The 52,854-nt window shown below is 38.6% G+C and overlaps 2 protein-coding genes across 2 annotated transcripts; both read right to left on the reverse strand.

Annotated features, from left to right (window-relative positions):
- Window positions 1–33,919: 33,919 nt before the first annotated feature.
- On the reverse strand, window positions 33,920–43,067 carry LOC135480817 (isocitrate dehydrogenase [NAD] subunit beta, mitochondrial-like). Its single transcript, XM_064760745.1, has 10 exons — window positions 43,005–43,067; window positions 41,842–41,910; window positions 41,363–41,511; window positions 40,715–40,855; window positions 39,925–40,057; window positions 38,750–38,883; window positions 36,792–36,894; window positions 36,147–36,293; window positions 35,280–35,435; window positions 33,920–34,745 (listed from the first exon to the last, which is right to left on the reverse strand). The coding sequence occupies exons 1-10, from the start codon at window positions 43,065–43,067 to the stop codon at window positions 34,668–34,670; spliced, it is 1,173 nt and encodes a 390-aa protein (XP_064616815.1). The 3' UTR covers window positions 33,920–34,667.
- A 2,387-nt stretch (window positions 43,068–45,454) lies between these two features.
- On the reverse strand, window positions 45,455–52,521 carry LOC135480520 (uncharacterized). Its single transcript, XM_064760370.1, has 5 exons — window positions 52,390–52,521; window positions 50,109–50,243; window positions 49,204–49,303; window positions 48,095–48,225; window positions 45,455–47,505 (listed from the first exon to the last, which is right to left on the reverse strand). Exons 1-5 carry the CDS (start codon window positions 52,507–52,509, stop codon window positions 47,239–47,241), a joined length of 753 nt encoding a protein of 250 aa, XP_064616440.1. The 5' UTR covers window positions 52,510–52,521; the 3' UTR covers window positions 45,455–47,238.
- Window positions 52,522–52,854: the final 333 nt, after the last annotated feature.

Here is a 52,854-nt window from a genome sequence, read left to right on the forward strand (position 1 = left end):
CATTCCCACTAGCACTATCAGATGCTAGGAAGGAAACACAACATCGTTGACGACAATTTTTCATTCGACTTCAATCCCTTCCTTGGATCTGATATGGGCTGGTGTAAAGCAAAAACTAGCACTATTAGATGCTATGGAGGGTATTCTCACCATCAGTTGTGTGCCTTGAATTTAATTCCAGTCAGGCGTCTTCCCTTCCTTGTATGTGCTACGTGCTGGTGTAAATCTTCAATTAGCACTATCACATGCTAGGAATGGAAAAGTTCTACCACTTGGATAGTTGTAGTATATTTACTACATCTATATGTCTGCTAATTTCATTTGGAAGAAGCTACAGTACTCGTGTTTTAATCTATGCTGTCTTTCTTTGTATCTAGTACGTACTGGTTTTAAAAACTATATTAGCACTATTAGATGCTTAGGATGGCGTGTGGAGCAATCATCAAAATCGGCAAACAACTGTCTGAAGCATGCCTGAAAGTGTACTGCTAAAACTCTGCCAATGCCTATATTTCTTCTTTGTGTAGAGGAGGATATATACGTTTCATTCATTAGTCTTTTGTTTTGGACTCACCAGTGATTATTTCAAAAAAGAAAACACAGCAGGAGTTCACACAGAGTAAACATTTTCCACGCTTCTACTCGATAGACACATTTTCCTCAACTGTCAATCCAAGCCTAAAGACTTTTCGAATGGTGTCATTTTACCCACATATAAACAGCCAGTGTTATACTTTTTCCACTGCCTCTTACATCCTTCCTTGTATCTAGTACGTGCTGGTCTTTTCATTCCCACTAGCACTATCAGATGCTAGGAAGGAAACACAACATCGTTGACGACAATTTTTCATTCGACTTCAATCCCTTCCTTGGATCTGATATGGGCTGGTGTAAAGCAAAAACTAGCACTATGCTAGGGAGGGTATTCTCACCATCAGTTGTGTGCCTTGAATTTACTTCCAGTCAGGCGTCTTCCCTTCCTTGTATGTGCTACGTGCTGGTGTAAATTTTCAATTAGCACTATCACATGCTAGGAAAGGAAAAGTTCTACCACCCATACTTGGATAGTTGTTTAATATCTACTACATCTATACTTCTGCTAATTTTACCTGGAAGGAGCTACAGTAGTCGTGATTTAGTCTATGCTGTCTTTCTTTGTATCTAGTACGTGCTGGTATTAAAAACTATATTAGCACTATTAGATGCTTAGGATTGCGTGTGGAGCAATCATCAAAATCGGCAAACAACTGTCTGAAGCATGCCTGAGAGTGTACTGCTAAAACTCTGCCAATGCCTATATTTCTTCTTTGTATAGAGGAGGATATATACGTTTCATTCATTAGTCTTTTGTTTTGGACTCACCAGTGATTATTTCAAAAAAGAAAACACAGCAGGAGTTCACACAGAGTAAACATTTTCCACGCTTCTACTCGATAGACACATTTTCCTCAACTGTCAATCCAAGCCTAAAGAATTTTCGATTGGTGTCATTTTACCCACATATAAACAGCCAGTGTTATACTTTTTCCACTGCCTCTTACATCCTTCCTTGTATCTAGTACGTGCTGGTCTTTTCATTCCCACTAGCACTATCAGATGCTAGGAAGGAAACACAACATCGTTGACGACAATTTTTCATTCGACTCCAATCCCTTCCTTGGATCTGATATGGGCTGGTGTAAAGCAAAAACTAGCACTATTAGATGCTATGGAGGGTATTCTCACCATCAGTTGTGTGCCTTGAATTTACTTCCAGTCAGGCGTCTTCCCTTCCTTGTATGTGCTACGTGCTGGTGTAAATCTTCAATTAGCACTATCACATGCTAGGAAAGGAAAAGTTCTACCACCCATACTTGGATAGTTGTAGTATATTTACTACATTTATAGGTCCGCTAATTTCACCTGGAAGAAGCTACAGTAGTCGTGATTTAGTCTATGCTGTCTTTCTTTGTATCTAGTACGTACTGGTTTTAAAAACTATATTAGCACTATTAGATGCTTAGGATGGCGTGTGGAGCAATCATCAAAATCGGCAAACAACTGTCTGAAGCATGCCTGAAAGTGTACTGCTAAAACTCTGCCAATGCCTATATTTCTTCTTTGTGTAGAGGAGGATATATACGTTTCATTCATTAGTCTTTTGTTTTGGACTCACCAGTGATTATTTCAAAAAAGAAAACACAGCAGGAGTTCACACAGAGTAAACATTTTCCACGCTTCTACTCGATAGACACATTTTCCTCAACTGTCAATCCAAGCCTAAAGACTTTTCGAATGGTGTCATTTTACCCACATATAAACAGCCAGTGTTATACTTTTTCCACTGCCTCTTACATCCTTCCTTGTATCTAGTACGTGCTGGTCTTTTCATTCCCACTAGCACTATCAGATGCTAGGAAGGAAACACAACATCGTTGACGACAATTTTTCATTGGACTTCAATCCCTTCCTTGGATCTGATATGGGCTGGTGTAAAGCAAAAACTAGCACTATGCTAGGGAGGGTATTCTCACCATCAGTTGTGTGCCTTGAATTTACTTCCAGTCAGGCGTCTTCCCTTCCTTGTATGTGCTACGTGCTGGTGTAAATTTTCAATTAGCACTATCACATGCTAGGAAAGGAAAAGTTCTACCACCCATACTTGGATAGTTGTTTAATATCTACTACATCTATACTTCTGCTAATTTTACCTGGAAGGAGCTACAGTAGTCGTGATTTAGTCTATGCTGTCTTTCTTTGTATCTAGTACGTGCTGGTATTAAAAACTATATTAGCACTATTAGATGCTTAGGATTGCGTGTGGAGCAATCATCAAAATCGGCAAACAACTGTCTGAAGCATGCCTGAGAGTGTACTGCTAAAACTCTGCCAATGCCTATATTTCTTCTTTGTATAGAGGAGGATATATACGTTTCATTCATTAGTCTTTTGTTTTGGACTCACCAGTGATTATTTCAAAAAAGAAAACACAGCAGGAGTTCACACAGAGTAAACATTTTCCACGCTTCTCCTCGATAGACACATTTTCCTCAACTGTCAATCCAAGCCTAAAGACTTTTCGATTGGTGTCATTTTACCCACATATAAACAGCCAGTGTTATACTTTTTCCACTGCCTCTTACATCCTTCCTTGTATCTAGTACGTGCTGGTCTTTTCATTCCCACTAGCACTATCAGATGCTAGGAAGGAAACACAACATCGTTGACGACAATTTTTCATTCGACTCCAATCCTTTCCTTGGATCTGATATGGGCTGATGTAAAGCAAAAACTAGCACTATTAGATGCTATGGAGGGTATTCTCACCATCAGTTGTGTGCCTTGAATTTAATTCCAGTCAGGCGTCTTCCCTTCCTTGTATGTGCTACGTGCTGGTGTAAATCTTCAATTAGCACTATCACATGCTAGGAAAGGAAAAGTTCTACCACCCATACTTGGATAGTTGTAGTATATTTACTACATCTATAGGTCCGCTAATTTCATTTGGAAGAAGCTACAGTACTCGTGTTTTAATCTATGCTGTCTTTCTTTGTATCTAGTACGTGCTGGTTTTAAATACTATATTAGCACTATTAGATGCTTAGGATGGCGTGTGGAGCAATTATCAAAATCGGCAAACAACTGTCTGAAGCATGCCTAAAAGTGTACTGCTAAAACTCTGCCAATGCCTATATTTCTTCTTTGTATAGAGGAGGATATATACGTTTCATTCATTAGTCTTTTGTTTTGGACTCACCAGTGATTATTTCAAAAAAGAAAACACAGCAGGAGTTCACACAGAGTAAACATTTTCCACGCTTCTACTCGATAGACACATTTTCCTCAACTGTCAATCCAAGCCTAAAGACTTTTCGAGTGGTGTCATTTTCCCCACATATAAACAGCCAGTGTTATACTTTTTCCACTGCCTCTTACATCCTTCCTTGTATCTAGTACGTGCTGGTCTTCTCAGTCCCAATAGCACTATCAGATGCTAGGAAGGAAACACAACATCGTTGACGACAATTTTTCATTCGACTTCAATCCCTTCCTTGGATCTGATATGGGCTGGTGTAAAGCAAAAACTAGCACTATTAGATGCTAGGGAGGGTATTCTCACCATCAGTTGTGTGCCTTGAATTTACTTCCAGTCAGGCGTCTTCCCTTCCTTGTATGTGCTACGTGCTGGTGTAAATCTTCAATTAGCACTATCACATGCTAGGAAAGGAAAAGTTCTACCACCCATACTTGGATAGTTGTAGTATATTTACTACATCTATAGGTCCGCTAATTTTACCTGGAAGAAGCTACAGTAGTCGTGATTTAGTCTATGCTGTCTTTCTTTGTATCTAGTACGTGCTGGTTTTAAAAACTATATTAGCACTATTAGATGCTTAGGATGGCGTGTGGAGCAATCATCAAAATCGGCAAACAACTGTCTGAAGCATGCCTGAAAGTGTACTGCTAAAACTCTGCCAATGCCTATATTTCTTCTTTGTGTAGAGGAGGATATATACGTTTCATTCATTAGTCTTTTGTTTTGGACTCACCAGTGATTATTTCAAAAAAGAAAACACAGCAGGAGTTCACACAGAGTAAAAATTTTCCACGCTTCTACTCGATAGACACATTTTTCTCAACTGTCAATCCAAGCCTAAAGACTTTTTGAGTGGTGTCATTTTACCCACATATAAACAGCCAGTGTTATACTTTTTCCACTGCCTCTTACATCCTTCCTTGTATCTAGTACGTGCTGGTCTTTTCAGTCCCACTAGCACTATCAGATGCTAGGAAGGAAACACAACATCGTTGACGACAATTTTTCATTCGACTTCAATCCCTTCCTTGGATCTGATATGGGCTGGTGTAAAGCAAAAACTAGCACTATTAGATGCTAGGGAGGGTATTCTCACCATCAGTTGTGTGCCTTGAATTTAATTCCAGTCAGGCGTCTTCCCTTCCTTGTATGTGCTACGTGCTGGTGTAAATCTTCAATTAGCACTATCACATGCTAGGAAAGGAAAAGTTCTACCACCCATACTTGGATAGTTGTAGTATATTTACTACATCTATAGGTCCGCTAATTTTACCTGGAAGAAGCTACAGTAGTCGTGATTTAGTCTATGCTGTCTTTCTTTGTATCTAGTACGTGCTGGTTTTAAAAACTATATTAGCACTATTAGATGCTTAGGATGGCGTGTGGAGTAATTATCAAAATCGGCAAACAACTGTCTGAAGCATGCCTAAAAGTGTACTGCTAAAACTCTGCCAATGCCTATATTTCTTCTTTGTGTAGAGGAGGATATATACGTTTCATTCATTAGTCTTTTGTTTTGGACTCACCAGTGATTATTTCAAAAAAGAAAACACAGCAGGAGTTCACACAGAGTAAACATTTTCCACGCTTCTACTCAATAGACACATTTTTCTCAACTGTCAATCCAAGCCTAAAGACTTTTCGAGTGGTGTCATTTTCCCCACATATAAACATCCAGTGTTATACTTTTTCCACTGCCTCTTACATCCTTCCTTGTATCTAGTACGTGCTGGTCTTTTCATTCCCACTAGCACTATCAGATGCTAGGAAGGAAACACAACATCGTTGACGACAATTTTTCATTCGACTTCAATCCCTTCCTTGGATCTGATATGGGCTGGTGTAAAGCAAAAACTAGCACTATTAGATGCTATGGAGGGTATTCTCACCATCAGTTGTGTGCCTTGAATTTAATTCCAGTCAGGCGTCTTCCCTTCCTTGTATGTGCTACGTGCTGGTGTAAATCTTCAATTAGCACTATCACATGCTAGGAATGGAAAAGTTCTACCACTTGGATAGTTGTAGTATATTTACTACATCTATATGTCTGCTAATTTCATTTGGAAGAAGCTACAGTACTCGTGTTTTAATCTATGCTGTCTTTCTTTGTATCTAGTACGTACTGGTTTTAAAAACTATATTAGCACTATTAGATGCTTAGGATGGCGTGTGGAGCAATCATCAAAATCGGCAAACAACTGTCTGAAGCATGCCTGAAAGTGTACTGCTAAAACTCTGCCAATGCCTATATTTCTTCTTTGTGTAGAGGAGGATATATACGTTTCATTCATTAGTCTTTTGTTTTGGACTCACCAGTGATTATTTCAAAAAAGAAAACACAGCAGGAGTTCACACAGAGTAAACATTTTCCACGCTTCTACTCGATAGACACATTTTCCTCAACTGTCAATCCAAGCCTAAAGACTTTTCGAATGGTGTCATTTTACCCACATATAAACAGCCAGTGTTATACTTTTTCCACTGCCTCTTACATCCTTCCTTGTATCTAGTACGTGCTGGTCTTTTCATTCCCACTAGCACTATCAGATGCTAGGAAGGAAACACAACATCGTTGACGACAATTTTTCATTGGACTTCAATCCCTTCCTTGGATCTGATATGGGCTGGTGTAAAGCAAAAACTAGCACTATGCTAGGGAGGGTATTCTCACCATCAGTTGTGTGCCTTGAATTTACTTCCAGTCAGGCGTCTTCCCTTCCTTGTATGTGCTACGTGCTGGTGTAAATTTTCAATTAGCACTATCACATGCTAGGAAAGGAAAAGTTCTACCACCCATACTTGGATAGTTGTTTAATATCTACTACATCTATACTTCTGCTAATTTTACCTGGAAGGAGCTACAGTAGTCGTGATTTAGTCTATGCTGTCTTTCTTTGTATCTAGTACGTGCTGGTATTAAAAACTATATTAGCACTATTAGATGCTTAGGATTGCGTGTGGAGCAATCATCAAAATCGGCAAACAACTGTCTGAAGCATGCCTGAGAGTGTACTGCTAAAACTCTGCCAATGCCTATATTTCTTCTTTGTATAGAGGAGGATATATACGTTTCATTCATTAGTCTTTTGTTTTGGACTCACCAGTGATTATTTCAAAAAAGAAAACACAGCAGGAGTTCACACAGAGTAAACATTTTCCACGCTTCTACTCGATAGACACATTTTCCTCAACTGTCAATCCAAGCCTAAAGAATTTTCGATTGGTGTCATTTTACCCACATATAAACAGCCAGTGTTATACTTTTTCCACTGCCTCTTACATCCTTCCTTGTATCTAGTACGTGCTGGTCTTTTCATTCCCACTAGCACTATCAGATGCTAGGAAGGAAACACAACATCGTTGACGACAATTTTTCATTCGACTCCAATCCCTTCCTTGGATCTGATATGGGCTGGTGTAAAGCAAAAACTAGCACTATTAGATGCTATGGAGGGTATTCTCACCATCAGTTGTGTGCCTTGAATTTACTTCCAGTCAGGCGTCTTCCCTTCCTTGTATGTGCTACGTGCTGGTGTAAATCTTCAATTAGCACTATCACATGCTAGGAAAGGAAAAGTTCTACCACCCATACTTGGATAGTTGTAGTATATTTACTACATTTATAGGTCCGCTAATTTCACCTGGAAGAAGCTACAGTAGTCGTGATTTAGTCTATGCTGTCTTTCTTTGTATCTAGTACGTACTGGTTTTAAAAACTATATTAGCACTATTAGATGCTTAGGATGGCGTGTGGAGCAATCATCAAAATCGGCAAACAACTGTCTGAAGCATGCCTGAAAGTGTACTGCTAAAACTCTGCCAATGCCTATATTTCTTCTTTGTGTAGAGGAGGATATATACGTTTCATTCATTAGTCTTTTGTTTTGGACTCACCAGTGATTATTTCAAAAAAGAAAACACAGCAGGAGTTCACACAGAGTAAACATTTTCCACGCTTCTACTCGATAGACACATTTTCCTCAACTGTCAATCCAAGCCTAAAGACTTTTCGAATGGTGTCATTTTACCCACATATAAACAGCCAGTGTTATACTTTTTCCACTGCCTCTTACATCCTTCCTTGTATCTAGTACGTGCTGGTCTTTTCATTCCCACTAGCACTATCAGATGCTAGGAAGGAAACACAACATCGTTGACGACAATTTTTCATTGGACTTCAATCCCTTCCTTGGATCTGATATGGGCTGGTGTAAAGCAAAAACTAGCACTATGCTAGGGAGGGTATTCTCACCATCAGTTGTGTGCCTTGAATTTACTTCCAGTCAGGCGTCTTCCCTTCCTTGTATGTGCTACGTGCTGGTGTAAATTTTCAATTAGCACTATCACATGCTAGGAAAGGAAAAGTTCTACCACCCATACTTGGATAGTTGTTTAATATCTACTACATCTATACTTCTGCTAATTTTACCTGGAAGGAGCTACAGTAGTCGTGATTTAGTCTATGCTGTCTTTCTTTGTATCTAGTACGTGCTGGTATTAAAAACTATATTAGCACTATTAGATGCTTAGGATTGCGTGTGGAGCAATCATCAAAATCGGCAAACAACTGTCTGAAGCATGCCTGAGAGTGTACTGCTAAAACTCTGCCAATGCCTATATTTCTTCTTTGTATAGAGGAGGATATATACGTTTCATTCATTAGTCTTTTGTTTTGGACTCACCAGTGATTATTTCAAAAAAGAAAACACAGCAGGAGTTCACACAGAGTAAACATTTTCCACGCTTCTCCTCGATAGACACATTTTCCTCAACTGTCAATCCAAGCCTAAAGAATTTTCGATTGGTGTCATTTTACCCACATATAAACAGCCAGTGTTATACTTTTTCCACTGCCTCTTACATCCTTCCTTGTATCTAGTACGTGCTGGTCTTTTCATTCCCACTAGCACTATCAGATGCTAGGAAGGAAACACAACATCGTTGACGACAATTTTTCATTCGACTCCAATCCTTTCCTTGGATCTGATATGGGCTGATGTAAAGCAAAAACTAGCACTATTAGATGCTATGGAGGGTATTCTCACCATCAGTTGTGTGCCTTGAATTTAATTCCAGTCAGGCGTCTTCCCTTCCTTGTATGTGCTACGTGCTGGTGTAAATCTTCAATTAGCACTATCACATGCTAGGAAAGGAAAAGTTCTACCACCCATACTTGGATAGTTGTAGTATATTTACTACATCTATAGGTCCGCTAATTTCATTTGGAAGAAGCTACAGTACTCGTGTTTTAATCTATGCTGTCTTTCTTTGTATCTAGTACGTGCTGGTTTTAAATACTATATTAGCACTATTAGATGCTTAGGATGGCGTGTGGAGCAATTATCAAAATCGGCAAACAACTGTCTGAAGCATGCCTAAAAGTGTACTGCTAAAACTCTGCCAATGCCTATATTTCTTCTTTGTATAGAGGAGGATATATACGTTTCATTCATTAGTCTTTTGTTTTGGACTCACCAGTGATTATTTCAAAAAAGAAAACACAGCAGGAGTTCACACAGAGTAAACATTTTCCACGCTTCTACTCGATAGACACATTTTCCTCAACTGTCAATCCAAGCCTAAAGACTTTTCGAGTGGTGTCATTTTCCCCACATATAAACAGCCAGTGTTATACTTTTTCCACTGCCTCTTACATCCTTCCTTGTATCTAGTACGTGCTGGTCTTCTCAGTCCCAATAGCACTATCAGATGCTAGGAAGGAAACACAACATCGTTGACGACAATTTTTCATTCGACTTCAATCCCTTCCTTGGATCTGATATGGGCTGGTGTAAAGCAAAAACTAGCACTATTAGATGCTAGGGAGGGTATTCTCACCATCAGTTGTGTGCCTTGAATTTACTTCCAGTCAGGCGTCTTCCCTTCCTTGTATGTGCTACGTGCTGGTGTAAATCTTCAATTAGCACTATCACATGCTAGGAAAGGAAAAGTTCTACCACCCATACTTGGATAGTTGTAGTATATTTACTACATCTATAGGTCCGCTAATTTTACCTGGAAGAAGCTACAGTAGTCGTGATTTAGTCTATGCTGTCTTTCTTTGTATCTAGTACGTGCTGGTTTTAAAAACTATATTAGCACTATTAGATGCTTAGGATGGCGTGTGGAGCAATCATCAAAATCGGCAAACAACTGTCTGAAGCATGCCTGAAAGTGTACTGCTAAAACTCTGCCAATGCCTATATTTCTTCTTTGTGTAGAGGAGGATATATACGTTTCATTCATTAGTCTTTTGTTTTGGACTCACCAGTGATTATTTCAAAAAAGAAAACACAGCAGGAGTTCACACAGAGTAAAAATTTTCCACGCTTCTACTCGATAGACACATTTTTCTCAACTGTCAATCCAAGCCTAAAGACTTTTTGAGTGGTGTCATTTTACCCACATATAAACAGCCAGTGTTATACTTTTTCCACTGCCTCTTACATCCTTCCTTGTATCTAGTACGTGCTGGTCTTTTCATTCCCACTAGCACTATCAGATGCTAGGAAGGAAACACAACATCGTTGACGACAATTTTTCATTCGACTTCAATCCCTTCCTTGGATCTGATATGGGCTGGTGTAAAGCAAAAACTAGCACTATTAGATGCTAGGGAGGGTATTCTCACCATCAGTTGTGTGCCTTGAATTTAATTCCAGTCAGGCGTCTTCCCTTCCTTGTATGTGCTACGTGCTGGTGTAAATCTTCAATTAGCACTATCACATGCTAGGAAAGGAAAAGTTCTACCACCCATACTTGGATAGTTGTAGTATATTTACTACATCTATAGGTCCGCTAATTTTACCTGGAAGAAGCTACAGTAGTCGTGATTTAGTCTATGCTGTCTTTCTTTGTATCTAGTACGTGCTGGTTTTAAAAACTATATTAGCACTATTAGATGCTTAGGATGGCGTGTGGAGTAATTATCAAAATCGGCAAACAACTGTCTGAAGCATGCCTAAAAGTGTACTGCTAAAACTCTGCCAATGCCTATATTTCTTCTTTGTGTAGAGGAGGATATATACGTTTCATTCATTAGTCTTTTGTTTTGGACTCACCAGTGATTATTTCAAAAAAGAAAACACAGCAGGAGTTCACACAGAGTAAACATTTTCCACGCTTCTACTCAATAGACACATTTTTCTCAACTGTCAATCCAAGCCTAAAGACTTTTCGAGTGGTGTCATTTTCCCCACATATAAACAGCCAGTGTTATACTTTTTCCACTGCCTCTTACATCCTTCCTTGTATCTAGTACGTGCTGGTCTTCTCAGTCCCACTAGCACTATCAGATGCTAGGAAGGAAACACAACATCGTTGACGACAATTTTTCATTCGACTTCAATCCCTTCCTTGGATCTGATATGGGCTGGTGTAAAGCAAAAACTAGCACTATTAGATGCTAGGGAGGGTATTCTCACCATCAGTTGTGTGCCTTGAATTTACTTCCAGTCAGGCGTCTTCCCTTCCTTGTATGTGCTACGTGCTGGTGTAAATCTTCAATTAGCACTATCACATGCTAGGAAAGGAAAAGTTCTACCACCCATACTTGGATAGTTGTAGTATATTTACTACATCTATAGGTCCGCTAATTTTACCTGGAAGAAGCTACAGTAGTCGTGATTTAGTCTATTCTGTCTTTCTTTGTATCTAGTACGTACTGGTTTTAAAAACTATATTAGCACTATTAGATGCTTAGGATGGCGTGTGGAGCAATCATCAAAATCGGCAAACAACTGTCTGAAGCATGCCTGAAAGTGTACTGCTAAAACTCTGCCAATGCCTATATTTCTTCTTTGTGTAGAGGAGGATATATACGTTTCATTCATTAGTCTTTTGTTTTGGACTCACCAGTGATTATTTCAAAAAAGAAAACACAGCAGGAGTTCACACAGAGTAAAAATTTTCCACGCTTCTACTCGATAGACACATTTTTCTCAACTGTCAATCCAAGCCTAAAGACTTTTTGAGTGGTGTCATTTTACCCACATATAAACAGCCAGTGTTATACTTTTTCCACTGCCTCTTACATCCTTCCTTGTATCTAGTACGTGCTGGTCTTTTCAGTCCCACTAGCACTATCAGATGCTAGGAAGGAAACACAACATCGTTGACGACAATTTTTCATTCGACTTCAATCCCTTCCTTGGATCTGATATGGGCTGGTGTAAAGCAAAAACTAGCACTATTAGATGCTAGGGAGGGTATTCTCACCATCAGTTGTGTGCCTTGAATTTAATTCCAGTCAGGCGTCTTCCCTTCCTTGTATGTGCTACGTGCTGGTGTAAATCTTCAATTAGCACTATCACATGCTAGGAAAGGAAAAGTTCTACCACCCATACTTGGATAGTTGTAGTATATTTACTACATCTATAGGTCCGCTAATTTTACCTGGAAGAAGCTACAGTAGTCGTGATTTAGTCTATGCTGTCTTTCTTTGTATCTAGTACGTGCTGGTTTTAAAAACTATATTAGCACTATTAGATGCTTAGGATGGCGTGTGGAGTAATTATCAAAATCGGCAAACAACTGTCTGAAGCATGCCTAAAAGTGTACTGCTAAAACTCTGCCAATGCCTATATTTCTTCTTTGTGTAGAGGAGGATATATACGTTTCATTCATTAGTCTTTTGTTTTGGACTCACCAGTGATTATTTCAAAAAAGAAAACACAGCAGGAGTTCACACAGAGTAAACATTTTCCACGCTTCTACTCAATAGACACATTTTTCTCAACTGTCAATCCAAGCCTAAAGACTTTTCGAGTGGTGTCATTTTCCCCACATATAAACATCCAGTGTTATACTTTTTCCACTGCCTCTTACATCCTTCCTTGTATCTAGTACGTGCTGGTCTTTTCATTCCCACTAGCACTATCAGATGCTAGGAAGGAAACACAACATCGTTGACGACAATTTTTCATTCGACTTCAATCCCTTCCTTGGATCTGATATGGGCTGGTGTAAAGCAAAAACTAGCACTATTAGATGCTATGGAGGGTATTCTCACCATCAGTTGTGTGCCTTGAATTTAATTCCAGTCAGGCGTCTTCCCTTCCTTGTATGTGCTACGTGCTGGTGTAAATCTTCAATTAGCACTATCACATGCTAGGAATGGAAAAGTTCTACCACTTGGATAGTTGTAGTATATTTACTACATCTATATGTCTGCTAATTTCATTTGGAAGAAGCTACAGTAGTCGTGATTTAGTCTATGCTGTCTTTCTTTGTATCTAGTACGTGCTGGTTTTAAAAACTATATTAGCACTATTAGATGCTTAGGATGGCGTGTGGAGTAATTATCAAAATCGGCAAACAACTGTCTGAAGCATGCCTAAAAGTGTACTGCTAAAACTCTGCCAATGCCTATATTTCTTCTTTGTGTAGAGGAGGATATATACGTTTCATTCATTAGTCTTTTGTTTTGGACTCACCAGTGATTATTTCAAAAAAGAAAACACAGCAGGAGTTCACACAGAGTAAACATTTTCCACGCTTCTACTCGATAGACACATTTTCCTCAACTGTCAATCCAAGCCTAAAGAATTTTCGATTGGTGTCATTTTACCCACATATAAACAGCCAGTGTTATACTTTTTCCACTGCCTCTTACATCCTTCCTTGTATCTAGTACGTGCTGGTCTTTTCATTCCCACTAGCACTATCAGATGCTAGGAAGGAAACACAACATCGTTGACGACAATTTTTCATTCGACTCCAATCCCTTCCTTGGATCTGATATGGGCTGGTGTAAAGCAAAAACTAGCACTATTAGATGCTATGGAGGGTATTCTCACCATCAGTTGTGTGCCTTGAATTTACTTCCAGTCAGGCGTCTTCCCTTCCTTGTATGTGCTACGTGCTGGTGTAAATTTTCAATTAGCACTATCACATGCTAGAAAAGGAAAAGTTCTACCACCCATACTTGGATAGTTGTTTAATATCTACTACATCTATACTTCTGCTAATTTTACCTGAAAGGAGATACAGTAGTCGTGATTTAGTCTATGCTGTCTTTCTTTGTATCTAGTACGTACTGGTTTTAAAAACTATATTAGCACTATTAGATGCTTAGGATGGCGTGTGGAGCAATCATCAAAATCGGCTAACAACTGTCTGAAGCATGCCTGAGAGTGTACTGCTAAAACTCTGCCAATGCCTATATTTCTTCTTTGTATAGAGGAGGATATATACGTTTCATTCATTAGTCTTTTGTTTTGGACTCACCATTGATTATTTCAAGAAAAATATAACCCAGGAATTAACACAGAGTAAACATTTTCCACGCTTCTACTCGATAGACACATTTTTCTCAACTGTCAATCCAAGCCTAAAGACTTTTAGAGTGGTGTCATTTTACCCACATATAAACAGCCAGTGTTATACTTTTTCCACTGCCTCTTACATCCTTTCTTGTATCTAGTACGTGCTGGTCTTTTCAGTCCCACTAGCACTATCAGATGCTAGGAAGGAAACACAACATCGTTGACGACAATTTTTCATTCGACTTCAATCCCTTCCTTGGATCTGATATGGGCTGATGTAAAGCAAAATCTAGCACTATTAGATGCTATGGAGGGTATTCTCACCATCAGTTGTGTGCCTTGAATTTACTTCCAGTCAGGCGTCTTCCCTTCCTTGTATGTGCTACGTGCTGGTGTAAATCTTCAATTAGCACTATCACATGCTAGGAAAGGAAAAGTTCTACCACCCATACTTGGATAGTTGTAGTATATTTACTACATCTATAGGTCCGCTAATTTCATTTGGAAGAAGCTACAGTAGTCGTGCTTTAGTCTATGCTGTCTTTCTTTGTATTTGGTACGTGCTGGTTTTAAAAACTATATTAGCACTATTAGATGCTTAGGATGGCGTGTGGAGCAATCAAAATCGGCAAACAACTGCCTGAAGAATGCCTAAAAGTGTACTGCTAAAACTCTGCCAATGCCTATATTTCTTCTTTGTGTAGAGGAGGATATATACGTTTCATTCATTAGTCTTTTGTTTTGGACTCACCAGTGATTATTTCAAAAAAGAAAACACAGCAGGAGTTCACACAGAGTAAACATTTTCCGCGCTTCTACTCGCCAGACACATTTTTCTCAACTGTCAATCCAAGCTTAAAGACTTTTTGAGTGGTGTCATTTTACCCACATATAAACAGCCAGTGTTATGCTTTTTCCACTGCCTCTTACATCCTTCCTTGTATCTAGTACGTGCTGGTCTTCTCAGTCCCACTAGCACTATCAGATGCTAGGAAGGAAACACAACATCGTTGACGACAATTTTTCATTCGACTTCAATCCCTTCCTTGGATCTGATATGGGCTGGTGTAAAGCAAAAACTAGCATTATTAGATGCTAGGGAGGGTATTCTCACCATCAGTTGTGTGCCTTGAATTTACTTCCAGTCAGGCGTCTTCCCTTCCTTGTATGTGCTACGTGCTGGTGTAAATCTTCAATTAGCACTATCACATGCTAGGAAAGGAAAAGTTCTACCACCCATACTTGGATAGTTGTAGTATATTTACTACATCTATAGGTCCGCTAATTTCACCTGGAAGAAGCTACAGTAGTCGTGATTTAGTCTATGCTGTCTTTCTTTGTATCTAGTACGTACTGGTTTTAAAAACTATATTAGCACTATTAGATGCTTAGGATGGCGTGTGGAGCAATTATCAAAATCGGCAAACAACTGTCTGAAGCATGCCTAAAAGTGTACTGCTAAAACTCTGCCAATGCCTATATTTCTTCTTTGTGTAGAGGAGGATATATACGTTTCATTCATTAGTCTTTTGTTTTGGACTCACCAGTGATTATTTCAAAAAAGAAAACACAGCAGGAGTTCACACAGAGTAAACATTTTCCACGCTTCTACTCGATAGACACATTTTCCTCAACTGTCAATCCAAGCCTAAAGACTTTTCGAATGGTGTCATTTTACCCACATATAAACAGCCAGTGTTATTCTTTTTCCACTGCCTCTTACATCCTTCCTTGTATCTAGTACGTGCTGGTCTTTTCATTCCCACTAGCACTATCAGATGCTAGGAAGGAAACACAACATCGTTGACGACAATTTTTCATTGGACTTCAATCCCTTCCTTGGATCTGATATGGGCTGGTGTAAAGCAAAAACTAGCACTATGCTAGGGAGGGTATTCTCACCATCAGTTGTGTGCCTTGAATTTACTTCCAGTCAGGCGTCTTCCCTTCCTTGTATGTGCTACGTGCTGGTGTAAATTTTCAATTAGCACTATCACATGCTAGGAAAGGAAAAGTTCTACCACCCATACTTGGATAGTTGTTTAATATCTACTACATCTATACTTCTGCTAATTTTACCTGGAAGGAGCTACAGTAGTCGTGATTTAGTCTATGCTGTCTTTCTTTGTATCTAGTACGTGCTGGTATTAAAAACTATATTAGCACTATTAGATGCTTAGGATTGCGTGTGGAGCAATCATCAAAATCCGCAAACAACTGTCTGAAGCATGCCTGAGAGTGTACTGCTAAAACTCTGCCAATGCCTATATTTCTTCTTTGTATAGAGGAGGATATATACGTTTCATTCATTAGTCTTTTGTTTTGGACTCACCAGTGATTATTTCAAAAAAGAAAACACAGCAGGAGTTCACACAGAGTAAACATTTTCCACGCTTCTACTCGATAGACACATTTTCCTCAACTGTCAATCCAAGCCTAAAGAATTTTCGATTGGTGTCATTTTACCCACATATAAACAGCCAGTGTTATACTTTTTCCACTGCCTCTTACATCCTTCCTTGTATCTAGTACGTGCTGGTCTTTTCATTCCCACTAGCACTATCAGATGCTAGGAAGGAAACACAACATCGTTGACGACAATTTTTCATTCGACTCCAATCCCTTCCTTGGATCTGATATGGGCTGGTGTAAAGCAAAAACTAGCACTATTAGATGCTATGGAGGGTATTCTCACCATCAGTTGTGTGCCTTGAATTTACTTCCAGTCAGGCGTCTTCCCTTCCTTGTATGTGCTACGTGCTGGTGTAAATCTTCAATTAGCACTATCACATGCTAGGAAAGGAAAAGTTCTACCACCCATACTTGGATAGTTGTAGTATATTTACTACATCTATAGGTCCGCTAATTTTACCTGGAAGAAGCTACAGTAGTCGTGATTTAGTCTATGCTGTCTTTCTTTGTATCTAGTACGTGCTGGTTTTAAAAACTATATTAGCACTATTAGATGCTTAGGATGGCGTGTGGAGTAATTATCAAAATCGGCAAACAACTGTCTGAAGCATGCCTAAAAGTGTACTGCTAAAACTCTGCCAATGCCTATATTTCTTCTTTGTGTAGAGGAGGATATATACGTTTCATTCATTAGTCTTTTGTTTTGGACTCACCAGTGATTATTTCAAAAAAGAAAACACAGCAGGAGTTCACACAGAGTAAACATTTTCCACGCTTCTACTCAATAGACACATTTTTCTCAACTGTCAATCCAAGCCTAAAGACTTTTCGAGTGGTGTCATTTTCCCCACATATAAACATCCAGTGTTATACTTTTTCCACTGCCTCTTACATCCTTCCTTGTATCTAGTACGTGCTGGTCTTTTCATTCCCACTAGCACTATCAGATGCTAGGAAGGAAACACAACATCGTTGACGACAATTTTTCATTCGACTTCAATCCCTTCCTTGGATCTGATATGGGCTGGTGTAAAGCAAAAACTAGCACTATTAGATGCTATGGAGGGTATTCTCACCATCAGTTGTGTGCCTTGAATTTAATTCCAGTCAGGCGTCTTCCCTTCCTTGTATGTGCTACGTGCTGGTGTAAATCTTCAATTAGCACTATCACATGCTAGGAATGGAAAAGTTCTACCACTTGGATAGTTGTAGTATATTTACTACATCTATATGTCTGCTAATTTCATTTGGAAGAAGCTACAGTAGTCGTGATTTAGTCTATGCTGTCTTTCTTTGTATCTAGTACGTGCTGGTTTTAAAAACTATATTAGCACTATTAGATGCTTAGGATGGCGTGTGGAGTAATTATCAAAATCGGCAAACAACTGTCTGAAGCATGCCTAAAAGTGTACTGCTAAAACTCTGCCAATGCCTATATTTCTTCTTTGTGTAGAGGAGGATATATACGTTTCATTCATTAGTCTTTTGTTTTGGACTCACCAGTGATTATTTCAAAAAAGAAAACACAGCAGGAGTTCACACAGAGTAAACATTTTCCACGCTTCTACTCGATAGACACATTTTCCTCAACTGTCAATCCAAGCCTAAAGAATTTTCGATTGGTGTCATTTTACCCACATATAAACAGCCAGTGTTATACTTTTTCCACTGCCTCTTACATCCTTCCTTGTATCTAGTACGTGCTGGTCTTTTCATTCCCACTAGCACTATCAGATGCTAGGAAGGAAACACAACATCGTTGACGACAATTTTTCATTCGACTCCAATCCCTTCCTTGGATCTGATATGGGCTGGTGTAAAGCAAAAACTAGCACTATTAGATGCTATGGAGGGTATTCTCACCATCAGTTGTGTGCCTTGAATTTACTTCCAGTCAGGCGTCTTCCCTTCCTTGTATGTGCTACGTGCTGGTGTAAATTTTCAATTAGCACTATCACATGCTAGAAAAGGAAAAGTTCTACCACCCATACTTGGATAGTTGTTTAATATCTACTACATCTATACTTCTGCTAATTTTACCTGAAAGGAGATACAGTAGTCGTGATTTAGTCTATGCTGTCTTTCTTTGTATCTAGTACGTGCTGGTTTTGAAAACTATATTAGCACTATTAGATGCTTAGGATGGCGTGTGGAGCAATCATCAAAAATCGGCTAACAACTGTCTGAAGCATGCCTGAGAGTGTACTGCTAAAACTCTGCCAATGCCTATATTTCTTCTTTGTATAGAGGAGGATATATACGTTTCATTCATTAGTCTTTTGTTTTGGACTCACCATTGATTATTTCAAGAAAAATATAACCCAGGAATTAACACAGAGTAAACATTTTCCACGCTTCTACTCGATAGACACATTTTTCTCAACTGTCAATCCAAGCCTAAAGACTTTTAGAGTGGTGTCATTTTACCCACATATAAACAGCCAGTGTTATACTTTTTCCACTGCCTCTTACATCCTTCCTTGTATCTAGTACGTGCTGGTCTTTTCATTCCCACTAGCACTATCAGATGCTAGGAAGGAAACACAACATCGTTGACGACAATTTTTCATTCGACTCCAATCCTTTCCTTGGATCTGATATGGGCTGATGTAAAGCAAAAACTACCACTATTAGATGCTATGGAAAGTATTCTCACCATCAGTTGTGTGCCTTGAATTTAATTCCAGTCAGGCGTCTTCCCTTCCTTGTATGTGCTACGTGCTGGTGTAAATCTTCAATTAGCACTATCACATGCTAGGAAAGGAAAAGTTCTACCACCCATACTTGGATAGTTGTAGTATATTTACTACATCTATAGGTCCGCTAATTTCATTTGGAAGAAGCTACAGTACTCGTGTTTTAATCTATGCTGTCTTTCTTTGTATCTAGTACGTGCTGGTTTTAAATACTATATTAGCACTATTAGATGCTTAGGATGGCGTGTGGAGCAATTATCAAAATCGGCAAACAACTGTCTGAAGCATGCCTAAAAGTGTACTGCTAAAACTCTGCCAATGCCTATATTTCTTCTTTGTATAGAGGAGGATATATACGTTTCATTCATTAGTCTTTTGTTTTGGACTCACCAGTGATTATTTCAAAAAAGAAAACACAGCAGGAGTTCACACAGAGTAAACATTTTCCACGCTTCTACTCGATAGACACATTTTCCTCAACTGTCAATCCAAGCCTAAAGACTTTTCGAGTGGTGTCATTTTCCCCACATATAAACAGCCAGTGTTATACTTTTTCCACTGCCTCTTACATCCTTCCTTGTATCTAGTACGTGCTGGTCTTCTCAGTCCCAATAGCACTATCAGATGCTAGGAAGGAAACACAACATCGTTGACGACAATTTTTCATTCGACTTCAATCCCTTCCTTGGATCTGATATGGGCTGGTGTAAAGCAAAAACTAGCACTATTAGATGCTAGGGAGGGTATTCTCACCATCAGTTGTGTGCCTTGAATTTACTTCCAGTCAGGCGTCTTCCCTTCCTTGTATGTGCTACGTGCTGGTGTAAATCTTCAATTAGCACTATCACATGCTAGGAAAGGAAAAGTTCTACCACCCATACTTGGATAGTTGTAGTATATTTACTACATCTATAGGTCCGCTAATTTTACCTGGAAGAAGCTACAGTAGTCGTGATTTAGTCTATGCTGTCTTTCTTTGTATCTAGTACGTACTGGTTTTAAAAACTATATTAGCACTATTAGATGCTTAGGATGGCGTGTGGAGCAATCATCAAAATCGGCAAACAACTGTCTGAAGCATGCCTGAAAGTGTACTGCTAAAACTCTGCCAATGCCTATATTTCTTCTTTGTGTAGAGGAGGATATATACGTTTCATTCATTAGTCTTTTGTTTTGGACTCACCAGTGATTATTTCAAAAAAGAAAACACAGCAGGAGTTCACACAGAGTAAAAATTTTCCACGCTTCTACTCGATAGACACATTTTTCTCAACTGTCAATCCAAGCCTAAAGACTTTTTGAGTGGTGTCATTTTACCCACATATAAACAGCCAGTGTTATACTTTTTCCACTGCCTCTTACATCCTTCCTTGTATCTAGTACGTGCTGGTCTTTTCAGTCCCACTAGCACTATCAGATGCTAGGAAGGAAACACAACATCGTTGACGACAATTTTTCATTCGACTTCAATCCCTTCCTTGGATCTGATATGGGCTGGTGTAAAGCAAAAACTAGCACTATTAGATGCTAGGGAGGGTATTCTCACCATCAGTTGTGTGCCTTGAATTTAATTCCAGTCAGGCGTCTTCCCTTCCTTGTATGTGCTACGTGCTGGTGTAAATCTTCAATTAGCACTATCACATGCTAGGAAAGGAAAAGTTCTACCACCCATACTTGGATAGTTGTAGTATATTTACTACATCTATAGGTCCGCTAATTTTACCTGGAAGAAGCTACAGTAGTCGTGATTTAGTCTATGCTGTCTTTCTTTGTATCTAGTACGTGCTGGTTTAAAAACTATATTAGCACTATTAGATGCTTAGGATGGCGTGTGGAGTAATTATCAAAATCGGCAAACAACTGTCTGAAGCATGCCTAAAAGTGTACTGCTAAAACTCTGCCAATGCCTATATTTCTTCTTTGTGTAGAGGAGGATATATACGTTTCATTCATTAGTCTTTTGTTTTGGACTCACCAGTGATTATTTCAAAAAAGAAAACACAGCAGGAGTTCACACAGAGTAAACATTTTCCACGCTTCTACTCAATAGACACATTTTTCTCAACTGTCAATCCAAGCCTAAAGACTTTTCGAGTGGTGTCATTTTCCCCACATATAAACATCCAGTGTTATACTTTTTCCACTGCCTCTTACATCCTTCCTTGTATCTAGTACGTGCTGGTCTTTTCATTCCCACTAGCACTATCAGATGCTAGGAAGGAAACACAACATCGTTGACGACAATTTTTCATTCGACTTCAATCCCTTCCTTGGATCTGATATGGGCTGGTGTAAAGCAAAAACTAGCACTATTAGATGCTATGGAGGGTATTCTCACCATCAGTTGTGTGCCTTGAATTTAATTCCAGTCAGGCGTCTTCCCTTCCTTGTATGTGCTACGTGCTGGTGTAAATCTTCAATTAGCACTATCACATGCTAGGAATGGAAAAGTTCTACCACTTAGATAGTTGTAGTATATTTACTACATCTATATGTCCGCTAATTTCATTTGGAAGAAGCTACAGTAGTCGTGATTTAGTCTATGCTGTCTTTCTTTGTATCTAGTACGTGCTGGTTTTAAAAACTATATTAGCACTATTAGATGCTTAGGATGGCGTGTGGAGTAATTATCAAAATCGGCAAACAACTGTCTGAAGCATGCCTAAAAGTGTACTGCTAAAACTCTGCCAATGCCTATATTTCTTCTTTGTGTAGAGGAGGATATATACGTTTCATTCATTAGTCTTTTGTTTTGGACTCACCAGTGATTATTTCAAAAAAGAAAACACAGCAGGAGTTCACACAGAGTAAACATTTTCCACGCTTCTACTCGATAGACACATTTTTCTCAACTGTCAATCCAAGCCTAAAGACTTTTAGAGTGGTGTCATTTTCCCCACATATAAACAGCCAGTGTTATACTTTTTCCACTGCCTCTTACATCCTTCCTTGTATCTAGTACGTGCTGGTCTTTTCATTCCCACTAGCACTATGAGATGCTAGGAAGGAAACACAACATCGTTGACGACAATTTTTCATTCGACTTCAATCCCTTCCTTGGATCTGATATGGGCTGGTGTAAAGCAAAAACTAGCACTATTAGATGCTAGGGAGGGTATTCTCGCCATCAGTTGTGTGCCTTGAATTTACTTCCAGTCAGGCGTCTTCCCTTCCTTGTATGTGCTACGTGCTGGTGTAAATCTTCAATTAGCACTATCACATGCTAGGAAAGGAAAAGTTCTACCACCCATACTTGGATAGTTGTAGTATATTTACTACATCTATAGGTCCGCTAATTTCACCTGGAAGAAGCTACAGTAGTCGTGATTTAGTCTATGCTGTCTTTCTTTGTATCTAGTACGTACTGATTTTAAAAACTATATTAGCACTATTAGATGCTTAGGATGGCGTGTGGAGCAATCATCAAAATCGGCAAACAACTGTCTGAAGCATGCCTAAAAGTGTACTGCTAAAACTCTGCCAATGCCTATATTTCTTCTTTGTGTAGAGGAGGATATATACGTTTCATTCATTAGTCTTTTGTTTTGGACTCACCAGTGATTATTTCAAAAAAGAAAACACAGCAGGAGTTCACACAGAGTAAACATTTTCCACGCTTCTACTCGATAGACACATTTTCCTCAACTGTCAATCCAAGCCTAAAGACTTTTCGAATGGTGTCATTTTACCCACATATAAACAGCCAGTGTTATACTTTTTCCACTGCCTCTTACATCCTTCCTTGTATCTAGTACGTGCTGGTCTTTTCATTCCCACTAGCACTATCAGATGCTAGGAAGGAAACACAACATCGTTGACGACAATTTTTCATTCGACTTCAATCCCTTCCTTGGATCTGATATGGGCTGGTGTAAAGCAAAAACTAGCACTATGCTAGGGAGGGTATTCTCACCATCAGTTGTGTGCCTTGAATTTACTTCCAGTCAGGCGTCTTCCCTTCCTTGTATGTGCTACGTGCTGGTGTAAATTTTCAATTAGCACTATCACATGCTAGGAAAGGAAAAGTTCTACCACCCATACTTGGATAGTTGTTTAATATTTACTACATCTATACTTCTGCTAATTTTACCTGGAAGGAGCTACAGTAGTCGTGATTTAGTCTATGCTGTCTTTCTTTGTATCTAGTACGTACTGGTATTAAAAACTATATTAGCACTATTAGATGCTTAGGATTGCGTGTGGAGCAATCATCAAAATCGGCAAACAACTGTCTGAAGCATGCCTGAGAGTGTACTGCTAAAACTCTGCCAATGCCTATATTTCTTCTTTGTATAGAGGAGGATATATACGTTTCATTCATTAGTCTTTTGTTTTGGACTCACCAGTGATTATTTCAAAAAAGAAAACACAGCAGGAGTTCACACAGAGTAAACATTTTCCACGCTTCTACTCGATAGACACATTTTCCTCAACTGTCAATCCAAGCCTAAAGACTTTTAGAGTGGTGTCATTTTCCCCACATATAAACAGCCAGTGTTATACTTTTTCCACTGCCTCTTACATCCTTCCTTGTATCTAGTACGTGCTGGTCTTTTCATTCCCACTAGCACTATCAGATGCTAGGAAGGAAACACAACATCGTTGACGACAATTTTTCATTCGACTTCATTCCCTTCCTTGGATCTGATATGGGCTGGTGTTAAGCAAAATCTAGCACTATTAGATGCTAGGGAGGGTATTCTCACCATCAGTTGTGTGCCTTGAATTTAATTCCAGTCAGGCGTCTTCCCTTCCTTATATGTGCTACGTGCTGGTGTAAATTTTCAATTAGCACTATCACATGCTAGGAAAGGAAAAGTTCTACCACCCATACTTGGATAGTTGTTTAATATTTACTACATCTATACTTCTGCTAATTTTACCTGGAAGGAGCTACAGTAGTCGTGATTTAGTCTATGCTGTCTTTCTTTGTATCTAGTACGTACTGGTTTTAAAAACTATATTAGCACTATTAGATGCTTAGGATGGCGTGTGGAGCAATCATCAAAATCGGCAAACAACTGTCTGAAGCATGCCTGAGAGTGTACTGCTAAAACTCTGCCAATGCCTATATTTCTTCTTTGTGTAGAGGAGGATATATACGTTTCATTCATTAGTCTTTTGTTTTGGACTCACCAGTGATTATTTCAAAAAAGAAAACACAGCAGGAGTTCACACAGAGTAAACATTTTCCACGCTTCTACTCAATAGACACATTTTTCTCAACTGTCAATCCAAGCCTAAAGACTTTTAGAGTGGTGTCATTTTCCCCACATATAAACAGCCAGTGTTATACTTTTTCCACTGCCTCTTACATCCTTCCTTGTATCTAGTACGTGCTGGTCTTTTCATTCCCACTAGCACTATCAGATGCTAGGAAGGAAACACAACATCGTTGACGACAATTTTTCATTCGACTTCAATCCCTTCCTTGGATCTGATATGGGCTGGTGTAAAGCAAAAACTAGCACTATTAGATGCTAGGGAGGGTATTCTCACCATCAGTTGTGTGCCTTGAATTTACTTCCAGTCAGGCGTCTTCCCTTCCTTGTATGTGCTACGTGCTGGTGTAAATCTTCAATTAGCACTATCACATGCTAGGAAAGGAAAAGTTCTACCACCCATACTTGGATAGTTGTACTATATTTACTACATCTATAGGTCCGCTAATTTCATTTGGAAGAAGCTACAGTAGTCGTGCTTTAGTCTATGCTGTCTTTCTTTGTATTTGGTACGTGCTGGTTTTAAAAACTATATTAGCACTATTAGATGCTTAGGATGGCGTGTGGAGCAATCATCAAAATCGGCAAACAACTGCCTGAAGAATGCCTAAAAGTGTACTGCTAAAACTCTGCCAATGCCTATATTTTTTCTTTGTGTAGAGGAGGATATATACGTTTCATTCATTAGTCCTTTGTTTTGGACTCACCAGTGATTATTTCAAAAAAGAAAACACAGCAGGAGTTCACACAGAGTAAACATTTTCCGCGCTTCTACTCGCCAGACACATTTTTCTCAACTGTCAATCCAAGCTTAAAGACTTTTCGAGTGGTGTCATTTTACCCACATATAAACAGCCAGTGTTATGCTTTTTCCACTGCCTCTTACATCCTTCCTTGTATCTAGTACGTGCTGGTCTTCTCAGTCCCACTAGCACTATCAGATGCTAGGAAGGAAACACAACATCGTTGACGACAATTTTTCATTCGACTTCAATCCCTTCCTTGGATCTGATATGGGCTGGTGTAAAGCAAAAACTAGCACTATTAGATGCTATGGAGGGTATTCTCACCATCAGTTGTGTGCCTTGAATTTACTTCCAGTCAGGCGTCTTCCCTTCCTTGTATGTGCTACGTGCTGGTGTAAATCTTCAATTAGCACTATCACATGCTAGGAAAGGAAAAGTTCTACCACCCATACTTGGATAGTTGTACTATATTTACTACATCTATAGGTCCGCTAATTTCATTTGGAAGAAGCTACAGTAGTCGTGCTTTAGTCTATGCTGTCTTTCTTTGTATTTGGTACGTGCTGGTTTTAAAAACTATATTAGCACTATTAGATGCTTAGGATGGCGTGTGGAGCAATCATCAAAATCGGCAAACAACTGCCTGAAGAATGCCTAAAAGTGTACTGCTAAAACTCTGCCAATGCCTATATTTCTTCTTTGTGTAGAGGAGGATATATACGTTTCATTCATTAGTCTTTTGTTTTGGACTCACCAGTGATTATTTCAAAAAAGAAAACACAGCAGGAGTTCACACAGAGTAAACATTTTCCGCGCTTCTACTCGCCAGACACATTTTTCTCAACTGTCAATCCAAGCTTAAAGACTTTTCGAGTGGTGTCATTTTACCCACATATAAACAGCCAGTGTTATGCTTTTTCCACTGCCTCTTACATCCTTCCTTGTATCTAGTACGTGCTGGTCTTCTCAGTCCCACTAGCACTATCAGATGCTAGGAAGGAAACACAACATCGTTGACGACAATTTTTCATTCGACTTCAATCCCTTCCTTGGATCTGATATGGGCTGGTTTAAAGCAAAAACTAGCACTATTAGATGCTATGGAGGGTATTCTCACCATCAGTTGTGTGCCTTGAATTTACTTCCAGTCAGGCGTCTTCCCTTCCTTGTATGTGCTACGTGCTGGTGTAAATCTTCAATTAGCACTATCACATGCTAGGAAAGGAAAAGTTCTACCACCCATACTTGGATAGTTGTTTAATATTTACTACATCTATACTTCTGTTAATTTTACCTGGAAGGAGCTACAGTAGTCGTGATTTAGTCTATGCTGTCTTTCTTTGTATCTAGTACGTGCTGGTTTTAAAAACTATATTAGCACTATTAGATGCTTAGGATGGCGTGTGGAGCAATCATCAAAATCGGCAAACAACTGTCTGAAGCATTCCTGAGAGTGTACTGCTAAAACTCTGCCAATGCCTATATTTCTTCTTTGTATAGAGGAGGATATATACGTTTCATTCATTAGTCTTTTGTTTTGGACTCACCAGTGATTATTTCAAAAAAGAAAACACAGCAGGAGTTCACACAGAGTAAACATTTTCCACGCTTCTACTCGATAGACACATTTTTCTCAACTGTCAATCCAAGCCTAAAGGCTTTTTGAGTGGTGTCATTTTCCCCACATATAAACAGCCAGTGTTATACTTTTTCCACTCCCTCTTACATCCTTCCTTGTATCTAGTACGTGCTGGTCTTTTCATTCCCACTAGCATTATCAGATGCTAGGAAGGAAACACAACATCGTTGACGACAATTTTTCATTTGACTTCAATCCCTTCCTTGGATCTGATATGGGCTGGTGTAAAGCAAAAACTAGCACTATTAGATGCTATGGAGGGTATTCTCACCATCAGTTGTGTGCCTTGAATTTACTTCCAGTCAGGCGTCTTCCCTTCCTTGTATGTGCTACGTGCTGGTGTAAATCTTCAATTAGCACTATCACATGCTAGGAAAGGAAAAGTTCTACCACCCATACTTGGATAGTTGTAGTATATTTACTACATCTATAGGTCCGCTAATTTCATTTGGAAGAAGCTACAGTAGTCGTGCTTTAGTCTATGCTGTCTTTCTTTGTATTTGGTACGTGCTGGTTTTAAAAACTATATTAGCACTATTAGATGCTTAGGATGGCGTGTGGAGCAATCATCAAAATCGGCAAACAACTGTCTGAAGCATGCCTAAAAGTGTACTGCTAAAACTCTGCCAATGCCTATATTTCTTCTTTGTGTAGAGGAGGATATATACGTTTCATTCATTAGTCTTTTGTTTTGGACTCACCAGTGACTATTTCAAAAAAGAAAACACAGCAGGAGTTCACACAGAGTAAACATTTTCCACGCTTCTAATCGATAGACACATTTTCTTCAACTGTCAATCCAAGCCTAAAGACTTTTCGAATGGTGTCATTTTACCCACATATAAACAGCCAGTGTTATACTTTTTCCACTGCCTCTTACATCCTTCCTTGTATCTAGTACGTGCTGGTCTTTTCATTCCCACTAGCACTATCAGATGCTAGGAAGGAAACACAACATCGTTGACGACAATTTTTCATTCGACTTCAATCCCTTCCTTGGATCTGATATGGGCTGGTGTAAAGCAAAATCTAGCACTATTAGATGCTAGGGAGGGTATTCTCACCATCAGTTGTGTGCCTTGAATTTACTTCCAGTCAGGCGTCTTCCCTTCCTTGTATGTGCTACGTGCTGGTGTAAATCTTCAATTAGCACTATCACATGCTAGGAAAGGAAAAGTTCTACCACCCATACTTGGATAGTTGTAGTATATTTACTACATCTATAGGTCCGCTAATTTCATTTGGAAGAAGCTACAGTAGTCGTGATTTAGTCTATGCTGTCTTTCTTTGTATCTAGTACGTGCTGGTTTTAAAAACTATATTAGCACTATTAGATGCTTAGGATGGCGTGTGGAGCAATTATCAAAATCGGCAAACAACTGTCTGAAGCATGCCTAAAAGTGTACTGCTAAAACTCTGCCAATGCCTATATTTCTTCTTTGTGTAGAGGAGGATATATTCGTTTCATTCATTAGTCTTTTGTTTTGGACTCACCAGTGATTATTTCAAAAAAGAAAACACAGCAGGAGTTCACACAGAGTAAAACATTTTCCACGCTTCTACTCGATAGACACATTTTTCTCAACTGTCAATCCAAGCTTAAAGACTTTTAGAGTGGTGTCATTTTCCCCACATATAAACATCCAGTGTTATACTTTTTCCACTGCCTCTTACATCCTTCCTTGTATCTAGTACGTGCTGGTCTTTTCAGTCCCACTAGCACTATCAGATGCTAGGAAGGAAACACAACATCTTTGACGACAATTTTTCATTCGACTTCAATCCCTTCCTTGGATCTGATATGGGCTGGTGTAAAGCAAAATCTAGCACTATTACATGCTAGGGAGGGTATTCTCACCATCAGTTGTGTGCCTTGAATTTACTTCCAGTCAGGCGTCTTCCCTTCCTTATATGTGCTACGTGCTGGTGTAAATTTTAAATTAGCACTATCACATGCTAGGAAAGGAAAAGTTCTACCACCCATACTTGGATAGTTGTTTAATATTTACTACGTCTATACTTCTGCTAATTTCATTTGGAAGAAGCTACAGTAGTCGTGACTTAGTCTATGCTGTCTTTCTTTGTATCTAGTACGTGCTGGTTTTAAAAACTATATTAGCACTATTAGATGCTTAGGATGGCGTGTGGAGCAATCATCAAAATCGGCAAACAACTGTCTGAAGCATGCCTAAAAGTGTACTGCTAAAACTCTGCCAATGCCTATATTTCTTCTTTGTGTAGAGGAGGATATATACGTTTCATTCATTAGTCTTTTGTTTTGGACTCACCAGTGATTATTTCAAAAAAGAAAACACAGCAGGAGTTCACACAGAGTAAACATTTTCCACGCTTCTACTCGATAGACACATTTTTCTCAACTGTCAATCCAAGCCTAAAGACTTTTAGAGTGGTGTCATTTTCCCCACATATAAACAGCCAGTGTTATACTTTTTCCACTCCCTCTTACATCCTTCCTTGTATCTAGTACGTGCTGGTCTTTTCAGTCCCACTAGCACTATCAGATGCTAGGAAGGAAACACAACATCGTTGACGACAATTTTTCATTCGACTTCATTCCCTTCCTTGGATCTGATATGGGCTGGTGTTAAGCAAAATCTAGCACTATTAGATGCTAGGGAGGGTATTCTCACCATCAGTTGTGTGCATTGAATTTACTTCCAGTCAGGCGTCTTCCCTTCCTTATATGTGCTACGTGCTGGTGTAAATTTTCAATTAGCACTATCACATGCTAGGAAAGGAAAAGTTCTACCACCCATACTTGGATAGTTGTTTAATATTTACTACATCTATACTTCTGCTAATTTTACCTGGAAGGAGCTACAGTAGTCGTGATTTAGTCTATGCTGTCTTTCTTTGTATCTAGTACGTGCTGGTTTTAAAAACTATATTAGCACTATTAGATGCTTAGGATGGCGTGTGGAGCAATCATCAAAATCGGCAAACAACTGTCTGAAGCATTCCTGAGAGTGTACTGCTAAAACTCTGCCAATGCCTATATTTCTTCTTTGTATAGAGGAGGATATATACGTTTCATTCATTAGTCTTTTGTTTTGGACTCACCAGTGATTATTTCAAAAAAGAAAACACAGCAGGAGTTCACACAGAGTAAACATTTTCCACGCTTCTACTCGATAGACACATTTTTCTCAACTGTCAATCCAAGCCTAAAGACTTTTAGAGTGGTGTCATTTTCCCCACATATAAACAGCCAGTGTTATACTTTTTCCACTGCCTCTTACATCCTTCCTTGTATCTAGTACGTGCTGGTCTTTTCAGTCCCACTAGCACTATCAGATGCTAGGAAGGAAACACAACATCGTTGACGACAATTTTTCATTCGACTTCAATCCCTTCCTTGGATCTGATATGGGCTGGTGTAAAGCAAAAACTAGCACTATTAGATGCTAGGGAGGGTATTCTCACCATCAGTTGTGTGCCTTGAGTTTACTTCCAGTCAGGCGTCTTCCCTTCCTTATATGTGCTACGTGCTGGTGTAAATTTTCAATTAGCACTATCACATGCTAGGAAAGGAAAAGTTCTACCACCAATACTTGGATAGTTGTTTAATATTTACTACATCTATACTTCTGCTAATTTTACCTGGAAGGAGCTACAGTAGTCGTGATTTAGTCTATGCTGTCTTTCTTTGTATCTAGTACGTGCTGGTTTTAAAAACTATATTAGCACTATTAGATGCTTAGGATGGCGTGTGGAGCAATCATCAAAATCGGCAAACAACTGTCTGAAGCATGCCTGAGAGTGTACTGCTAAAACTCTGCCAATGCCTATATTTCTTCTTTGTATAGAGGAGGATATATACGTTTCATTCATTAGTCTTTTGTTTTGGACTCACCAGTGATTATTTCAAAAAAGAAAACACAGCAGGAGTTCACACAGAGTAAACATTTTCCACGCTTCTACTCGATAGACACATTTTTCTCAACTGTCAATCCAAGCCTAAAGACTTTTAGAGTGGTGTCATTTTCCCTACATATAAACAGCCAGTGTTATACTTTTTCCACTCCCTCTTACATCCTTCCTTGTATCTAGTACGTGCTGGTCTTTTCAGTCCCACTAGCACTATCAGATGCTAGGAAGGAAACACAACATCGTTGACGACAATTTTTCATTCGACTTCAATCCCTTCCTTGGATCTGATATGGGCTGGTGTAAAGCAAAAACTAGCACTATTAGATGCTAGGGAGGGTATTCTCACCATCAGTTGTGTGCCTTGAATTTACTTCCAGTCAGGCGTCTTCCCTTCCTTGTATGTGCTACGTGCTGGTGTAAATCTTCAATTAGCACTATCACATGCTAGGAAAGGAAAAGTTCTACCACCCATACTTGGATAGTTGTTGTATATTTTCTACATCTATAGGTCCGCTAATTTCACCTGGAAGAAGCTACAGTAGTCGTGGTTTAGTCTATGCTGTCTTTCTTTGTATCTAGTACGTACTGGTTTTAAAAACTATATTAGCACTATTAGATGCTTAGGATGGCGTGTGGAGCAATCTTCAAAATCGGCAAACAACTGTCTGAAGCATGCCTAAAAGTGTACTGCTAAAACTCTGCCAATGCTTATAATTCTTCTTTGTGTAGAGGAGGATATATACGTTTCATTCATTAGTCTTTTGTTTTGGACTCAGCAGTGATTATTTCAAGGAAGGAAACACAGCAGGAATTCACACAGAGTAAACATTTTCCACGCTTCTACTTGACAGACACATTTTTCTCAACTGTCAATACAAGCTTAAAGACTTTTCGAGTGGTGTCATTTTCCCCACATATAAACAGCCAGTGTTATACTTTTTCCACTGCCTCTTACATTCTTCCTTGTATCTAGTACGTGCTGGTCTTTTCAGTCCCACTAGCACTATCAGATGCTAGGAAGGAAATACAACATCGTTGACGACAATTTTTAATTCGTCTTTAATCCCTTCCTTGGATCTCATATGGGCTGGTCTAAAGCAAAAACTAGCACTATTAGATGCTAGGGAGGGTATTCTCACCATCAGTTGTGTGCCTTGAATTCACTTCCAGTCAGGCGTCTTCCCTTCCTTGTATGTGCTACGTGCTGGTGTAAATCTTCAATTAGCACTATCACATGCTAGAAAAGGAAAAGTTCTACCACCCATACTTGGATAGTTGTTGAATATTTACTACATCTATAGGTCTGCTAATTTTACATGGAAGGAGCTACAGTAGTCGTGCTTTAGTCTATGCTGTCTTTCTTTGTATCTAGTACGTACTGGTTTTAAAACCTATATTAGCACTATTAGATGCTTAGGATGGCGTGTGGAGCAATCATCAAAATCGGCAAACAACTGCCTGAAACATGCCTAAAAGTGTACTGCTAAAACTCTGCCAATGCCTATATTTCTTCTTTGTGTAGAGGAGGATATATACGTTTCATTCATTAGTCTTTTGTTTTGGACTCACCAGGGATAATTTCAAGAAAGGAAACACAGCAGGAATTTAAACAGAGTAAACATTTTCCACGCTTCTACTCGACAGACACATTTTTCTCAACTGTCAATCCAAGCCTAAAGACTTTTCGAGTGGTGTCATTTTACCCACATATAAACAGCCAGTGTTATACTTTTTCCACTGCCTCTTACATCCTTCCTTGTATCTAGTACTTGCTGGTATTTTCATTCCCACTAGCACTATCAGGTGCTAGGAAGGAAATACAACATGGTTGACGACAATTTTTCATTCGACTTCAATTCCTTCCTTGGATCTGATATGGGCTGGTGTAAAGCGTAAACTAATTAGCACTATCACATGCCGGGAGAGGAAAAGTTGTACTACTCATGTATTAGTGGTTGTATATTTACTACATCTCTTGAGCTTGCTATTTTCACCTGGAACGAGTTACAGCAGCCGTCGTTTAGTCTATACTGTTTTTCTTTGTATCTAGTACGTGCTGGTTTTGAAAATTCTATTAGCACTTTTAGATGCTTAGGATGGCGTGTGAAGCAATCATCAAAATCGGCAAACGATTTTTTCAAGCATAGCGTAAAGTTTCTGCTAAAACTGCTATTGCGTATATTTCTTCTCTCCGTAGGGAACCATATTTACGTTTATTTTATTAGTCTTTCGTTTTGGACTTAGCAGTGAGTAGTTTAGGAAGTAAACACAGGAGGAATTCACACAGAGTAAACATTTCCCGCGCTTATTCTAGCCAGACATTTTTCTCAGCTGTCAATCCAAGCTAAAAATCTTTTCGAGTGGTGTCATTTTCCATATATATAAACAGCCAGTGTTATATTTTTACCACTGCCTCCTACATCTTTCCTTGTATTTAGTACGTGCTGGTCTTTTAAGTCCCATTAGCACTATCAGATGCTAGGAAAGAAACACGAGAGCGTTGACAATTTTTTATTCGACTTGAATTCCTTCCTTGGATATGATATGGGCTGGTGTAAGGCATAAACCATCACTGCCTGATGCTACAGAGTATTCTTTTAATCAGTCGTGTTTTCTTAATTGGGGAGCTCGTAAAATTCCTTTCGGCATGTATTAAGAGGTCCAAAGCTGTGAACTCATCTTTTCCTTCCTTTATTACACTATTATCGGTGTATGTGTGCTTATGAAACATACATGAAGTATATACGCAATGCAACTTCATAGAAGAAAACGATGCCTTCTACTGTTATTTAATGGTGAAGTGCGACGTTAAACCCCAAGCACTCACTCACTCTACTGTTATTTTGATTTTCTGTGGGGCTCGTCCTCGAGTCTTCCATTCATTTCCAGTTAGATATCTCTCTCACATCAAATAAATAAATACACAAAAATATTTTTTATGCAGCGTCTTTTGCATGTTACTAACACATGTGGTAGCATACGAAAACAGAAGCAGATATATATCTTTTACAGCAGGACACAATAACAATATTTACAAATCTTTTCTAGTGATCATAATGTCTTAAATTTTCCAGAAAATACGAGCACTGTCAACTGGTGACAACCAGTTAGATGCACAGGTATCAGTTGATAGTTAAAAAGCTGATATTTTCTGGTCATAAGAAGAGGAAGGTTGAATTTTGGTGTTTTCTGTATTGTCTGGAGATGAGGTATGTATGTACATCATATCTGGGGGGGGAGGGGTTTGTTTGTCTATTTTTTTTTTTTTTCTTTTTGTTAATTTCCTGCACCTGAGTACATATTTCAAGTAAATGCTTGAAAGTTAACCTATATGCACGTGCTGGTCACCTCTCAATATCATGCAACTACATAAAACAACTGCCAGGTAACAAACTGACAGTTTAACTTTACTGGGGACCATATTTATCTGGGGTTTTAAGACTTAGTCAATTCAAAAAAAAAACAGCTACAATTAAAATATTTTGCCCTACGAAGTTGGAAATTTGTACACTGATTCTTTACTGTAGTACAATGAACAATCTACAATTTTTAAGCACTTGCAATTTGTGACTAGGTCTTGCTTGCTTGATAAACACAGGCCTGAGGTCACTGAAGAACTACTGACAGGTACAATATACATCAATGTGCAGTTAATCCATGAGGTAATAAATTATCATTTAAAATTCAACATTAATACAAATTTAGCAGAACATAACATGTAATAACATTCAAATACGAGGATAACACAGCTAACAAAGTGCCCACCACAGCAGGTGTCTGAAAACAACAGGTACAATGCTGAGGACCAAGCCAAATTACAATACACTTCACAAAAGAACATAAATAGTCCTTCAGGTTTTATGTGATATAAAAAAAAAACATTTGCCATCAGTGATGTATAAACACTAACAAATATTGTTTTACTTCCATTGTTGAGTTCTTGACAGTGACTACAAAGATGTACGGTATTATTAAAGTTACACTAATTGAGGCACTAAGGTCATAAGTCAATATGATCTATTACTGCTCCGGTGAAATCAGTGGTGGTTGAGTAGCCTCCCATGTCTGGAGTTCTCACCTGCAAGAGATCAGAAAAGAATCTGAATACATGTAAAAAGACTTTCACCACTGCCAAAAAAATATACTTGTCTGGTATTCAACAAGTGAAAGTTCTGAGAGCATTCTTTTGTATATAGTACCTGTTAATTAACAGCTTTTGTTCTGCTGTATCATACTCCATTTCGCTGTGTTTGTGATCTTCCAAGCTCTGCGTGCACAAAATAACAACACAACTCAACTGGGAATGGCTATGTGGAAGCAGTTAACCACAACCATCAACAACTGTGACCAACAGTGTATGATCAGTTGAGTCGCATCTTAACAGTCTATGTATGCTGAGCTTAAGATGAAACAAACTCATGTTTCTTACAGACTTTGTAACTAAAATGTGGGGGAATCAAGAAATTATCTAGAAATTCTCTGTCCAATGTCAAGATTGAACTTCAACCTCTGGTGCGAGCAGTTGGGTGTCACACATCTACATGTAATACCGCTGAGCTGTCCTGCTTCCTGGAGAATAATTGAATAAACAAATAAATAATCATCATCTTACCTTGCCCGCCTTGATCACTCGTTCCAGGGCATCCCCAATGACTTTGGCATGAAATTCCAGATGCATGTGTGTCAGCATGTTGACAGATGCAGACAAGATAGCTGTCGGGTTGGCAATGTCACGACCCACTGCCTGAGCAAACGGGTGTCTAGCCCCCTGGAATCAAATCAAACATGGTGTTTCAGTTTGAGTCATACAACTGCTGGATCTTGGTAATGAATTTGGTAATTCATTAATTATTCATCTTATTGGAGTTTTACAAGATGACTCAAGAATATTCACTACTCTCAGGTTTATGGAAAAAGGTTGACCAACCACACTGTCAGGCAGATGTATCCAGGAAATGTGTTAACTGTTACACATGCAATCAAATAAGGAGCCTACTATAAAGTCACACAGATTAATCCATATGCATTGATACAATACGTTATCTCAGTGTTGACAGATAACAAATTTGTCCCAAGGTATTCAATATATTAGGAAAAATTATAAACAATCCACTGTAACGTGTAAATGTGCAAAAATATACGGGTATCTGCACCCAAAAATCAAGGGTGATAACTCACTAACTCCCACGTATGCAGGCCTGCACAACATGAGAGGTGCACCCCTTCTCCTGCAATGTTACAGAAAAGTTCTTCTACGTAAGTTTTAAAATTACTTACACTCCAGATGTTGTTTTATACCCTGCTTGACGAAAATGTCTATAACAGACATCTCGTGTACTAAAACTTCACCTGGTCAAACCTAATAATCAACTAAACAAATACATATATTTATATGAACATATATATTATTATATAAACATATATTTTGTTGATCAGCTGTTAAACCTAATAAGAAAGACAGCTTGATGATTGAACTCACGGGTTCAAAGATTGCCACCTCTTGACTGTAACTCTCCCCTGGGACTACCCCAGCACCCCCTACCAGTCCAGCTGCCAGGTTGTCCACAATGTTACCATAGAGGTTAGGCATCACCATCACATCAAACTGATGCGGGTTGGATACAAGCTGAAAAATACCAGGGTCAAATGCAGCTTTTTATTTGGTCACATCTTTCAGTCTCATAATTTGTGTTAAAATTGTTGAAAGACATGTACATCTAATATTAGGCTAAATATGCAATTTGATAACAATACTAATTGAGAATAAAAAATGTAATATTATGTCATACATTTTCAGCATCACAGAAATCAACATAAAATCCCCTCAAAAAAGTCCATTTTGTACCCCACATCAGTGTTACCGAAGGTATCCAAATTTCAACTTCCAGTACCAAAAACTAAGAATCGTAGAGAGTTTTCAAATTTTGACTTACAAAAAGGGCTCTGTGAAATCCACCCCAGGGATCAAGTTTATGGGTGGAATAAAATGGAGAGCCCATAGTTTATAAACCACCACTCCTCTCTTTTGCTAAGCACCTGACAAACTCCCTGACAAAGCTTATTTGCCTCTAAACATGCACTTTGTGTTTTTATGGCAAAAACAGCATATTACATGAGTGCTTACCTGCATACAACAGTTGTCAATGATCATGGTCTCAAACTCAATCTTTGGGTAAAGGGCAGCCACTTCTTCACAACACTGAAGGAACAGTCCGTCCCCCAGCTTCCTGAAGAAACAAATAATGCCCAAAGGATTTGTTAAACTGTTGTAGAACACCATACTCCAAAATTCTTACTTGTCACAGGCACACTGTATGTGGCTCATTATATCTTTTGGGGCAGAAAAGTTTTTAGCATACATGTACCTTTTAACATGGGTATCCCACCTCTTACCTCTTATCATAGGCACCCTACCCACCTTATCACATTTTAACGTACAGGCCATTCACTTAACAGGATGATGTGAAACACTACTTGTGTCATCACAACCATTGTGAACTGCTTGTTCCCCTGCTGAATGGCAGTCAGCCCTCGGCAAACCATTGACAGGTTACTGACAAACTTACCCCTTGTATGACATACAGGCTTGCATGCCATACTGGTGGAAAACATGTTGTTTTCAACATCTTGGGAGTGCAAATCGCTCCATGAGCACCATCCATGCTTATTGTCACCATGGACTCACAAACAATCAGTGGTGTGTCTGGCATGCAATTCTTTAATATTTTTACAGACTTTTTTTTTTTCTTGGGGGGGGGGGCGAGGTTAGGGGTTTTTTTTTTTGGCTCTAGACAGAATTTTACTCCTCATGCAACACTGCACTTGATTCAACCATATATTTGTTTATTTCACTGGTGTTTTAGGCCTTACTTAAGAATATTTCAATCCTACAACAGCGGCCAGCATTATATCTCATGGCCTGCGTACACTCAGACAAGTAAGGAGCATGAGCTGGACTTGAACTCGCAAAGACTGCACTGGTGAATGGCTTCTGAGTGCTAGCACCTCACCCCACAAATCAAGTTACTTCTAACATGATAAGGGTGCACGTAAAACTAGATTCAGAATGTACATTCCAGCTGGAAGCAACCCAATGTTTAAGATCAATATAAAATTATTATTATTGATGCATTCAAAACCTTCAATCCACTCACTCCATTCTAACCCTGAATTCTCTTCTTTTGGATGAGCTTAATTTTCATGGCATTCTCCTTAAACACTGTAATTCAATAGTGCCATATTTATTGTACATGTAGTCATATAATATGACAATGAAAACAGAAATGAGTGTCGAGGATTTTAAGCACAATACAGTCTAGATCTGAGATCTGTTTCGTTTTTCCTGGCTTAGCTTTCAGAAATACAAATCTGTACTCTTCCATTCACTAACCTGGAATTTTGCCCTTTCACATGTGCTGTCCAAAAGCTGTACGCTACAAAAACATCGTGTAATCCTTCAGTAATTCTTACTTCATATCACCTAGTTATTTATGAATAATAAAGACCATTATGTCAAAATAAACACAAATGTATCTCTTACATCGTTAGCAAGCCAAACTTCACTAGCCCCCATACTCAATTTGAGTCGGCCGCACTCAGCATCAGCTGGAAAAATTAATTAAATGATTTGAGTGAAACCAATGAGATGTACAATCTAAACTGGTGATCGACAAATTGCTTGGGAGACCTCTACTTTAATGCGCATGTCAATAATGAACAGCATGGAACTACATATATAATTAACTATTGTGAAAACTGGAGATGATCGTTATTTTGGGAAGAGCAGCCAGGTCTACCATTCGAAAATGGCGGTTGGCAAAGTTCTGATGCTGTACAAGCAGATGTGTAGGATACATTTGTGTTATCTGTGATGTTACTGTCTTTATTATTACCACAAATGACATGATATGAATTTAGAATCACAGTACACCACTTTTTATGTCATGCAACGTTGGCACGTTGAGGAGAGCACCAGCCACATGACCGACTTCCAAGTTAGTCAACGTAACAATTCAGAGGAGTTAATGAGGAAGTCAAGCTGGGAACACGGCCAACCAATTTCAGAGCTAAATAGAGCCTTACATGATGTTAGCCTTGTGAACTGCTGTCACTTTCTTCCTCCCATGACGAACTGCATAGTCAAATGCAAACTTGGCAATACGACTCGACTTGGCTCTTGTAACAATCTTCAAACATTCGACAACTCCTTCTACACTCTAAAAATGACCAAACAGAAAACATAATCACTTCATTAATATGCACATTCTTTCTTATGATATATTTACAAGTCAGCTCAACTGCTGTTTTAACATCCTATACAAGAAGCTTTCAATTACATGAATATAATGGTGACCGATTTTATGGGTGAAGAGGGCCTGAGTAAATTACAGACATTCGCAAGTTACTGGTGAGCTCAAGCCAACTTCATGTACAAACACACCATCACTGACCATCACCAAGGTAACCTGAGAATACAAGAGGCATAGCAATCTTCAAAATTCTCCATCTTGGGTGACCAAACAAATGAATGCACCTTATTTAAATCACTCAACTGGTCTGTGTCACTAGAGCACAGCTTTTCGCAATATGTCTTTAGAAAATGCGCAGTCAAATAAAGTACTACAATGGAGGCATTTATTTATCTCATGGAGGTATAAAGTTGGTGCTGTGGCCCTGTGGTATGGCAGTATTGTCACAACGGTGGCTAATACCAACAGCTTACCATTAGCACACTTGTGGCTGGCTTCTGGCAAGCCACCACCCTCCACAAAGTCCTTATCTGCGGAGGGTGTAATTTATCAATTTTATTTATTTGATTGGTGTTTATGCCGTACTCAAGAATATTGCTGATTCATCATTCGACAGATGGATGACGATGCCTGCAAACGACCATCAAGGTCACAGCATATAATAAAAAAGGTCAGAAATAACACTGAACATGAAGTTACATGTACCATGTTAGCAGGGCCACCATAAAACCTCACAAAGACTATTCCTCCTCCTTGAAGACTCCACCACCACAACCACCTCTCCACACCGTGGTTTTGACGGCTACACATGTTACCACTGATTTCACGACAGCAGTCTACTTTATAATTTCCACTGAGAATTTCTAAGGGCACATCATTTACTGCATATTAACAAATCAAAGTCATACGTTTTATGTACCCTGTAAAACTTGCCTCCATGTCTACACAGGTTGACCACAAGTATAATTACAGGATTCTCCCTGAAAGCTACATGTGTACATCCCTTACCTCATGCTCTAAAGCGCTGTATTCTCCTTCGGTCTGTTCTCTAATGATCACAAAGTCCAGGTTATTGTGCCGCGTCTTGAAGCCAGGCAGACTCTTGCACAGGACCACATTAGCAAACAGGTCCAGCTCAGACCTGCAACAAGGTTTGATTGATTGATTGACTGACTGATTGATTGGTCATGAATGCTCTATCCTGGAATTTCCGACATAGATGATGGCTGTCAGTTTTACAGTTGAAGGAAACCAGAAACCGTGGTAAACACCAACCTTTGGCACATTATTAACACACTTTCCCACGTGTGGCATACACACCTGCTCACCATATGGGCATGACTGGTAGACAAGACACATTTCCTGTCCACGGCCAGAATTGAACCTGTGCCTCATGTGCCTCATGTGCCTCATGTTTAGGAACATCTTTCACCTTGCTCACTCAGCTACATCCTACTGCCTTTCCCTCTGTGACACTGACAAATGTCAATTTCTACAGTGGTAAAATGAATGTTCTGCTTTCTGACTGCTACAGGAGACACGGGCAAGATAACATTTACTGCAGACTTGACTCAATACTTTCAAGGCCATTTCCACAAAACTCAAGTTTACATCTATTTTCTTACACATGCAATTTGTTGTTGTTGTTTTTTCATTAAAAGTGGTCAACATTCAAAACTCAGATGGAGAATTCATATACACTGTACCCATATAACTGGGGCAGGGAATGTTGGAAAAAAGGTGTGTCAGACGCCACATGCAAAAACTGTATACTGCAATATTAAAATAAAGATTTTACCTGAGCCTCATATTGAGGGTCTGGAGGATGCCCCCCTTGAAGCCACTGGGTGAAGCTATAATTCCTTTAAGCCCGACTCCATTGGTCCGCAGAGACTGCACAACCGCCTCCAGATCTGCACTGGTACCTTTCTGAACCTCACTGAAAAAATGACATGTACATGTACAGAGGCTGTATCAAATACAACATGTTTTTATCTACGACTATTAAAACAGCTTCATAAGTTCTATTTTCTAGCTGGTTAGTAGGTCATATTTGTGACACCCTATGTTTGTGCAAGGTATATTAAAGAGACTACACCACAGATTATTGGTCAAAGAGATGAAAATCAACGTGAAATTCCATCAGTTTGATCAAATAATAATGACTCAGATTTCAAAAAATCAAAATAATGAATCTTTTTTTTTATATGCAAACACAGCTGCAGCATACACACATTATACAGCCAAACAAACTTTATTACCATTTTGATATTATACATAAGCTGATTTTATATTGATAAAGGAAAAAAATCTAATGATTGGCACTTACAGAATTTTTCCTCAGAATCTTTGGTTATAACCTTATTCAGGGGAGAGAAGCAAGTAATGCCTCAGTAGTTCATCCATACCAACCAGTCTTGTCCCATATTTCATATTGTAACATTACCTGATGAAGATTTCCTCAAAGTCAATCGGCACACCAGCGGCGCTGAATACCTCACGGACGCTAGTCATTAGGTCAGGTCCCACCCCGTCTCCTGGCACCATGGTGACAGTGTGACGGCCAGCAGGTTTAGACACAGGCTCGCTTATTCCCTGCAAGAAAACATTGGTAACAAACCACTGAACTGCTCAGGATATCAAAGTTTAAAACCATACTCAAGATTTTTTTTACTTCCATGATGCCATTCAGTTAAATGGGTGCAAGAACATACATGTACTTTGCTATTGAAAAAATAGAAACTGAAGGAGTCTGCCCATACTGTCCACTCTACACCAAAACCATCCCACACAAATATAGCTTTCAGTGACATGGTAATAACATAATTCTCATCATTGCGATTTTACGTATAAAAGTAGGTGCTTTCTCAGCTGCCCGATCATTTACAGAAAGGCTGAAAACGAATGGTAGAGTAAGTTCATTACCAAGGCCTGTGTAAGTGGTGCTCCCTGGTGTAAACATCGTGAGTATCCATGATTAGGACATGTCTGTTTCTGGAACATATAATACAAAACATGTGTATAGAATGGGCACACATGGTTAAATCGAAAATTACTGTATTTCACCTAAAGTTTGGCATGCAAAAATGCACTTTCAATCACCACAAACAATGGTTTATTCCACTGATCCAACAAGGGTCTGCGAAGACATGACAGTCTTGACAGAATTCGGAATTCATCTTATTCTTAACCACTTGATCACGACCTGCTCCCAACATCATCCATGACATTGCTGACGTGTACCTCTCTACAATTATTTGTTTGTATGTGTTCTTTCTTGCCTGGGCATCAACTTTTTAGCACACTATTTTGACACCTCACACGAACAAAATACCATATAATGGTTGATATTAACGCTCTTAACTAAAGTGTACACACTTGATGACAGTTTGAATCTATATCATGATAATGAGAGCTCCTATATATACATATATTTTTATTTTTATTTTGGTTATGTCTTTGCGCTGCATTTGATTGCACATGATAAGCACAAAAATGGCTTGTGCATTAAAAGGCTTAGGCAATAAAAGGCTTAAAAAGCTGTTCTAATCTAAAATTGCCAAAATTAATAACTCTCTTTCTGAAGTTAACCCTTTACCAAGTCCAAAAAATACTATCACACATTATAAAATTGGAATGTTATTAATTAGGACGAATTACACAATGCATTTGATTTCATCATATATTTATGAAGTCCCTTGCAATGACTGAGGATATAGCTTCAGAAAGATACATTTTCTGACAGTGAGTGACAGTTATATGGTGATTTTGATAGTAAGTGACCTTGCAATGCCCTTCGCTAAGTATACAGTTTTAAGCATTGCCTTTCTGAGGAAACAACCATGTATGTAAAATCACAAACCATTTGTAACAGCCATGTCTTTTATCGTGCCAAAACCCAAATTCTGTGTAAACATCTCTATTTATGGTTTTGGTATGACAAAAAATCATTATTCAGTGTGCAGTTTTCGTCTGCGTCGGGAAAATTCAATTTTAGCATCTTTATTGATAAACACGAATCTGTACATGAACTCGTAATAAAAACAAGTGAATGAACCTTACGGCCAAGAAAAGTAAATTGTTCTAACCTGGACAGCTCGATAGAGTCCAACGAACGCTGTTCGGAACCGGTGCATGCTTCGTGAAGCCATTGCGTTGACTGCGTTGGCTGCGTTGCTTCACTATGCCAAACAAACATTCGTGAGTCTCCGGCAAATTCCGGAAAGTCAAGATTTTTTTCCGATGTGTGCAGGTATCCTATTACGATAGCCCCCCACCCCCCCAAATCACCATTACACACACATACCTCCCAGCACCTTTATCCCACACTCAGACAAAAAAAAAGCACTTAAATTATGATAAAATTGTCCATATTGTGTGCCAATATTTGTTGGTAGACCACAACGTTTAAAAAAAAAACAGTATGTAGGCCATATATTTTTAATCCCCAAATTTAAAAGTCTGGGGACTGATTGAGCCGTCTATAAGTCTATAGTCAGCTGTCTGTAAAATCAATCTTTCTCGCTACCAGAATTGTAACATAAACTCTACACATTGATATGTTTGATGTTCACACTATAACAAGGAAAATGAAGTTTGAATAATTATTTTGAATAATTATGAAGTCATACGGGGCAATGAGTTCTTGGCGTCGAAACTGAGCTTATGTAGTTTAACATTATGAATTAGAAAAAAAGTGTTCTAATAAGCCCTGGTTTTCTTTAAAATCATATGGACTTCTAATATACCATGCGTAGCGCTTGCAAGTGTTGTTACAGGTCACTGACTGAAGGCAGTTCTGGTAGCGGGAAATAGACAGTTGGATATAGGCGACTCTCTAAAAGAAATAGCTAGGCTGTAGCTGAGTTTCGAGTCAAGGCCGTGACTTTTTATCTCAGGACCTGTGGACAGTAACGCTAAGTGGCTACCATATAGGCTATTTATTTATTTATTTGATTAATGTTATACGCCGTACTCAAGAATATTTCACTTATACGACGGCGCCCAGCATTATATGATGGGAAGAAACTGTGGTGTTGTTTTGGAATAAATAATTATAAACAAATAAACATACAGCAGTAGGCCTTTACATTTAGTCACGAGCAGCGCATGCCTATATGTATGTTTCTACATGTACGTATATAATGCGAACACGTGGGTGAGAAATCAAGTAAACAAATTGACGCACTAACTTCTGGTTATATATATGTAACTGTCCATGCAGAGCCAATTCATATGTGTTGTTTGCTGCAGTTTGATCCAGGAAGCGTTTACACCGCGGAGAAAACATTTACCCACAGAGAAGACGTTTACGCCTTGAAGAAAACGTTTCCATCACAACTAAAATAAATTTCTTCACAGACAAAAAGTTTGCGCCACAAAAACCTTCCACTGCGGAGAAAACGCGTCCACTAATCCGGAGAAAACATCTTCATTGTGGAGAAGAACTTTGCACTGCGAAGGAAAAGTGTAACCGCCAGAGTAAACCTTTCCACAACTGTTTATACTGCAATCGAGAGAAAACCTTTCCACCTCGGAGAAAACTTTTGCACTACACATGTACTTTTTGCCCTGCTGAGAAAAATATTTACCCAAAAAACAAAACCTTTACATTACACAGAAAACCTTCCCACCGCAGAGAAAACTTTTACCCATGCACGGAAGAAAGATTTACATCAGAGAAAACTTTACACCAGGGAGCAAATTACTGCACTGTAAACAAAACTATTTCCACAACATGAGAAGCCCTTTTCAGCCCGGAGAAAATCATAAAACTGCTGAGATAACACTTACATCACAGTGAAAACGTTTCTGAATGTTTTTGTATAAATTTACTGCTGAATGCATGAGTTTTGTGTCCATTTGCTTTCATTAATGATACATTTTGAAAGAAAACCTAGGAATCATTGTAATCTGTGATACAATTTATTTATTTATTTGATTGGTGTTTTACGCCGTACTCAAGAATACTTCGCTTATACGACGGCAGCCATCATTATGGTGGGCGGAAACCGTGCAGAGCCCGGGGGAAACCCACAACCATCCGCAGGTAGCTGGCAGACCCTGTGATACAAAGATAAATATTTAATACGTCACTAGTAGGTCACCATACGATATTTTTCGGTTTATTCTCTGTTTAAAAGACAAAGACTGTAACTCGAACAGCCTTTTGTATTCATTCTACTGATTGGTGTTTTACGTCGTGCTGAAGAATATTTCCCTTATACACTGACAGCCAGTGATATAGTGGTAGGAACCATGCAGTCTGAGCTCGCGTGAAACCCACGGTCATCTACACCATACAATCCATGACACACCCTCTCACGATAATCTGACAGCAAACCAGTATGAGCTGAATTGAATTCCTAGCCAACACATATACATGCAGACAAGTGGCTCCTCCTAGACCATTGTGTTGCCCCAATCATTAGGCCACTGAGGCCCCCGGAGCAGCATTTATAAGATATTACAGGACAGATACAAGGTAACCATCATGCTTGGAAGCTACTGAGATGGCATGTATGTTTTCTGGTTGTCGATGTGATGTGCATTTAGTTAGACAGTGCCATGTTCAGATGTTGTACAGGGAATGTCTGGTGTCTGCGTATTGTATACTATGACTGGATGCATGGGGTGTCATAGCCGGTGTCAGTATATTGACTGGGCAGGCCTTCTTACCTGGTTCCTGTATACTTGTCTGGATGAGCCATAGTGTCTGGTTTCAGTATACTTTGAAACCGAGTTTGGTGTCCTGTACTGTGACTGGGTGGGGTGTCTCATCTGGAGCCAATACACGCAGTTATTGAGTTGTCATACCTGGGTCAGTTTACTGTGTGATTGGGTTGTGGTGTCTCTGTCTATATGTCTTGTATTATGTGACTGGATGGAGTCTCATGTTTGGTGTGAGCATACAATGACACGAGCTAGTTTCATGAAGCTTACTTAGTGTTAAGTTACCCTTAGCTAAGTGCACTTAGCTTATGGTAGCTAAGCCATTGTAGTTAAGGGCTTACTTAGCTAAGTGAGCTTCATGAAACCGGACCCTGGTCATATCAGGAGTTATATCACTCCCCTGGTCAAATCAGGAGTGGCAGTTAAGTGAGGCTTCAATGGAACTCTTCAGAGAGATGGTCAAACCCCACACAAACAAGCAAATTTCTCTTCCACTGGCCATTCCATCACATTTAGTTCATGAATTTGAAATTACAAAATTATGTAACAGACTTCAAGAAATTAACACCCAGAGCAACATTTTCCAGTCTAACTAACCACATCAGTCATAATGAGCATAACTTGACTAAAAAGTGGCCAAAACTTGGAATAAGGCGATTTATTGTATTTGTTTATTAGGTGAATTGGATCACCAAATGGATCAGCAATTTGAACTTGATCACCAATTGGAATTTGATCCAATATGGAAGTAGTCTAAATTTACTATTAGTGCTACAAGGATGTTCTGAAGGACATTGTTGTTATTAAAGCATGAACACTGGGAGTCCACATTTTTTCAAGGGTTTTTTATATTGTTCTTTTATAATTACAAAGTGTTTTTAAATATGCTGTGTGTTATACTCTAACTTAGAAATCTCAATTTTAAATTTAAATACACTATATACATATCTCGCCTCCTCCACATCGGTACATGTGCAATCAAAACTACGTGCCTTTGTTCATTGTTACTTGATTGTTTTCTCCAGCTACTAAAATGCACCTGAATACATGCTACAATAAAAGTTTAATTTAAGGTTAAAATTTTATATATAATACTAGTACCTTGATTCTAAGTGTATCACATTGCACGTCATTGTCAGTGCAAAGGTCGTCAGTATAGAAGCTCCTGTTCAATAACCCAATGACTGATTAAATGCACATATGCCAATACAGTGCACTGCTTATACTACTACTAAACACCACTGATTTATTCCATTGACGTAAGAATGTCAAAATTAATTTTAAAAAAAAAAAAGAGAGAAAAAAATGAAGATAGCCCAGCTATGCTGCTATGAATCTCTCTGTTCTGGATATTGTTTATAGCATTCAGATTCTAACTCCCAGCAGTGAACAATATTTTCTACACGTTTTCCTTGCCCAGTGCCAGCAGTATCACCCTCAGCTGTGAGCTGAGAGTTTGTCAAATGATGCCTGCTGTTACAAAAAAGTCAGACAATAAAATGAGTTTTCATAAAAAGCATGGCTCTCAACACTAAATGTACAATTAATCAGGGGAGACAACCAATCTGCTGCCACACTGATAAAACATTGACATACATAATAATAGAGATCTTCATTTGATTTCCAAATCCAAGTCGTCAAATTAAAAATCTAGGAGTTTTTTTCACGAGGCATTCTTCCCAACATATAAAATTCTTCATTAGGTTTCATATTTGTTACGAATGCCATTCTGTTGGACATAGCAAAAAATGCTGTAATAGCTCCTATGTCCCAGGCATCATCTCTATCCAATCCATGCTTCTCTAAGTTCTTGAGCCTATCTTCAGACGGTGCTTCACAATTTGCCACATCCATCGCAAATTCCAGAATTGCCCTCTGACGCTCATCCAAGTCCGCAGTACGCCAGTTGGCTGCAATCTAATGAACACAATCAGAAAATTCTATTTAAAATCTTTCCAAATCAAAACCTTCAACAAACTAAAAAAAAAACAACTACCTGTGATTAAGCCAATCCTCCACAAATTGTTCTATTTATTTGACTGTTTGCTTCGCAATATGTTCACTATATTTCACTGTCTCTAAAATATGAAGACAGAAGTCAAGTGTGTAGGTGGAGGAAACCGGAAAGAGCCTAAGGACACCACCACAACTCACCAAGCAGGAGCACAGGAAGCACATGCAAAGTGAGGGTCACTATCTCAACCAATGAGACGCAGGAGATAGGTGAAAGTGAAAGTAAGCTCTTATATATAAACAGATGTATGTAGACTAGCCTATCAATAATATATGACCTATGGAGGGAGCCTCCTCAAAGTCGCAAAAGGGAATTCCAGTCTAACGTTATAATACAAGCCCCATGTAAACTTTCATAAATTAAATAAATAGCAAAAGAAATACTATATTTCATAATTCCTAAAACAGAGTAGTAAACAGGACAGGCTAGTTTCCATAAAAATTGATTACCATATGATATTCTACTGGGAACTGGTTTGTGATGAATACTTACTTGATCAGCCAATACTGGATTTTTAGAATAGATCCTGTGCAAGGCTCCATGAGCTATGATACAGTACAAGCAGTTGTTCTTTGAACTGGTTGCCACAACTATCATCTCTTTGTCTGCCTTCGTCAAGTTTCCTGTAGTAATCAGAAATCTAGATAGCATAATTCAAAATTTACATTTAGAAATTTACAAATGAATTTCTAAATACTTTGAGAAAACGAGAAGTTAGTGAGCATGAAACAACCATACTGCTGGGGGCATCCTTGCACCCTATGACCATATATGCATAATTGTGTTCTTATCTTCCTTTCCATGCAGACTAATGGGAGATAACTCAAAGCAAACTTTATAACAGTTTTGCCATGTCGACTTCAGTTTGCAGGATCATGGAACTCAGACTTGGACTTAACTTCAACAGTTTACAATGCTAAAATTAAGTTTAAAACAGTTTTATGATCCTAGGGTGAATTCAACATAAATGTATTAACCATAAATAAATCTCAAAGACGCTGACATCTGCAGACTTGGAGGTTTAAAGGAGCTGGAAACATTTTAATGCTCTCTGACATGTCTTTGCTCTGCATGTCCATGCAGACTAAAGGACATAACTCCACCTATGCCAAAAAACATGCGAAAGTTTGGGTCTCACAGTTCTTCCCACATTTCAGCTTCCAGGCATTCCCAGTGTGATGTTAGAGACAAATTAATCAACTCTGTAAGAATTTATTTCCTGAATCTTTCAGTTTCAAGACATCACACAGAAACCTTTTCAACCATCTGACCAAGCGCTAATCTGCACTGACTATATCAATGGTTCATCCCAATGAGTTATTTTGTGGAGTTCATTATAGAACTGCATGAACAATTAAAGTTATTCATTAATGATGACATTACTAATCAGCTATACTTTGAACTGCTGTGAATGACAGTAGTTTGTACTCAACATTTAAAAAGCCATCCTGATTAATGAAATGATAGGAATGCAGCCAACTAGGGGATCTACACTGCCTTTTTAACATTTTAACTCAAACCTAGCATATGGTGTTTTGGGATTCATTTTTTTCAAGAGTAAAAGTATAATTTTTAAGTTTTTTTAAGTATAATGACTGTACCTCTATCTGTGGCCATCAACACATCGTAGTAATTGAAGAATGCTCTGAATTCATCCGGTCTGTATGAGAGAGTTTGAAACACATTTGGTAAAAAACCTCCCTGTTAATGTGAAAGAAAAACAAATATGGGTGAATAACCACTGAAAACTATGTCAAAACTGCTGTTTTTCTCCACTGAATAACATGCAACTGAAAGAATACTCTGGTGTTCTTGTTAGCGGGGTCAAATTAAGTTTTTGTAAGTTTATTTTTCACTTTTGTATGAAATTGTTGTTTTCTTCACAATTATATCATCTACTCATGCAGAAATGAGCTACTCCAACATTATATATGGTATTTAGAACGGAAAAAACTGTTTGTAATGTCAATGAAACCTGAAATATTTTAAAAAAAGCCCACCACAGAATTTGAACGTCCCAAAAATAATCCAAAAACAAAAAGTAAGCATTCTGGAAGTATTGTCTCACAACATATGTCCCCTACCAATTTTATAATTAAGCTGTCCACAAAAGACAACTCTGAAATGGGTGATACCCTTGGATTTTTTTCCAAAACAAAAACTCTTGAAACTACCTTAGCATATATGAGTAAGGTTTGCCAATTTAATATAGCTCCAAATTCTAAAGTGGTTTTTGAGATATGGCCGCTTAGAAACACTTTGTGTTGTTCATTTTTTACAATCTCAGAACAATTTGTTATGGAGGCATTTTTAGAAGGCTGTAATTTCTCATTCAAAAGATATGGAAATCTACCTACGGGGATTTTCACAAAAAGTTATGCTTTCTGAACGTCATGTGCGATACTTGATTGGTGCACATACATATGTATTCTGGTGTTGTCTTTTCTTTTAAAGTTATAGTACAGTATTAAAGCTATAATGGATATTTATTAAAAGAAAACTTGACCTTTTCTTCAACTTCATTCATAGTCCTTTGAACATCTTCTGGAAGGCTCTCTCTGGGTGGTATTGGATAACGACTTATCTCAGAGCTGTCAGGCAGCAATGGAGACATAGAAGTATGGAATGTGCTTTGTCCTGCCTAAAAAGAACATATATATATATAACACTGGAATATAGGCGTCAGTGAACAAAGCTTCATAAAGCAAATTTCTCCTCACTTTTTGTCACAAATCAAGTGGCTTTGGTTAAACAGCACCATAAGGCCTTTGTAATTTATGAGAAAAATTAGTAAAAAAAAATGATTGACAAAGATTTGTGATAGTTGTCCCTGGAAGATAAATCATAATAGTACACCAAGATATTATGTAACATAGTTCACATGTTCAAAATTTCACATTTAATATTTTTCAAGAAAAACGACTGATGCATGATGGGAAACTGGCCATGGATGCTTAAAACAATTTATTGTCACATGCCCCAAATTAATTGTCATGATTTGTAATGTAAGCAGCACTTCACAAATATGTCTAAAGAGGAGCGATATGACTGGAGTGCATGTTTACTGGTGATTCCATGAAGTACTTTAAAGTCGGTTTGATAGATAGACAAATAGATAGATAGACAGATAGATAGATACATAACATACATGTAGATTCATTCTTTCAACAAGCTTTGGCCACTCTGCTCCAGAGGAATTTACACAACTTGTCAGTTATCAGTACTAAAAACCACACCCAACAAGATGTGTCCACTTTGAATGTTCAATCATTCTATCAATCTATGCTCAACGACCAGCTTATGAGAATGAAAAACACTGTCCCTTTAAGCCGACTCCGTAACCTTACATTGTCAATGAGCTCTCAACCATTTCTAAACTCTAACAGATGGTATCAGTGAATTCTAGAGCATTGTTTGATCAACACAAAATAAATGAATTTGGAAATCTGTACTTCGGTAAATTCTTATTTCATGTTGTTTGTAAAAACTGAATGAAACTCTGTTACAGGAACACAATTATAAGTAAATGACTGAGCCAGGTGTAATAATGAGTTTTCTTTGGCCCACCTGTGATTTGTTTGATACACTGCATTAATTCTTTATTTAGTCATATTGCCTCAGGGAACAGCATCACCATTTTATTCAGAAGACAACACATTAAGATGAGTCAACTTAATACACAACACTTTCCATGACATTCTTCAAAAATGCAGATTTGCTTAACATTAAAGGGTCTCTAACTTCAATCCCATCAACATAATTCCAGTTTATCTTTAAGTACACACCTGCAACTCTCATACTTAATATACTGATGGGCAGTTTGCTACAGAGTGAATGCTGCACGCATCAGGTGACTCCAGTCCAATCCAAAACAAAGTAATATGGTAATATGGCAGTTTCAGTTGGAGAGGGAGGTGCTTTGCTTGGAGCACAAATGTTAGAAGTGTATGAAAGATGTGGTGAAAAACTACATCTTAAAAGGCAGTTTAACTGACAGCTTTTTTTCTCCTTTTAATAACAAGGTGTCTATATGTAATGATAGCCTTATAGGCCCTTGAACCGCTCTTTTATCTAGTGCTGCTTCCCTGAGACAACTTACCAAAGGTACTTTTTTAAGGTCTTAGTTGTGACCCAACCCTGGATTGACCCTGGATCTACCGCCCCCAAAACCGAGACTCTACCAACTGAACAATTGGGGCCAGTAAATTATAGTATGTTAGACAATAGAACAATCTTCACACCCTATAGAAATTGTTTTGGACTTATGAGGATGTATAGAAGAGTTTTGCATTACTTCTCATGTTATTTAGACAATATTTTCAATGCACAAGTAAAATGGCAGCTGCAATACTGTATTTATTTAATCTTTTAATGTGCAAAAATGATGCTACATGAAATAAAAACATGATGGTACAAATAAGGGAAAATAAAGGATCAGGTGTTGTTCCTCGTGCTACCTTAGTTTAATTAAATTAATCATTGGGGTATATTTTCAACAATTTCTGATATTCACCTGTTGTAGGCAATTATAAGTCACAATTATATTGTTGAAAATTGATCTCGACATTTAATTCAATTGAACGAGTGCTGCCTCTTATTGTTGGCAACTCATTCATCTGCCAACCTATCCTTTACTATAACCACAAATAGTTAACTGCGTAACAAATTTGAATAAATTACAAGAACTGGACAAGGAAGAAAGACAGTTTTTGCAGAAGTAGAGCCCAACAGTAACAGAAGTGTTGACAGTTAATGCACTTTACTAGGGCCAGTAACCCATGACACACCTGGAAGAAACTTGTACTACAGAATCCATTATTCGAGAGTATTTTACGCGAGTGACAGACGTAAATGCTTGTCACTCGGCTGACAATTTGACCAGCAAACTTTCGAACCTGAAAAGACATGATGACAGATAGACGAAGAACTAAACCGGAAGGGGAACTGTGCAGCCTCTTTCTCAGCCACGGTCAAGGGCAATTACTCATGGGGGGAAAAATCTCTGCGAGCTGTAGTCCTGAAATCTGAGCGCTCGGGTCGCTCAAGAATTCTCCTTTTAGAAGCATAACAGTAACTATGTCGTTTTTTCAAATATTTTAACTAGAAACTATGCCCAAGTCCATGTAAAACTTCAGGTATCACAATGATTCAAATAAAAATGTAGCCATTTGTGACAGAGGGTTTTAAACTGTATGCGCACTCCACACTGCTGTCGCGCGGTTTTCGAAACCATATGAAAGCCTGTGGATGAT

Source organism: Liolophura sinensis, chromosome 13, assembly GCF_032854445.1.
Source record: "Liolophura sinensis isolate JHLJ2023 chromosome 13, CUHK_Ljap_v2, whole genome shotgun sequence".
Taxonomy (NCBI): domain Eukaryota; kingdom Metazoa; phylum Mollusca; class Polyplacophora; order Chitonida; family Chitonidae; genus Liolophura; species Liolophura sinensis.

What these genes read in the sequence shown, in the direction of transcription:
- LOC135480817 (XM_064760745.1), bottom strand. Translation starts at nt 43,067, where the DNA reads ATGGCTTCACGAAGCATGCACCGGTTCCGAACAGCGTTCGTTGGACTC. An exon ending in GACTCTATCGAGCTGTCCAG is followed by an intron (nt 41,911 to 43,004) that starts GTTAGAACAATT and finishes TATATGTTCCAG; the next exon opens with AAACAGACATGTCCTAATCA. An exon ending in ACAGCGCTTTAGAGCATGAG is followed by an intron (nt 38,884 to 39,924) that starts GTAAGGGATGTA and finishes GGTCATTTTTAG; the next exon opens with AGTGTAGAAGGAGTTGTCGA.
- LOC135480520 (XM_064760370.1), bottom strand. Translation starts at nt 52,509, where the DNA reads ATGTCTTTTCAGGTTCGAAAGTTTGCTGGTCAAATTGTCAGCCGAGTG. An exon ending in TGAATGAAGTTGAAGAAAAG is followed by an intron (nt 49,304 to 50,108) that starts GTCAAGTTTTCT and finishes TCACATTAACAG; the next exon opens with GGAGGTTTTTTACCAAATGT. An exon ending in ATCCAGTATTGGCTGATCAA is followed by an intron (nt 47,506 to 48,094) that starts GTAAGTATTCAT and finishes TGTGTTCATTAG; the next exon opens with ATTGCAGCCAACTGGCGTAC.